This window comes from Carex rostrata, chromosome 8 (assembly GCF_964058835.1).
Source record: "Carex rostrata chromosome 8, lpCarRost1.2, whole genome shotgun sequence".
Taxonomy (NCBI): domain Eukaryota; kingdom Viridiplantae; phylum Streptophyta; class Magnoliopsida; order Poales; family Cyperaceae; genus Carex; species Carex rostrata.
In genome coordinates this window covers 4,551,225-4,623,313 of record NC_135925.1, presented here as the reverse complement: position 1 = coordinate 4,623,313, position 72,089 = coordinate 4,551,225, and the positions used below count along the sequence as shown (strand labels likewise).

The window sequence follows — 72,089 nt, the reverse complement described above, 5'->3', positions numbered from 1 at the left end:
TATTAGGCGCAACAGTAACTGTTCTTTCTCATATTATTTCCAAAAAATTATAACGGGCAAGAACAGTTACTTTTAGAGAGAAAAAAAATAACTTAGGCGCAACAGTAACTGTTCTTTCTCATATTATTTCCCTATTTCTCACATTGTATCAATTCCACATTGGTTTTCATTATTAGGCACTAAAAACTGAATAAATGGTGAATTGCAGTGCTGAGGGGCTAATGGAGGCTCAATTGGTCATAATTGAATATTATTGTAGCCTTTGCCATATTTGCTAATATGCTACTATAACTGCTTGATTTTAGCTCTGGTCGAGTTGTTGTGTGCAATATTCATCTCCTACATGGGGTACGTATTTTGGATTTACTTTTTTGTTGGTATCCTTGTTTCATCATGTCAATTAGGCCTGCAGTTTGCTTGTGGAAGAGATGAATGCACACTTGGTTTTACATGCTGGCCTTATACTTGACTTCTATATAGGTGGCAATAGCATTAAGAGTGAGGCTATGGTACTATATATGCATAGTGCATATTGGTCCGTCCTACGGATCAATATTTTCATTTTTAAAGTCCAAATGTCAATCTGAGTTATTCAACATGATTTCTATATAAGAATGTACATGCAAAATTTATATTTTAATCCTTGGGGGATTATCTTTTGTATTCTTGGCATTTGTTTGATTAACTAATGTTGAATTGAAAACTAACTAATATTTTGGTTTTAGCTGAAAAACTTTAGTTCGATGATGACAAAAAGCAGTCCAGATTCATAAGCAAGTTAATGAACTTAAGGTACTTTCATATATACTTGTAGTTATTTATTCTATGCTTTTGGTGCTTGTAGTATTTGTTTTTTTTATTTTTTAACAGGATCTTACCGATCTATTAAATTTTTCCACCTTCTTTTCATACAATGACTTGCTTTTTGAAAATATTTTGCTAAATGACTTGCAAGGTAACCTTCTCTTAAGTATTTTTTTTTTCGAAATTTTTGGCAAAGGTTGTTCCTCCATCTAAAGTAACTTCTCATTTTTTAGAAGTTAAAGCCTTAGTGATGTTTCACTTGTGCTGTTAATTCTCAATTGAAAAAATGCAGGTTTTGCTTTCTGACAATCCATAATTGTAGTTGTCAATTAATAGTAACTTATGCTTTTTTCATATTTATTATTTGGATAGGTAAACTTTATTTCATAGATTTGAGTATGGCTCATACAGTTACAGAGGATACGACATTGAGAATCATTTCAATGAATATGCTGGTTTTGATTTCGACTATATACAACCAGTAAGTTCAAAAATAATGATGAACTTTCTAGTCTATAGCCCAAAATTAAGAGGCTTTATTTGACAATTAATGATATTTGTAACTCTGCTTTAGATATCCATATAAGGAGGATAGTTTTGTCCTTTTTCAAAAGGTATCAGAGATTATATATCTTTTCAAGTCTGCTATTTTTTTATGATACTGGTATCAATATTGCTTGCCTTCTCTTCTATTTTCTATTATTTAGACATTGGTACAGTACAGGTACACTGATACAAATCACTTGATTAAAATTGTGAAAATGACGAGACATTGGTACAGTACCAGTACAGTACAGGTATGCCAATTTCTGAAAATGTTTCCTGCTTTGGTTGCTTAATCAAGTTTAAACTAGTATTTCATTATACCTATCCTTGCTTGTATGACCATAATTATATGCAAAGCATTTTTTATTAATTCAAATTGCACCTCATATCATTATTGTATTTGCATTGATGCCTACTAATTGTGTTTGTGATCATCATCGAACATTGGTTTATCTTAGCAATTCTAGTTTTAAAATTGCATATAAAGTGGTTAATTTGCCTCAAACATTTTGAATTAATTGAAAACTAGCCTCTCCACAAGCAGTTGATGTAAAGAACAAAAAACTATTATTTGGTTGACATCTGGTTACTTTTTTATCAAATTTACACTAGCAAGATGGTCAAGTTAAAAACACAACATGGAGTGATAATAATGAGATTCATTCTACCATAATTAGATACTACTTTGACAATTGACACACTGATCATTATAACCAAAGATACCCAACAAATTAACCTTGTCAATCTATTGTCTGTTTATAATGGTATGGCCATGTTAGTCCTGGGTACCAACATGTACTTTACATCCAAGATTTTATTTATTATTATTTAATTTTAATTATTGAAATTTTAGCAACTGAGATTTAACTTATACCTTCTACAGTGAGGATAAGTCAAACTATATGTCCAGGCAAAACTTACCATCGTCCATGATAAACAGCAGCAAGGTAGAGTACAATTTTTAGTAACTTATCACATTTTTGCAAAATGCATTTCCAAGCTAATAATAATAATATAATTCTCATAATTTATTTTCTTAATATTGTAGGTAACAGACTCGATAATTTCACATGGATGCTCACATGGATGTTTTCTTAATATTGTAGGTGGCAATCTACCTTCAACTTTAACCAGACCTTTTAGTGTCCGAAAGTGCACATTTTGGTGAATTTACAACCTCTAACATATCAACAAACTAGGTGGTAACTTATTATGTGAATTTTTGTTAACTCATAGCATAGTGGGTATATTTTGGGTATATTAGTAGTGTGCAAGTACACAATACTGTGTTGTAAAGGGTTTTTCACTTTCTTTTGATACAATGTGTTGATTATGCTATGTTAATGATTTATGCTTATTAAATGCTTTGCAATCTCTTTTCTCAATGTGTTTTTTATCGATTTGTAAGATGTGTTATCAGTTTGAATGAGAATTGGGAATTGTAAAGGAATATTGGGTTGGTACCGGGAGAATAATCCAATGAAAACATTCTGGTACAAAAAAAAAGGAGGCTAGTATTTCCAGAGGTATTTCCATGGAAAAAAATGCACGAACTCATTCAAATAATAGCACCAACATTTGACCAGGTGGGGCCCACTTTTGTTGGCCATGAATTTGCTGGGGTGGGTCCTCCATAAACTGCCCTTGAAAATACTCAAGTGGGTCCCAGGGGTGTCACCCTTGGAAATGTTCAAGTGGGACCCATGTTCCCTCCCCTTGAAAATAATCTGGTGGGCTCCACGATGCTTCTCTTGAAAATAATCTAGTGGGCTCCACGATGCTCCCCTTGAAAATAATGTAGACAGAAGTCAAATTTGAAAGTATTTCCAACGGTCCTTTTTTCAAGGGTAGTCTCTTGAAAAAAGCTAGAAAAGAGTATTTCCAACGGTCCTCTTGGAAATACTGACTATTTCCAAGGAGGGTATTATCAACGGTAGTATTTTCAAGGGCAGCGCTTGAAAATGACGATTTTTGGGCTTTTTTCAAGGGTAATCCCTTGGAAAAAGCCATTTTCGGGAGCATGAAAAAAGAGTGAATTCTAGTAGTGAACTTTGTTTTGGTTGTCATCTTGAGCTTGTAAAAATATATACTAATGTGGATAATTTCTAGATGTTGATTTTTTAACTTATTGATTTAAATAAAAACAAAATTAAAATGTGATAATTTTTTATGGGCACATAGAGAAAATAACATAGATCACATCTAACGGTTTTATTTTGACATTTAAGTTTTAAACTTTGAGTTATTTAAGTTTTTAAAAATAGAGGCATGATGAAGACACAAAAAATGGAGGCATTTTGAACTCTCCTCTTAGAGAAATTAAAGTGAAATTATGGGTGAGGGATTAGAGAGAGATGGATGATGAGAGATTAAAGAGAAAACGGACAAGAAATTGAAGTTCTATTACAAAAGGAATTTAAAAAGAAAAATATATATATATATAATAGAGTGCAATTTCTTTATTTATTTTTTTAGCTTTCGTAGCTCTACAAACTTCCATATTTTAAGATATATAATAAATCCCAAATTTTATTGGGCTTAGTCCATAGGTCCAGACTAGACAAGAATTTTTTGACTGCAGTGTTATTATTAATATAAAGTTGATGTTTGTTTATTGAACCATAAAAAATATTATTGATGTTTGACTCGGCTTCTCCAAGTCAATATCCAGTCAAATTGATCCGGGTCACCTCTCCAATTAAATTCCATTTATTAGAAGTTAACCCCACAGTAATTTAATTACCAGTAAAGTATTTTTTTTATGTGTGTGCACATATATTGCTTCTTTTCTACTGACAGACAACCACTTTCAAAGTTGTTAGCTGTAGTTAATTATTTTTTTTTGGTCTTTTCTTTTGTTTGTTTGTTTATTCTTATAATATAAATGAGTTTGGCTAATATAACATCAGTGTCATTTTAGTTTATATAACACCAACTCTAAAGTTTATTAAATCGATTTCGAATGACTAATCTAAACCATTCAAACCGATTTACATTATGAGTGATGCGTTTACATACAAATTTTTTATATTTTTGAGTTATTTTAGTATCAAATCAAGCGGTAAAAATATTGAAAAATAAATGTATTAAAATTAACTTAAAAACTCACACATTTGACCACTTGACTTAATACTAAATAAATTCGAAAAGTTATAAATTTTGCATGTAAATGCACAACTAATGAAGTAGATCGGTTTGAATGGTTTGGATTTATCATTTGAAGTCGATTTGATAGGTTTTAGAGTTGGTGTTATATAGATTGAAATGACACTGATGTTATACTAGCCAAACTCAATATAAATATATATATAATAACAGTTCTGAATCTCGACCTAGCAACTAACAAGATGTTTTCAAATAATTTTTAAAACCTATTCCTTGACTCCGTGTTTTTTTTTTCTTTGGATAACTAAGAAAAAAATATTTTGAGAAACTAATATATATTTTTTTTATATGATATGATAAAAATTGTAGTGTTGCTACATTTTTTAATTCTTTTCTTTGAATATTTAGTATAATTTTTATGAAATTCTAAAAAAAAAATAATAATAATCAGTTCTTCATCTTTTATATATATTTATCATAATAATATATTTTTTGAAAGAAAGATGAAGGTCAAGCCTCCAAATTTCATACCCTTGTTATTACAACAAAAGATTTTTCTCATCTAAATTTCAAACCCATATATAACCTTATACATGGAGATCATGTGCCTTTGTCACAAGACCAAAGATTAGTTCTTTTTACCATAATAATATTAATAGTTAAATTTTGTCATGCAGATATTAAGAGAGATTTGACAATCTAAAAAAAATAGTACATGCTAAAAAAAAAAAAAAATTTGGCCATGGATCAATTCATGTGTACACTTTTATGGAAATAAATCTGATGTACATGATTATGTGGAAATAGCAGGAACCTGTGATTTCAAATCTAATCTTTAAATGTTTTAATAGTTTTATATTTGAATCCCAAAGCGGAAGATTTTTTCATGCACAAATCTCAAAGAAAATTAAACGGATGAATTTGAAATTGCAGGTTACTGCTGTAGTGCTATTCCCACGTAATCACAGCAGATTTATTTCCCACTTTTAATTTATAACTGAAATATGAGTGCATGCATGGCCTGTATTATTTTTTTTTGAAGGACAGTGAGGACACTGTCAATTTCATTGATATAAAAGATTATTTACAAAATCATGGCCTGTATTATTAGAAGGACAAATGTTAGCAGAGGCGTTTGTAGATAGTACAAAGATTAATTAATTGCAATGAGTTGGAATTGATGGCAGCCTGTTAGAAGAATAATTAAGAATTAGATTGTTCTGATCATCAAGTTAAAGTCTCTCGGTCTCTGACAGAATTCTTATTGCAATTAATTAAGATTCTTTGAGTAATCAATTCAGGTCCATTAAATAATTATTCGACCTTGTATTCAAAATGCTAACTATATATTATTATTATTATTGCAACATATTAAATTGTTAAACAGAGAATCTTGACAGCAACAATTTGCTTTTAATTTTACATTGTTTTCAATAATATAATTTCTTAATCTCTATTAAACTAAAGCTATATATCGTGCATAACCATAAAAAAGGGATAACGTGGATATGTCTCATCCTGTAATTCTTCAAAAAGGAAAAATGTTTGTCATTATTTTCTTGAGGAGGGATCCACTTACATTCTTTTTTGATGACACCGAATTACACTTTATATTTTTAAAGTTTTCAAAGTTCAAACAATCGATCCAAACTATTTAACATAATGAATATATTGAAATGTACTTGCATATCAAAATTTTCATTTTTTTTTTAATTTTTTTATTATTTATTAAGTATTTTACAAAATCATTGTTTTCAAACCATTGAATTTTTGTACCCATCTTAATAAATAGTAAAAAAAATCAAAAAATAATATAAAATTTGATCTGCAAGCATATTATAATATATCATGTTGAACAGTTTGAATCGACTATTTGGACTTTGAAATATAAAGTGTAACTTGATGTCTTCAAAAAAAGATGTAAGTGGATCTCTCCTCATTTTCTTATGTCCTATTTGCAATGCAAAAAAAAAATATAAATAATGGCTCAAAATGAAATGTGTCTTTATCAATCAAATTTTCAGGAAAATTAGAAAATAATAATAATAATAATAATGCAGATATATATATATATATATATATATATATATATATATATATATATATATATATCGATTAGAATATGTTACTTGATAAAATATGACAATTACACAACTCTAATTAACACACACACAAAAAAAACTTAAATTGTCAATATGTTTTTCATATTAAACTAGTTGAATTGTATATCATGCATGTTTGGTACTATAATCTGAAAATTAATTGATTGTACATAATTAATACTATTAAAAAAAAAATTTGTCGGCGTTGGATATGGGACCAAACAATTCAAAATTGTATCACATTTTAACTAAATAATAAAGGTCAATGTTTATAATTTTAGTTTCTGATCACCTCAAATTTTCAGTCAGTTATCAGTGTCATCATTTGTCAAATAAATTTGGTTATTTACAATATATATCACTTCATTATCTGTTAAGAAGTGTGAAATGAAACAATGTGCTATTTTTTCTTTTTTTTTAATAAATTATAAATTTAAACCCTATCAAGTGTGGAGTACTTCAAGTGAACTTTGCTTAAAAAATGGTATTCAACTAACAAGCTTGCATATGATCAATATATTGGGGTACAACTAAGAAAAGGTGCATTCCTTTGTAAAATTTAATGATAGATCACCTAAGTACTGATGTTGATATATGCTTTTAAATTGGGTAGGTGACCCCAACGGAACAAATAGTGTATATACAGTTGTGCACAAAGAATATTTTTTAATTAATTTAAAAATATATCCTATCTTATTGGAACCTTGAACTGAATTCTCTGAATTAAGTTTATTTTGTCATATCCAACAGTGTCAAATAAATAGCTCGGATTTGGTTCAGCGGGATTAAAAATTTGTGATTCGAATATAATTTGAGAATGATTCAGTACAACAAAGAAGCCAAAAAAGAAATCCCTCCAAAAAAAATTGTGTTTTTTCGCATTTTTCTCGTGAATAATTCGTGACTCGCGTTTTTTTCGCGAATAAAACGTATTATACGTTGTTTTGCATTTTATTCGGAGTTCAGTTCAAAAACATAAAAAAAAAATGCAAATTATTCATAAATTTATCGCGTACATTGTTACTATGGACTCATATCTACCGGTGTCCTTTTATTTATTCAAACTATAGTTTTGACCGGCTACTTGCAGTGTACTATATTAGTGCCTTCTTTATAAAAGTTATATATATAAAATTAATTGAACATATAATTTCATTCAAGCTGGAGTGATCCCATAATCATTTTTTGATCATGTAGATTTATCCCTTAATCACCTACCACCTTTTATTTATTTATTTATTTATTTATTTATTTTTCCTTCGGTTTTATTTTATATATGTTAGACTTAATTACTTCAAAAGCATGCTAGTTTGTATGAATATAGGGTTGCAATACAATAATGAGAAGATGCTGCTCAATTAAATATAATCTCCGTACTATAAATATGAAAAGAGGTTATTCGTGCAAAATGCTAACTAGATAAAACTTAATTATTTACTAGCTAGTAAATCTTGAGAAAATCTTCACAATCATATGGAAATAAAATAAATATTAATTAGTTACAGTATTTTTTTTCTGAACTCTTTGACTACAGAATTAACTATAGCTCAGTCTTGTGTCGGTATTAATTAATCAATGAAATCAATTAAAAAAACAATATTCCTAGATCTGTACTGCTTTGTGCATAATTAAATTTCTCCAGAACTTAATTAGACTTAGCTTCTAATCAATTGACAACTGGCATAGTAAGGTTATGAACAGACTTGTATATATGGGAACAAAAGTAATTCCATTTCGTTGGATTTTTTTGTTGTTGTTTGAAATCATATGGATAATAAAAAACTATATATATATATTCAATTATTCATAAACTAACAGTAATTTGCACCCCACTTTTTCTTCCCAAAATTTTCACTTCTATCGATCTGTTCTTCTTTTTTTCTTTTTTTAATTCAGCCTATAAAATACTTCATAAAATTTAGTACTTAAACTAATAATATTTTGCACTGAAAGTCTGTATTAGAATATATATATATATAGTTGAATAATTTTTACTAATTTAACTGTTGCAGAGAACTACCTCGGAGGCAAATATATAAAATAAAAAAAAAATATATATATATAAACAAGTCAAATCACAGCTAGCATACCTCAGAAGGAGAGATATATATACCTCACAACTCACAAGGAGTAACTTCAGTCAAATAAGGTGTACTGACAATTGTTTGGCAACGGTTATTTAATATGAAATCAATATATATGTAGAAAGGATTTATTTCTAAATTTTTGGACAAATAAGGTCAAGGCAATACAGTGCCCTTTTGAAATTAAAAACGTGACCCACTTGGCCATGTAGTCCACCACTATCATCCCCTATTTTAGTACAATCTTCTCACCAATCAAGGCTTTTTTAGGGTTAGTTATATGAAGTATTAAATAAACAACCAATTGCCATGTTTTGGATTCATCCAACTCGGTGTCATTTAATGCCCCACGTTCGCTCATGCATGAATCAATCTCATCTCTTCTAATTCCGTATCCTCTACATTCACATCACTAGAATACTAGATTATATGTAAAATTGTTCATATCACTTCAAAATTGAAATTAATGGTTTATTACATTAATGATACATTCATGAAATTTAGTCCGAAATTAATTTAAAGTTAATTTCAAAAGCACCACACTCAACCAATTAATTTTGATTGATTTTAGCGTTCAGAAATTTAAAAAAAAATCTCACTCATCCTAAAAATTAATTTATGAGATGGATGATAAAAAAAAAGAATTAATATTTTTGTCAACATATCATTTTGAAAATCATTTTAGCATTAAGAAGTTTTCAACTGAAATGTTCCAACGGACAAGTGTTAGTATTATATGAGGGGATTGTACAGAAATTATTCTAGAGGAGCTGAACTGATGTATATCTGTCTATGACTGGGATTCTCTTTGTCCACAAAAGCCAACCTAGAATTAGAAGCATCCATGCCATGTGCCCCTATGTTTTATTCTAATCACCTATTTATATTAGGACCTATATATATATATACAATATAACTATTATAAAATAATTTATAGCTTTAGATGGGGGTGTGCATCTGCTGTTTATTATATATCTCTGCAGAGTGTAAGCTAGGTAGAGAATTTGATTGCAATAATAAATTAATTGTGTAGAAGACAATTAATTTTATTTGTTAATTATCTGTTAACTAGCTTATTATTGCTGCGTGTTAACGAATCTAGCAATTAAACTTGATGTCCTTTTTCACATAAAGTAGGTATATATATATATATCTGTGGTATATTTGTATTTTTGATAGTGATGTAAAAATGTGAATTATATTCCATAACGTGACTAATGTATCGTTATTTGATTACATATGTATGACTAAAAGTTGTTATCATATGATATGACATGATATGATTAAATGGTAGAGGATAATCACGTCATACTAATAGTTACATCAAGTTTGATCACGTGATATGTCATCACATTGTGTTCACACATGACTAATAATGTTTTTTTTTCTTTCTTTCTTTCTTTCTTTTTTATTAATGGTAGAGAACCCGATTCCGGTGACATATGCATCCGCAATTTGTCATGAAGCCTTCCTTCTACATTGTACCAATCCTTCAGAAGTACAAGAGTTTCGAATCTATTCGAATCCAATCTCGTTCCTTTGTCAGTTAGAACATTGATCACTAAAACACGATTCAAAAGTTATTTTGTAGATCGAGAGGACAAAAACATCACGAGCTAGCTATATATGGATGGGTAAAGATATTGACAGGTTCTTTTTGCTTCATGTAGCACACAAACAATAGAATCAAAATGAAAAAAAAAAAATATATATATATATATATATATATAACTTGTACATAGCATGAAATCAAAAGAACGTTATCAATATCTTTATTACGTGACAGCGACCACCACGCATAAAGTGATTCAATGATATAGTGTTATCTAAGCATGCATATGGGACCAGCTTATGCTGTACAAACATGACTAAGTTCAAAATTTGAAATGGTGCTCTTATTCACTCTCCAAGGCAAGACAAGATCGGTAGTAAATCTTACTGGAGATGAAGAGGAACATCACATTCAATGTCACAATATACCTATTATACTTGATAGTGTCAAAGCTTGGAAGAAAAAGACAAATCAAAGAATACACATACAATACTGTGAGGCAAGAACTCTAAACAGTACACTACTTCAAGTACAAAAATCCCAACTTGTAAATTCTCACTTCTAAAAGTTTCAAATTTGCATGCCTAGGAGCTGGGACACAATGTCTACTGTCTAGGTCAGATGTCTTAATGATGGGGGAGGAGTGGGGAATACTCGGTTACACTTCGCGCGTGGCGTGGCGTGGCATTCTGTAAATATGCAAGTAAACGAGCCAAGTCAAGCCGAGCTAGCAAATTTGAACTCGCTCGTGTTAGAACAAGCTGAGCTAAGCCAGATTTTAGTTGAATCAATCATGCGACAAGCCAGCTCGTTCGTGTTGTAGGTTTTTTTTTTCTAGATTTGGTGTTATAAGCTGCATATAAACGCAGGGATAGTGAAAGAGTCAGGAAAAAAATGGGTCGAACTATCACAAACCGAGTTCATTGTCAAGCATGAAGCTGTTTATGATGAGCCGAACCCGAATCAAATTAACAAGACAATAATTATGAGGTTTTTTTGAACCGATCTCGAACGAACCAAGAACTAGGAGTCTTTTTACAAGTCCAAAATTTGCATGCCTATTCAAAAACCTGATCCAAATTAAGGATGATCGATACGTATAGGTACGTACTTGCAACGTATATATTTGTCGAACCGTATATATTTTTTTTAAAAAAAATAGAGGTCTAGTTTTCCGAATATGTAAAATTGCTCTGAAAACATAATGTAAATATTTCATGAATTTTAAAGCGCCAAAGATTATTTTTACTATTTATGTAATTAATCAAAAACATGGTAAAACTGCAACATAAATTTTTACTTTCATATAAACGCAGGCATAAAAATATCAATTGATGTAAAACTTTCAAGGGTAAAACTGCTGCTTGAAGCTAATTAACTTAAATATTTCATGAATTTTAAAGGTGAAACACTATTTTTTTTTAAACCAAATTGGGAACAAAAATCGGTTGTACTTGATTTCACTCTATCCAAAATTACTGCAACATTTTTTAGAGGTGTGAAAGTGTTCTTAATAACTTAAATAGATATTTTTGTTTTTTAATATTTTTTTTCCTATTTATATCAACCTCGGATTGGGCATAAAAATTGGTTGTACACTATTTAATTACTTCATCTAAAATTAATGAAATATTTTCCTGTGAGGTGTGATAGTACTCTTAATTAGAAGGCATATTAAATATATATATATATATATATAGTTCACTAGTTTTAACGGCCATACACTATTTTTCCTATTAATTTACCTTGAATTGGGCAAACAAAAAAAGGTTGTACACCATTTTACTTCATCAAAAATTGATGCAAGATTTTCCGGGGGTTTAATTAATTGTGCTTCAAAAGGCTAGTTTAATTTTTTTAGAGGTTTGAAGGTGGAAATCTATTTAATTATTTAATTACTTAACCCAGATTGAGACTTCAGAAATGATATTACTTTTCCTAACATTATATATAATTATACATTTGTAAAAAAAATAAAAATAATAAAAATATATAAAAGAAAACTGACCTGGAAATTAGAACAAACTTTGGCAAAATATATGGTTCCAAATTCCAATTGTTGCAAAAAATATATGAAAAGAAAAAAAAAACTAAAAGAAAAGAAACCCTATGAAGGCTCCATATATAAAGTGAAGCAAATTAAATTAACTGGGGACCTGGGACCGGTGACCAGTAGCATTAATGAAGTTGATTAAATTAATTAGCAATGAAGAGATAAGCTTAATCCCATGCTTTACGGTCACAATGGACAACTAAGCACTATAATTAGTACTGGGTTAATTTGATAATTAATTACAAGGCATCTCACTCAGACCCGGCCAAGTGCGTTAGCCTGATGTCAGCTTTGTATCATATTAATCTGTTTTATGATATTATAAATTGAGGTAAATTTTTTATCTATACAAATTATTAAATCTAGACGTACAAAAATAGAAAGAGTGTTTTATTTCCAACAAATATAGAAAGATCTAATTCGATAGTTCAGATCTAAATATTATGCTTTTCTTGGATCATCTGTGGAACAGATCTAGTTTGATTCTCCTCTAATCGGACGGTGGGCATCCAAACTCAAAAAAAAAAATAACATGGTTCTGAATCATTGAGTCTGATCTATAATATGTGGATCGGATTAGATGAACCCGATCTTTCTATATTTGTTGAAAACAAAATCTCTTTCTACTTTCGTATGTCTGATTTTAATAATTTTTACTGATAAAAAAAATTCCTAAATTGAGTATATTTCCTCCGAAATAACTGATATTTCTATTTTTTATCTTAAAATTTGATCAATTTTTTTTTTACAGAGGCTATTTAGATGCACGGACAGTATTAATAAGAAATTAGTTTAATTTTTTTAAATTCGTGCTTTTAAAATTTGCAAAATGTTTACATTTCGGATCAGTTTTTTTTTGTAAAATGTTTCCCATCTCCAGAAGATTATCTTAATTGCTAGATGATTATGTAAGTGGTTCTTATTACTAAAATATTTACTTGGGATATTTCATTTATTCAACAAAAAAAACTTTTGTCTATTTATTCTATAGAATATAACAGCGTGCACCGGATGTAGAACCAAAAATATTAAACAAAAATTGAGCGAACTGGTTATACTAATTTACAAAATCAAATCACCATGCTCAATTTATTGCTCGCAATTTATTTCTAACCAGATATAAAAATCTTGTTATATTTATATCTTCGTATTATGGGGTCAAACATGAATGGGAGTCAAGCATTTTTAAATTTTATGTTGCGAATAACGTTCAATTTTACAATATCTATAACATTTTACTCTTAATTATATAGAAAATAAGATATAAATACAAAAAAATGAAAATAAATAAAGGCCAAAATTATATAAATACAAAAAAAAGTTAAAAATAAATGGGGATCAATTTCTTGAGAGTAGAGCAGTCTCTGTTGGTGCTGGGTAAAACCGTATATTTTATGCGGTTCCATCTATTTTTTAAAGAAAAAATAAATAAATTCCTTTTCTGAAGATGTAATTATTCAATTTCTAAAAATATAAAAAAAATCACTTCTGAATCCAATAAAATTATATATAAAGCTTTCCTGCTGCTCCTTTACAAGTGTCAATATAATATGATTGTATTGATTAGATGAGTTAATGGTATTGAATATTGATAAGCTTGTGTCTCGTAACATGTAATGCTTCCACGTGGTTTATTGGGAAAGGTGTGAGCTTCCTTCCAAATTCCAATGGACAGATTTGAAGGTATATGCTCCCCCTTTACTGTTTATTTTTCTACAGTGAGTTGGGAATATATTTATTAGCTGACAATGGATATGTTATTTATCACCAAATTATGTGTAGTTTAAGACTAAATATTACTAAAATTGGTAAAATGCATGTAGTTTTCTGATCTGGTACATTATAATGAAATTTGTTTGTTCAAAAAATTTACAAGTAAAATGAAATTCTCACACAGAAATAATCACATTTTATCATGTCTCGTATTTTATATCTTCGTTTTCAAAGTCTAAACTGTTGATCCGAACCGCTCAATATGATATACATATTAAAATATAGTTGGAGATCAATTTTTTATTTTTTTTGACAAAAAAGATTACTATTTGTTTAGATAGGTACAAAATCATTGTTTTTGAACGGTCCAGAAACAATGATTTTGTACCTATCTTAGAAAATAGTAAAAATCTCCAAAAAATTATAAAATTTTATCCCCAAACATATTTTAATATGAATATCATGTTGTGCGGTTTAGATCGACAGTTTGAACTTTGAAGAAAAATAAATTAAATATGACACATAGTGATGTATGAAAAATATGAGATATTGTAACCCTCCTCAAGTTCTAATTACCATACTATTTGGAGCAATTTTAGTAGCCAGCCTTTGCCATACATCCGTTGATTTATATTGAAATAGGAGGCAGTCAGGCAGAGTTGAATATATGCAGTTGCAATAGAGAGATTGAACACTATAATTATATTGAAAGTTCCCATGCATAAACAGATGTATAACAAATTGCCAACCATACCAATGTATATGTACTTTAGAAGGAATGATTAAATTTAATTTTATTGTTGAGTCATGATAAGAGTCTCTTTCTTAAGTGTTTATTTTTGGACGCATTTGGTTTAATTTTTTTTAATAGATATGTTGTAATTTTATTCAACTAGGTGATTAGATATGACCGTTTGACTGTATATTTTTAATATTATTGAAGAAGTCCTATAAATAAAAATATTATTCTTGTAAATACTTAGTTAATTAATTCATTTTAATATTTTCTGGTTGTTCTTAACTCATATAATTTTAATTCTCTAGACATCATTGATTGTTTTTACCATCGTACAAGTTTTAAACAAACAAAAAAGTGTTTGTTAAAAGTGACTAATTTAATGTTAAATTTATACAGTGATCCAATTATATTTCTATTGAGGGATCTACTTACACCCTTTTTTGGTGACACCGGATTATATCCTACATTTTCAAAGTCCAAAACAGTCGATCCAAATTGTTCAACATGATGGATATATTAAAATATCCTTGCAAATCAAATTTTACATTTTTTTTTAAAATTTTACTATTTATTAAGATGGGTACAAAAATTCAATGGTCTGAAAACAACAATTTTGTAAAATACTTAGTAAATAGCAATAAAATTTTAAAAAAAAATGTAAAATTTGATATTTTAATATATTTATCATGTTGAACAGTTTGGATCGACTGTTTATACTTTGAAAATGTAGGGTGTAATTTAGTGTCACCAATAAAAAGTGTAAGTGGATCCCTCCTCATTTTTATTATACAATAAAAATAACTAACTTACCATTAAAAATAACTAGTTTAATATTTACATGTACAACAAATTTGTTACAAAAACTAGCTATATAGGGGGGAATTTAGAAATAAAAACTGAGGTGAGTCGACCCAACACATTTACCTTCATTTTAATATAATCTAGGGAGGCACACTCGGTCCAATAGTAAATCTGACCATATGCAGTGTAACGGATTGTTATTTAAGAAGGCCCAATTAAGGCCCATAAATGTGGGATCTATATGGTATCCACTTTCCAATACAACTAAGCCCAGAAAGAAATTAGATACCGCTAGGCTTTTTTGGTAGAGTGAGTTTGAATTGTGATCAATTTATTTTGATACCACATTATTTTCCTGTTTGTAAGAAAAATAATATGTTATTCAAAATCAAGGTTGATTTATCAAATTGTCAGGTCTAATTAAGGCTTTCTCAGTTGCCATTATTAGGTCTAACTGAAGGGAATGGGGAAGTTTTGATGTGCATTGGATCAAATTTAGTTTGATATTCGGTCAGATCCTTTCGATCCACATTACAATCGCGTGCCCTTTAGATTCAAGGTGTGGATTTTACATAAATTGTCTGCACGGATCTTAAAGCGAATCGAACTGCTCACGAGCATCAAACTGAATTTGGTCTGATGCCTATCGGACACAGGTTTTGTCGCTACCGGATTGGTTATTTAAAATCTTCAACAATACACACAGAATATAAAATCAATTGGCCAAAATCCATTTTTTGGATTAAGTTGAAAGAATGCACAGAAATCTGCAGGATATTAATTACAATTTGGTGAAATTCCCAAAATTGCATATTGATAAAAGTAATAACATAGATTTGTACCTCTATTTTTTTTGTTTTGACATATTTTTTTGTACCATGCAACTGTTCTGGAAGATGTCCAGGTTGATCAAACAAAAAGTAGATGCTAATTTATGTGTTGAACAACTGAATAAATAAACTGGGAAAATTTTCTTCTGAGTTTGCTGCTCAAGAGAAGGGGATTCATTCTTGGTTTTTCCTTCAACAAAATTTTTGTATGTAATTTTTGAGATATAATATGGTCTAGATGAAATTGTTGTAGGCATTTTGCCTTCAACCTTCAAAAAATAGTTATTTTACCAAAAAACACAACGAAAATAGATATTTCATAACAAGTAATGTTAGCAATGAGATCCTATGACAATATTTTATTTTTAGAAATACATTAAATATTTTGTCGGGAAGAAGAAAGATGGGATTTTTTTTCGATCTAATGGAAGGGACTAAACCAATAGTTCGGTCCCTTTACTGGTATTATAAGGGACCGAAGTAATGATTCGGTCCCTTTCCTATAGTTAAATTGCAAACTTAATATTAATTAGGTTAATTTAGTTTAATTAGAGGCAAATTTAGATTCATTTAGTTTTTTAGTTTAAAAATACCGTACCAGAAAAGGAAAGAACGATACCAAGACCTTTAATATGGCACTGGCGCGTGCCTTCGATGCAACAACAGTGCGCAGTGCTGAACATATCTCTGATGACATAATCCAGTCCTGATTGAACAAATGTTAGTACCTTGCACAAGTGCGAAAGTAGCAACATTCTGGCAAAGAGAATGAGTCGTCATTAGTCATTACAGAAGTTCTCGATAAGTTAGCACTGTTCTTGAAGTTATTTTATATATTATATAAGAGGATGGATAGCTGGTGCATCGACTTATCCGAATTCGAAGCAAATCTTTTGACATTTTTAACCTGTTAGGCTCATTTATGTCTTCTATTGGTAAAGTCAATAACCAGCCATTTCTGTTACATACAACCCCTACAAAACAACAAAAAGGAAGTTGTGAATTTATATCCCCTAAAGGCCAACACTTGTAAACTATTGTTTGTCAAAAGTCTCCATGATATATATATGCACATTATTCTTATTGCAAAGAAAATACTTTTTTTTCTACAGTAAAGATGTGTGGACAAGAGAGAAACAATTCCTCGAGGGGAAATATTATGTACGTGTATATCCTTTTCTCCTCTTCCCTGTAAATAAAAATTACATTTACCAACTCAATTACAACAAGTACAAACAATAGGCACAACATACATAAGGATGTCACCATGCGAAACCGATTCTCCCGCAAAAAAATTGAAGCTTAAACTTTTGCCTCAGTTTTTGCAGAAGCCCTTTCCGCCACGATTTGTTCGTAGAGATCTCTGATCTTCAAACCAACGATTGTTTGGAAGAAACCGGTGCCATTGTTGCTTCCGGGGAAATCGGAATGCTTAAGCATTTGTTGAGTGACCTCACCGTAGAATTTTGTAGAGAGGTTGCTCAGGTGGCTCTCCACATAGATCAGCTCATCTAGTCTGTCGAACTGGCCATCCATCTCCAAAACCGATACCTGTAATTAACAGTCTAAGTTAGAACTCGACTTCAAGTTTATAAAAGCAATGATTGTGTCAATCTATAGGTGAAAATGTAGTACCTCGTTGGAGAAGTAGGAATCGGGACCGTAAGAGAATTTGATGCCGGGGTAAGAGCATGTGAGCTTCCTCCCACATGGAATCCAGTTGATGGTGGAACCCTCATCGAAGAGATAAACCGGGCTGAAGTGCTTCAAGCCTTCTTTCATGATCATCTTTACTCTCAAAACCTTCCCCTCATTGTCGCCTGGGATCAGTTGGGTCGGCAGGACTTCGATCACAGCATCAGAGTATTTCTTTTGGGGATCTGGAAGAACCAAAAAAATGAAGGTTACACATGATTTGAAGTTACTCTGTAATATAAAAAATAAAAATGGAAATTTAAAAATTGAATGAATGAAACTTCTTTCTAGCGATTCATTCTTAACTTCGGTGTTTTTTAGCATAATTACATTTTGTTCAAAAGTATTTCCAGTATAACTTTTGCTGATTGGTGGGGTTTTCCTATAAAATGAATGGTACTGGTAATCTGGTATGGCTTGCTACTGGTCGTAATAAGAGACCATACAAAACATGAATTTACTGTTACTCACTGCATATAAACTATCATTACAAGGGTAAGTTTTGACAGATCCCTTCAAACTATGCTATTTCCAGTGTAAATTCTTCTCTTGCAACTTTCAGTAAACTTTTTCAAGAAAATACAGAGAAATGTTTTCCAGCCAAGAGAGTTCATTGGATTAAAAACTCGAGAACTGGTAAAGAGAAGTAAATTTGTTTGTACTTTCAAGAAAAATATACCAATAAATGCATCGAAATCAGGTTTTCTTGCTTCAATGCTAGCTTTAATGCTCTCAAGACTGTGCCCACGCTCTGCCATATCTCTCTGCGAAGCATAATAAAATGTAAAATTCAGAACTTGCCATCTAATTTCCTGTTTTTTTATCTATACTAATTATGTAATGATGCAATACAAACCTGAATTTTCCATGCGAATTTGACCTCATTGCTGATATCCAAATAGATACTGAAGTCTAATAGTTCTCTCACACGCTCATCAAACCTGAATTTTGTGGAAAATATGGGAAATTATATAAAGAGCCGAAATAGAAGGCAATTCTCTTTTCAGAGAGTGACTAAATAATATAGTTGCTCTTATAAACTTGACAAAAAAAAATCCTTGCAAATATTTATTAAGATCTTTTTCATAATTTTAGCGATATAATTTTTTCCCTGTTGACTAATTAGATAATAATCATGTTAGATAATATTTCCCCTTTTTTACTTATCCTGCCAATAATTTATATCCACATACTGAATGAGTTACAGGATAGTTGCTTCTGATATTTCAGAAAATTCAGAACTTCTTAAAGTCTGCTAACATTTGAGAAAATTAATTTTAAAATATGCCTATATGAGAACCGCACAAAACTAGTATGATGCAAAGAGGTTCAAAAAATAAATATTGCAGGGTAGGAAACTCTGCTATGATGTATATTATTCAAATTCCTCTACATATTAATACTAGAAAATAATATATCCAGAGCAGAGCAAGAGTAAAAACTTTTAAATTTAGAAAACAATGTTATGTACTTATGTTTGCATTTTTTTTTTTATATATAATAAGAAATTCTCACATCGGATGCAGTCCCTCGATGACCAGGATCTTCGGTGACTGAATGAGCTCGGGCGGGTCAAGTAACCCGGTCACGTGGTTATAAATCGGCTTCTCCACAGGTGTCCCCTCCTTCAATGCCTTCACTTGCTCATACATCAGGTCGAAGTCATTAGCCCTTGGATCGAGCGCTGTCACACCCTTCTCTTTCCTTCCTGTTCTGTCCAAGGAATGGTAATCATCTAGACATATAACTGTGGTTGTATCACTAATAAGTGTGTTCGAGTCGGGATTGCCTCCTTTTGGCGGTTCAGCCGCACCACCAAAAACACTTGTTAGACGTCTCATGAAGGTACTTTTACCGCAACCTGAGTCAGCTGCAAGGCCGATCACAACGGTTTTTGCCTCGGCGGAACATGAGACGGTGAAGGCACGGTTTTGGCCACGGAAAAATTGGTTTCTCTTTGTGCTTGTGAAGAATATGACTTGTCTTTGGTGCAAGTGTGGATTGGGCATTGAGAGAGAAGGGCTTGTGTACACTGTGCACGCCATGGTTTTTGAATTGGGTTTCGGTTTTTCTTCTTTCCTCCTAGATATTGTAGAAGGAAAGAAGAGTTATGGAGAGAGCTGAGGCGAGGAGTATATCCTATACCCCTTGATGATATTAAAATGTGGTAATTGAATAACAGAAAATAAATATTTCTGTTTTTATCTTTTGTTTGCTTCTATGCTCTTTTCCAGGTAAGATTTATTGTGGCCTCTTGTTCCCATTTTTTATTTTCTTCTTACATTTTTGTGGTGAAAAGCTTTGGAAGCTTTTGTTTGCTAGGACAACAAATGTTCAGCCTTTGTGGTTGTAAGATTAGATGTTAGAAATTATTGGTTTGTAATTTTGAACTTACAAAATCATTTTTTGCTAACAGAATTCAACAGAAATTACAATATTTTTTTTCTACAATATTGAAGTGTTCCTTTTTTCCAGGAAATGCATTGCTGCCTTAGTCTTCTTATAAAGGATACATTCCTCTGTATAAATTAGAGAAATGTTTAATTGCTATGTTGGAGTATATCAGATAACTTTTTTCTTTCGATTTATTGTTTTTTTTTTATTTCCTTAAAATTTTACTAGTTTTACTGGTGCTTATGTTCTTTTCTAAATTTGACAGTATTTGCCGAACAAGTGATGTATTTTCTGGGACAGAGTGCAGGAAGAAAAGCTTGGTGGAGGTTCGAGTTAGTTAGGATATGGTAGTGCCATGTGGCAGTGGAGGTATGGTTGGTTGTAGACTTGTAGATGAGGGGAATGAAATAAGGAATGATTTGGATGGATAAAAGAGGGTGCATGATCCGATGTGTAGTGTGCCGTGGTTTAGAATTTGCTTCTAGATATTATGCTTTTAATCTGACGGCTGTGGTTGCTACTACATGCTGTTCAACGGTCAGAAATCACCGGCTTATAACGTCCTTGCATGCACACTTGACACTTCCCACTTATCTGTTGGCATTTTATCAACGCCAAAGTAACTAACTATATTATCTATTTATTATTTCTAGGTTCTAATTATAAAACGTAGAAGAATATCGTACTGTAAAAAGTACGTGTTAATCAAATGATATCAGTTTAATTTTTAATTTAAATTGTTCCCTGCGCATTGGTTTTTCAAATCAACGGTTGTTTCTCAATCAAATTTTGGAAGTGTAACAATATTCTAAAAACATCTACATTTCAACAACTCAAACAAATAAATTTCTAAATAACTGTTAACTACTTTCTAAAAAAATTTAAATCTCACATCTCTGAAATTAATTTTAAAATTTCTATTAAACCACATCAGTGAAAAGAAGAAATAATTTAAGTCAATCTTTTAGCTAACGTAGAGTTTACTGAATAGTTTCCAAATTTGTTTTCCAAAAATTTACCGAAACTGGATTACAAACTACCATATCAGATTAGACTAATAATACTAGAAATAAAGATGCTCTAATTTATTTTTCAGAAAACCTCCCTTTTACTTTCTTCTAGAGAAGCAGGGCTGCAGCCCGATGTTGACTCAGAAACATCTGATTTGCTTCATGATTCATTCCCGCCACTTCAATATTTATGTGAATCAAGCACACACAAATCATAAAGTGAATCAAATGGTTCCAAACAGACATCAAATCCACATCAGGTCTGATGCCCATCAGGCGTGCCCTGCTTCTACAGCTAAAAACTACTTCGTATGTTACAAATTTATCCATGGAAACAATCACGAACAAAATTGCACACTTCACTACTTCAGTAAGAAAAATGTCTCGAATTCACCAACGCAAAAAGAACTTTACTTCATAGCACACTACTTCAAAAATATACTAGGGACAAAAAACAAAAAATAGAAAGAAAATATTATAAAAGAAAAAAGACAATACACCAAGCATCTCAAAAAGTACATATATAATCTCCTTTATGTCATGGCCTAGCTAGCAAGAACCCCCCGCCCCCTCCCAATTTTCCATAAAGCAACTTTATAACAAAATAATGGAAAACTTTGAAATAACAAATAAACAATAATTAGTAATAACATCTACAGAAAAGATTGATCAAGACCAGCACTCCTAGATGGCATCACCCGATAATATATCTTGAAAGGCTCTCATTTATGCCCTCTGAAATACATGTAAATTCTCTGCATAGACCAAATGAAATTGAACAGTAGTTAACTAGCTGAACATCACCATAACAAACATTTGATAAAAATCAGATCATCACACAGAGAGACGTGTGAGAGCACAGAGACATGCACATGCAGATAACTTTTGAGTCTTAATGCATATAGATAATGCATAATGTTGAACCATTTACACATAACAGATGTCAAATTTGAACTACACATGTTCAGTTCAATAAAAGGGTCATCTATTTCCAATTGTCCCATAGTTTCATATTTGGCTCTAAATGATTCTGATTTGCACCCTTCTGTCTGCACTGCCGCTTTTCATTCAAAAATAAATGAACATATGTTCTAATCAATGTTACGAGTCACTATCCCAGAATATTTTTTAATCCAAACATGAACAGTCTGTGCCTGTGTTTGATTAAACAACTGCTCATATTCCAAGTAAATTGGTGGTACGGACCAACAAGGTACAAACCATAATATGTATGTATACAGAAAAAAAAGCACTCCCAAAATGTACAGGATCTAACATTAGGAGCTAGGGAAGTAAAGGACCATCTGTAACTTAGCAGAAAATTTACTACAAGTAAAATTTACAAAGGGCCCTGACAGTATCGCTTTCTCATTTCAGTTTCTAATGTTTGAACATTTCTGTTATGGGCACTGAAATTTCTGATTTGTACCAAATTAGTCCTTCCACTCACATCAGTTAAACCTTAGTTCCTGCTATGGGCACTACTGTGCGCAAAATTGGTGCAGTCACTGACACCAACAACTAAATCATTGTACATCAAGATATTTCCATCCACATCAAGTCATCAAGTTAGCATGCAAATGTCATGATGACATGGATTTCCATCAACTATTTTAATCAATGTACAATGCAAGCCATGATTTGGTAAAATCAAACACTTTAGGAACCAAAATAGGAGCCTTGAAACTTTTGAGACCAAAATGTAAAATAAGTAAAATACTTGTAAAACCAGTTGTCTAATTTATTAAAAGAGAAAAAAAAAAAAACACAAACCTGAATAACCCATAGACTGAGAAGCGTCTCCAAGCAAAATAACCCAAACCCAACAAAGTAAAATATCTATAATTGCAACATTTAAAGAAATTATAAGTTATGTCGTATAATGAAATTGTGAATTCAAAAATATACAATTGGCCATGGTCAACTTTAAAAATGAGGATCAGGGTAAGATACAGTATAAGAAATCATAAAACATATAGCAAGATTCTGTTTCGAATACTTGTCTACTGAACCCAGTGGCAGAGCCAAAAATTTTGGCCAGCGGTATCAATTAAGAGGATTTCTTTCATTTCTTTGAATAAAGCTCAAATTTCATGTAATTTTTAAGGGATTTAGTGGAAATTCAGAGGGGTCGGACCCCACTGAAGATTTAGTGGCTCTGCCACCGGCTATACCTCCTTCAACTCCAATGCACATTTTGGTCTAGCCTACCTTTCTTAAATTCAACCAAATGTCTTGTTATACTATGCACAGCTATATCCTTCCAGAGCCATTGTATCCATTTGACCATTTCTTTGTCATTTTCAGCCTCTACTTCTTCTACCAAAACACAATTCAATGTGGACCAATGACTGAAATATTAGCCAATAAAACAATTTGCTTTCATCCAGCCCTAATGATATTTAACAAGATGAACTAAACAGGAGTGGAATGAGAGAGGATAGACAGGATAACTTACCCCAACTAAAAGACTATCAGAGAAGGTGTCAATCGCTGCCAAAATACCCCTGGATAATCCAGAATAAACTTCGATATTAGAATTGGAAGAATCCATGACATGTAATATGCACCAAGATAGTATTGTAATTCAAATTGTTTGTAATTGACACAACAGCAAAAAGAAGGAGAAAGAAACATTTCTATCCCGCTACAATTAACAGCTGGAACTCCGCTAAAACTTTGTTCAGTGCATCTACTACTAAACATTTTGTCTCAATTTAACCATGGACTGGAGGCTCCTCAAGCTTCTTTTTCAATGCTATCCAACACAACTGAGTTGTAGGCATACTATTAACAGTGTTCATTAATATGGAAGACATGTTAATATGGCAATTTTAACCCCAAAGTATTACTACAACTGTGCTTCGAGTAAATGGAAAGATAGTTGGGTGTACAAGCGACATAAATAGTCTAAAGCTTAAGACCATAAATTGAACAAGACAGCAGATATTTAATATCAAGCTTTATCAACAATTTTCAAAATATACAACCTTCAAACTACTAAATACTTACGTCAGAGATTTTCCATGAAATACAATAGGAGGAGCAATGGCAGCAACAATGCAAAACCCAATATGAATCTGAACAGAATTAATTAGTTAAATTTCAATTAAACATATATAAAAACCAATGATAAGGAAAAAAATAAGAAAGAACAGCCTTATGTTGCAATAAAAAACAATTACCAAATACAAAAGAAAGAACCATCCAAACTTGAACGCGCTGTCAGTTCTGTTTAATTTAAAAACAAATGTTAGAAATGCTAGAAATAAACCCTACCAACAAAGAAAGACAATGTGGATTGAGGTACCAATTATTACAACTTGAGTTTTAAATTGTTAGGCTTGATATTAAGACATCAAGGATAACAGAACAGATTGGTCAGGCTAAGTACTACAACATAGAAAGCTTGTAGGTATGATAATCCTTCTACCTTCCTAATTATGCAGCCTGATAGATTCGGCTAAAATAAACTGTGTTAACATTGACAATATACCTCATAGCCCGATATAGAGGCCGGTACCAAAGCAAGTATGACAGTGGAATCCCCATCAATGCATATATTACAGCAAGGAAAAATATTTTTACACCTGTAGCAAGAAGATTACAGAAAATGATGTTATGAAAAATAACTAACAAAACACTCATTTATGTTTAAGTAATATACATTTAGAATAAGCATAGTATCTCAGGAGAAGGGCGAGAGAGAAGAGAGTACCTCCTCCTCTAATCCAGCAAACAGTCACCGCAAGCACATTAAAAGACAAGCATAGCACAATTCCTGCCAAAGTTTCATTAAAAATTAATATAAGCATAGTAAGAACACACAAGGTACCAAACACACTGCATTGAAAAATTATAGTATGTCGTTCTTACAGACAACACTATCTTTCTTTTCAGGGGGAAGAATGATTGTTTTATTTGGTCTTTCCAGTTGAATTAACATATTACTAAAGCTTGCTTTAAGACGTTTTCATGACTACAAGTCGCACAATGCCAACTACAAGAAAAAGGGACACATATATATACAAATATATACACGTATTCAAAGGATATGACATACCAAGCCAGCTTGCAAATGCAAGGTATTGCAATCTTTGAGCATCCACTGGTATCTCCTTAGCAATGTCGTGATGTATTATTGGGAAAAAAGGAGGCCAATTTTTCTCGTCCACTGATACCCCAGCTGTACCAAACATTCAGGAATAGACCATCAATAAAAGTCAAATGCTTCCAGCCAGGCTGATTTCAGCAAACCAGTGTATTCCAATCCCTCAGAGTTTTGAGAAATGTCTCACATGAACTGGGAATTTTTGTATATACATAATATTTCCCAAGTTCTGTTTGAGCACAAGTGATAATAAATGAAATACCCGACCACAAAATATTTGAGTAAAAACTACATACCACTTTTTAAAGCATCCTCCCTTCTTTTGATTTCCTACACAAGTCAAAGATGAGAAGCACAAGCATAAAAAATGAATCAGAACCTTATAAAAAAAGCCTTTGTGACTACTAAGGTAATAAGCCTAGGGTTCTTCTGTGCTTTCTGAACATGTCAAACTATAGCAAAGAAAGAACATGTCTTAACACACAGAAACAGAATAAATAATAGCAGACATTGGCATTGGAAACCCAAACAATTATTTTGAAAAAAGTAGAAGAAAGAAATAAACTAACCAACTCTCTCCGCTTGAGCTCAGATTCCCAGGATGCAAGTTCTTTAGCTTTGTCATTTGAACCCTAAATTCAAAACACAAGAAACATATGACAATCTAAATAAAGTGTCAAAATTTCTCAAGTTAGACCATTCAGCTAGTCTCCTCCAAGGCTCTGTTTGGCAACAAGAGTTGATTCAGGAGTATTAATTCAACAATTTCCACTTAATTCAGCCATTTGTAATCTCTAGTTAGTTGCTATATTTTGTGAAGGTGTTTGGTGAGACATTGTTAGGAATACAAAAAAAATTACAGTGAAGTAATGTTCACTTATAATTGACAAAGTGGAAAATTAATTCTCTACATTGAATTTTCTTTTAGAATTTAATGAGAACCCCAAACTGTTAGATAAAAAAGGGAGAAATACTAGTCATGATAGATCAATAACAATAAACATATTAATACTATTTTTTCGTTGTATTTGCAGATTTTATAATTTAGCAAGGATATGGTAGGAGATATATTTGGATGCTTCATTTCTTAAATCAGCTTAAGAACAGATATTGTTAATTCCAAATTAATTTTAAGTCCTGCCCTCTACTACACGCCCCCCCCCCCCCCCCCCCCAACCCCCACCAGGAATTAGTTAGATCCAGCTTAATGTTTTAGTTCCACTTATTCTGCTCCCATAGTGTTTGGAGTCCCATATTTTGAATTAGACTAATTTCACCTGAGTTCCTTGGTGTCAAACAGGGCAGTAGTAAAATGCTGATTGACCAAATTGATTTGCATATAGAGAGCTTTGAAATATGAACTTGACATTCCATAAAAAAGGCTTAATAGCTTTGATTAAAACCAAAATGATAGAAGTGCTTTTTGGTTAACAATTTAGATTATCTTGGACAAAGCAGCACCATATTTTGAAGATTACATCAATATTCAGCCAAACTCCCCCGCCTAGAATATCAAATCTTAGCACTACCACATGTGCTTTGTGAGTAACCAGTTTTGTCGAGTGCACAATGCTAAACATTTTTTTATCAGTCTTATCTAGTACCTTGAGTACAGAATGGAAGAGTTATCAAAGTTTCAGCGAAACTAACCACTATGTAAACCACATCTTAGCCTCAGTACATGTGCTTTGTCAGATCCCTCGTACACATTTATAAACATTCCCAGTGGCAAAAACATAAAAATAATAGATAATAAAAATAAAGGAAGGTGAAGCCCAATAAATGTATCGCCCAAGTTAGTCGTGTATAATAAATAAAAATCAATAAGTAGAGGAATACTAAGCCATACATTCATTGTATCAAGCGGTATATCAACGGTATCAAGCTTATTCCCAAATCCAGCCGGCTCCGATGGCTTAAATCCAAAATTTTGTGCCCTAGCTCCACCATTTCCATTCTACAATTGCACAATTCAAATTAAAACAGAAATGACTAGCATGTATATATGTAATAGATTTGGAAGCATAGGTTAGATTGGAGAACAAAAAACTTTCTAGTATATTGCCAAACTGAACACAAGGAACTTCTAGAAACAATATGAAAGGATACAAAGTATCATATTAATGCAGGTCATTGCAATACAGGTAATACTGGTATGTGGTACTGAAACCATACTTTCTTAATAAAACAACAGAAAAACAAAGATAAAAGATAACGCCTGTTTCATTACTACTACTATTAGATTGTAACAAGGGAATGCTAAAAATATCAAACCTAAGCCAAGCAGAGAAGGAAAGTAAGAAACCCAGATCTAGGGTTTCAAAACAGAGATCTAGCAATTCTCGTCCAAATACCGGGTTTCCTCTACTTCTGTACTGTAACTCCAACCTAATTTATTCACCGCTCGCCGCAAATCGATCTAACTTCTCCACTTACAAAAAAAAATAACGAGAAAAAACCACAATCAGAGAAATAAATTGAGAAAAGTTTACCGAGAAGGGATTGACTTCGTTTTCCTCGTCGAAGGGATTCGGATCGTGGTGTTGCATCCTTTCTTGCCTTTTTTTCTCAGCCGGTAGTTGATTCCTGTGCTTTCTGAGCGGTTTTACTGGTAAGTGGCTTAAGGCTTTAGGAGGACTGGTGGAGTGAAAGAGTGAGAGTGAAGTGAACCTCGGGCAAGCAACCAAAAACTAAGAAGAAAAGAAGCGGTTTCCCGGTTCTCAATATAAACCTGGTTTTTCTATTTGCTGAACACTTCCGACTGAAATGGGATTCACTGACTAGTGGGTCTGAGATGTCGAAGAACTTGGTCTATATTATACGATTATAAAATAGGTCTTAATATTTTTTGTTTGGAAGGCAGTCGGTCGCTTGCTTGTTAGTTGTCCAAAGAATTATTCCAGACTATCTGTTTCAACTTTCAAATAAACCAGAGTAAATTACACAAATAGTTTTAAAAATATAGAGTAGAACTAGGGTGTTTTTAAGTTCATCAGGTTTTTTTATTAATTTAAGTCTAAAATTCGTTAAATTAGTTTCAAATTACAAATTTAAACTGTTAAAATCCGTCTATCTTATAAGTGATGCGTCTACATTTGAAAATTTTAAACATTCGAATTAGTTTAGTATAAAGTCAAGCGGTCAAAATTAGAAGCTTAATAAATTAATTTTGATGCATTCATTTTTTTAACTTTTTTGACCGCTTGACTTTATACTAAATTAATTAAAATGTATAAAATTTTTACATGTGGATGCATCACTCGTAAAGTAGAAGAGTTTCAACGGTTTAGATTCGTCACTTGAAGCCAATTTGACAGGTTTAAGACTTGAGTTCACCAAGAGACTTTGTGAACTTAAAAACACCCTAGTTCTACTAAAAACATAAATTAATTGAGCGTTTTAAACTTTTAATTTTAAAAATATTAAAGTTTTAATTTTGTTATTTAATATTTTAGTTCGTACTATATACTGATAAATTCGTAAAAAAATACAAGAAAACACACGCCATCTTGCGATCTGGATGCTAAAGTCCATTCAAAATTAGTCAAAATTTTAAGTACCAATGATTCGGAAAAATACAGGAGAGGAATAATTTTCTCTCTAGGGTTCTCCGCCGAGCCACAGAAGAGAGAAAAAAAAAAAAAAAAAAACGCGATCTGTTCGACAGAGCTGAAGGTTTGAGAGTCCGCTGGCTCCACCGCGCCTCTCCATCCCACCCCTTCATTCATCCCTCTTCGTTTGTCCGGTTCAACTTGTTGTGTTTTAATTGAGCGGATGAATTTGTCCAAAAATTTCGCCGCTTGTTGTATTTTTCGTTCATCTCGACTTTCCGGATTTGACTGAGGATTTGTAAATTCATTCTGCCCCCATAGTATCTACTATATCTATATATGAATAAGGTATGTATTTTGGTTGTTGCTGATGACGAGAACGCAACGAGTTGTCTCTTTTTTTCTCTCTTTCTTCTTCTTCCTCCTCTCTCAATGGTGACTGTTCTGGTTCCGGTTTGATTCAGTGTCATCTTGGTTGAATGGCGGCTGTCCTGGTTCGGTTTGATTTAGTGTCCTCTTCTTTCCTCCTCTCGAGTGGTGACTGTCCCAATCTGGTTTGATTCAGTGTCTCTCGACTGTGTGAACTCCTCTGGGCAGCGCCGAATTCAAAAAGAAGAAGATGTTTCGTTATCAATAAAGGGTTCAATGCGGCATATTCCACGAGATATGCAACTCGAAAAAATGACTGATGTGTCTACATTCTCAGAGAAGAAAATTAGAAGGCCTACTTGTTATTCGGACGCAAATATATCAATTAGCATTCTCTGACTTCACGTATCTTTTATTTTCTAATATAACAAATTAGATGATTGTACAAGTAGCTTGATGTATAAGTTTTAATGCTTCTTAATTTTAACAAAAGAAACCTATGTAATAGTTACTTTGTAAATTATTGGATCAATGCAATCGCATACAGACTTTCAATCAAAAAAAAAAATACATAAGAGAAGAGAAGATGAAAAGGGAAATAAAAAAGAATGAGAAAGAAGTAGCACAATTAATTAGAAAAAAAAATTATAACTATTGATTATTGAGAATTCATTTTTTTTTCTTATAACTTTACATCTTCTGTGAAAATTTTCAAAAAAAAAAAAAATGAAAGGTAAAAGGAAGATACCAAAATATATATATTTAATTGGGTCCAAAAATCAACTCTCCCAGCGATCATAAAAAAAATCGAATTAGAAATAAAATATAAATTTATTGAATTCACGAATATAACACTACGGATGGAACGAATAATTCGATAGAGGGAAGCCACGAACCTCAAACTCTATACGGTAAGTATTAGCCATTTTCCTTTTAACAAATGGATCAACAAGAAATAGCAATTATTATTATCTTATGTCACGATTTTTTTATTGAATATTATTTTACTATAGCGCATCATAGTTGTTATATTACTGTTATCATTATTATTACTATCATTCTTATCTATAATATTATTTTACACGGTATTATTTACATTATTATTACTATTTTTATCCACAACACATGTATTAAAATTGATTTCATCAATATCACATCACGTTAAGGATGCGACACACGAGCCGTCGATCCTCATTTACTATTTATTATTTCATTATTGAGTTTGGCTAATATAACATCAATGTCATTTCAACCTATATAACATCAACTCTAAAACCTACCAAATCGACTTCGAACGACTAATCCAAACCGTTCAAACCGATTTACATTATAAGTGATGCGTTTACATACAAATTTTTTATATTTTCGAGTTATTTTAGTATCAAATCAAGAGGTAAAAATATTAAAAAAATAATGTATTAAAATTAACTTAAAAACTCACATATTTGACCGCTTGACTTAATACTAAATAAATTCAAAAAATTATAAATTTTGCATGTAAATGAACAACTAATGAAGTAGATCGGTTTGAACGGTTTTGATTTAACGTTTGAAGTCGATTTGATAGGTTTTAGAGTTAGTGTTATATAGGTTGAAATGACACTGATGCCTTCATTATTATCATTGTTATCTATAATATTATGTTAACAGTCATCATTCAAAACCTTTAATTAGCAGATACTTCTCTATCTGTTTGTGTTTTCTTTTCGGTTTGGTTTGTTTTATTTCCTCTGAACGACAAGAAAGAGGAGATGGGATTAAGGTACGGGTTGGTCGGTCGGTCGGTCGGTCGGTCGGTTGGTTAGTTGTCAGGAAAGCAGAGGGTGCCGCGTAAGGAGTAGGTTGAGTGCGGCGTGTTTCTATTCTATTTTTAACATTTTTAAACTAAAAATTAAATCTTAATAAACACTGAAATACGCTACATGTACAAACGATCTTTACCTTAATAACGCTAACAATTCAAAAAGACCTTATTTAGATCATTTCAACGTACGTACGCAGAAACAAGCTACCGAATTTTAACAACGTTGATATTCATGTGAGAAAAACGCTAGCACGGATAGCGTTTCCGGTTGTATATAAATGGATTCAAATCTGAAAAGGAGCACCCTTCTATTTTTTTCATCTAAGTCGTTTAAAATCGATCATACGGCTTTAATTACATCTGATTTGTTTTAATATATTATATTGATATAAAAGGAAAAAATAATTGAAGCTGTATGATCGATTTTAAATGGCTCGAATGGAAAAATAGAAGGGTGCTCATTTTCTTAAGAAAATAAGCGGATTTGAATCCATATTGGATTTAAATAACAGACAAATTGAAATCAACTTTTGACAACAGTTCACTCATTTTCCATCCATGTTTCGATGTGTGAAAAATTTTAAAGCAGAGACTATTTGAAATAACAAAGTGCATTTAAACAATATTTTTGTTATTTAGAATAGCTAGAATAACTGATATTTTCTATTTCTTGTAGATGTTGAAATAACTGTCATTTAGAAGTGTGAAAAAAGAGAGAAAAATATTTCATTTTCATATTTCTGCCAACATAGTCTCAAAATAACGAAATTGAAACCATTTATGTTATCTCCACGTTTTGACAATTCGTTTGAGACTCCACTTGCTTATATTTCCTTTTAATTAGCACATTGTTAGCATCATTTTCACACTAATTTGAAAATCACTATTTTTTCTCTATTCTCATTTACTATTTTCAAATTTCACTATTCTACCGCGTATTTGAACGGTTTTGAGTTAATGAAACATTGATTTCAGCTAATAGTAGTTTTTGAAATTGTATCGATAGGTATCCCGTTTATGTATTAATCACTTTTTACGTCATATATAATTTTTTAAGTTAGTTATGTGATAAGTAAAACCGTCAGATGCAATGCTAAATATCACAATACAAAACTACAATTTTAATTAAAAAAATTTCAGATGTAAACAAAATAATATCTTATTAAAATTGTACAAAATTTTAAATTTTAATTATATTTAAATGGTTTAAAAGACTAAAAATCTTTTTTTTTTAATAATAATACATTAAAGACACTTTACTGTGAACCGGTTCAAATAATAAATATCCTTCAAACTTTTTAGTTTATTCATCGTGAACCAGAGTCCGCATCGTCAGCATGAACTTGAAAAACACAATCTTTTCAGTTAACGCATCTCAGCCGTCTGATTTTAAACGGAGCCAATCCGTCCACAGCTTATAATTCAGGGTTCTTTAATATTAGTGTGGATCTAGTGCGCACGAATCATAAAGCGGATCGGATGGTGCATGAACCGGAGCTAGCGAAGGAATATTTCATATTTTATAATTCTTCGATTCTTTGTCCTTGCTGTATGTAGGTGCGTACTATACTCGGTTAAGCCTTGATTGAAACAAAGCAAGAGGGTACCCTTGCTCGAGAGAGGGAGAGAGAGATGGTGGGGATTTTCGCCCGATTAAGCGGCGGGGGATCTGCGCACCGCCGTACGAAGAGCGCCCTTGTACGCCTCTCAGCTTGCTTGCTTGCTTCTCATTTTGCCATACTTTATTGTTATTTATTTTCATTTTTTTCCCCAATAAAAGATCTTGCTTACAGTTCTTCCATGCGTAAATACTGTTTATTCTATAGTATTTGCTTTGCCTCCAATTCAATTTTGGTCATGGGTGGGCTGAGACTGTTAGTATTTTCTATTTATAAGAATTTTAGCTTCAATTTTCGCACTTTCTTTTGGTTTATAGTGTAATTTGTTGGTTCAATTGAGCTGAATCGTCAGTATTTTTTTCTTCTCCGAGTTTCTTTCTTGTTGATCCCTTTTCTCTGCTTAGCTCAACATAATATCACCAATTTCCTTTCAGTGAGTTCCAATTCGAGCCTGAGAGCCTAATAAGATCGTTGTTATTTATAATTCTGAGTAATTACTCACGAAATTTTACTGGACTTTCATCTATTTCTTGCTCCTGTTTATGTCCCAACTCCAGGCTGTTCCATTTGGAGATTTGTGATGAAAATATTCTGTTTATTATATTTATATCTCCTTAAAGTTAGATGATTCTTTAGACTTTAGTCTTGTCTCTGATTTTGCTTTAGTGAGCAAATATCTCAATCATGGTTCTTCTTTATTCCTATTAATGTGTTTTTCTTTATTAAAGCATCTATTCTATCTACCTTTTAATAGTTACAACATAAATTATGCCACTCATGTGATCAGCAGCTTCTAATTTAGATATGTTGTCATTAACTTTAATTAGCTTGTCAGTAAAAATTACAGGGGCTATCATTATCCAACTGTATTTATTCAGCCCTTTTATTTCATTACTTAATCCTCAATGGGACATAAATGCAATATTCAGCCCCTTTATGTTTTTATTTTAACTTTGAATCTTAAGCAGTAGATATCAACATTGAAAATGGCAAGTTCCAAAATTAAGACTGCTTCTCCTGATTAATTTGTGACAACTTTCCGTTTAAACTTTGTTTGTAATTTTGCAATTTTCAGGAGGTAGGGGAAACACTGGTACCTAACTCAGAGGCTGGAGGTTCAGCACCTATTATTGAAGCACCATCTCATGGGATTGGACAAGCACTCGAGTTCAAGCCAGTTGAGCATCCAGTTGAGCCACTTAACCACGATCAACCTGTTAAGTGCCCGCTACCTGAACCTTCCATTTTGAATGTAAGTTTTTCCTTCATTATTTTGCTCTGATTACTACACGGGTTTCTTAAAATGGATTTTTTGCCAAAGTAACTGCAGAGTCCCAGATGAACTTCACTTGTTCTATCAAGCACCTTTGGTTAATCAAATTCTACATCTGTTTTACCTTCATGTTTCTGATTTTAGAATAATTAGATTTTATTTGCCATCAGAGTATTATTTGGTTGTGTACGGATGTACAAGTGTGCTGCTTAACAGTGACTACTATTTTCTTTTAACTACATAAGTTTTAGAGTGAGTCTATGGTACTATGCATATCACGGGTTGTTACCGTGCTACGGCTCTATATTCGAGTTTTCAAATCCTAACGGTCGATCCAAACCGTTCATCTTGTTCTCCATATTAATATGTGTTTGGAGACCAAATTTTACATTTTTGGAAAAATTTTTACTATTTTTTTAGATATTTAGAAAATCACTTGATCTGAAAATTCTGGACCATCCAAAAACAGTGATTTTCAATAAATCTAGAAAAATAGTAAAAAAATTTCAAAAAATGTAAAATTTGGTCTCCAAACACATATTAATATGGAGAACAAGATGAACGGTTCGGATCGACCGTTAGAATTTGTAAACTCGAATATAGAGCCGTAGCACGGTAACAAATCGTAATATGCATAGTACCATAGACTCACTCTAAGTTTTATTCTACATTTCTACCATGTCATATTAGGGATTTTGATTTGAAATAATTGGCACTGACTAAAACCACAATTCAATGCAAAACATTCAATAAGGCTTATTAAATATTAAGTTAACCCAAATTTACTAAAAGTTTATGCTGAAGTGAGTGGACTTCTTGCCTGTTAAAGTTCATGAAGCCCTACTTGCTTTAATTAACTTTTCTCCTGTTATGTTTAAAATGCATGTGCTTGGATGTACTAAGATTTTAGTTCTGCTAATTTTGGTGAAAATTGAGCATAAATTGTTCCATAACTGGGGTAAATAACTTGATAGGATTCCGTGGCTTAATCACACAATCAAAGTTGGGGTTTGGTTTCTGGGGTCAGGTGCCCACATTTCAATAATGGACTATGTAAACTATGACGTGAGTTGTGGTTCTTTTCAATTTTGTTCTGTAATTTTACTGTCTTGTCAACCTCGTATAATTATTATATTTATTTCTAGTAATGCTTCTAAAGAGTCGGGAAAAATCAGAAAATTAGGGAAGCATAAGACTGGTGCAGTGAAGGCACTGGAAATTTAGTCTTAAATTTTCTAATTTGTAAATCATCCGCATTACGACTAGATGAGCTTTAGTTACTAAACAATGCCTCACAGAAAAAAGAGAGAGAAACAAATTCTCATATTACATCCATCAATCCTTTCAATTATGACTTGGTTTGGCATTAATTTACCAATTTAAGTACTTATATTGTGTGGTTCATTTCTATTGGTTAGGTAGCCTCACTGTTTAACAACTGTCATATCATCTCCTTTTGCATTGGGTTGTTAACTTGTTATGACTGTGACTGAAACTATACTAAACAATTAGGTATGCAACTTGATATTATGATTGGTTAGATCAATAGTATCCTTCACTTCTGTGACTGCCTCATATTACTAAATACCAGTTTAGGATGTCTCCGCTACAACATGAAATTACATTAGATGGTACCAGTGTGCATATTTGCACATTTCAAGGAAGTAAATACTCGGGTTCAGTAACTTAATGACTAACATTGCAATTACGCATGAATTAATTGCAGTGATTTAGTAGTTTTCTTTTATCCTTTATAGGATGGGAGGATATGGAAAGAAAGGATGTCATCTGTTGGAAGTAGAGTTAGAACCGACCTTCCAGTGGTCAGAGAAGAATCCCCCCTGGAGCCTGATGCTGGTGGGTCCGGGCCCAAACCAGTCGTAACAAGGCGGAGGGCCATATTACCGTCTATGAGCGCACCAGAGCACCGTTTTGTAGCACTTCTAGAAGAATGTGGCGACCTATCAATTGAGAATTCCAACAGGAGTGATTGATCTTCCTTTCTTTTTGTTAATATTTCTCTTAGTTTTCTTAAGATGCATATGTATAAATATTGGGTTTGATATATAACAGTGTAAAAAATACAGGTTATGTTAAATGGTTGTTGTTTGAAATTATATCGTTGTTTATATATAAATTTGGATTGCATCTTACTAGTTTTCTCAGTATATCCTCGATGAATTATTACATCTGTTCAAACTCGGTTCGCGAGTTAACAAATCAGCCAAATCAAGTCAGTTCCAACTCGAGTTCGTACAAGTGAGTCATCAATTACGAATATTTTGTTCAGCCCTAGTTTGATTGCATTATATGCTGTTGTTGATATATGCCAATTAAAACCAACAACTCAGATCTCATTCCACCTAAATCAGGTATTGCACTGGATCTGAAATCCACTAAGCGGGAGTATGTTAGGTCCCACAAAATTTATAGAATTTTATAGAATTTTTAGCAAGCTAAAATAAATTTTCTAGAATCTGTTTACTGATCATTTTTATTTCGAATATTTTAATTTTATTTTCCATTTTATCTTTCCAACTAATACAAAATTATGACAAAAAAAATTAAGTTGGACTTAATTTTCTTTTTTTATGGCGTGGCGCTAGCAATTCATAAGCTTGGTTAAAGATTAAGGATATTGTAATTGCAATCACCAACGGAATAAAGCAATCGGATGATGAAGTACTTGTGGATTCGTTTTTTTTTTTTTCAGGTATATAGATTTTAGGTGTTTTTTTTTTATAAAAATTTATATCGATGATATAGTAAAAGTTGGTTCCAATTGTTACATTATTGGAAATGAGATGTAAAATTTCCTTTGCTCAGTAACATAAAAAGAATGCAAAGTCTCTTAATTTGCTCATATTATATAAAAAAAATACTAAAATAGTGTCAATGCATATTTTCTATGATAGATAATTCATTCTAATTTTTGTAGTTTAATTAGTTATACAAATACTTGGGCTTGTTTTAATATATACAAAATTGTGTGAACAATCTGAGCTATAAATATGAACGGCCAATAGTGATCTACCCAAGTTTTGCATTTTACGCTTGGAAGCTTCTTGAAAACTTGGCTATGTTTATGAAATTATCTAGAAAATTACTTGTTCAATTTCAATGTTTTACTTGAAAAGGCCGTGATTTATTTTTTGTGGAAATCCAGTGATAGTTTGGGTTAGGCATTTAAAGTGTGTGATCTCTCGTCATGTCTAGCTTCTGTTCCAACTCTCTTTTAGTTCTAGACATTTTAAACATACCAATAGAATGAAGAAAATTACCACTTTAATTGCCTAAGGCGCAATATTCCAACAACTGATACCCATTTTTTGCACTTGTAGTGGTAGCTATAGCTTTTTGCCTTTTTCGAACCTTTAAAAGCTATAACACTATCAATCATTTTTTCTTATCAATATTCTAAATAACTAACTATAGCTACGCAATAGCTTTTTCGGACCTTAGATGACACGATAATCACAATTTAGAACCTTGATTCTATGCATTTGCAGTTCAGGAATTAATAAATTCTTCTCGAGTGAGTCTATGGTACTATGCATATTACGATTTGGCACCGTGCTACGGCTCTATATTTGAGTTTTCAAATCCTAACGGTCGATCCGAACCGTTCATCTTGTTCTCCATATTAATATGTGTTTGGAGACCAAATTTTACATTTTTTGAAATTTTTTTACTATTTTTTTAGATTTATTGAAAATCACTGTTTTTGGATGGTCCAGAATTTTCAGATCAAGTGATTTTCTAAATATCTAAAAAATTAGTAAACAAATTTCAAAAAATGTAAAATTTGGTCTCCAAACACATATTTATATGGAGAACAAGATGAACGGTTCAGATCGACCGTTAGAATTTGAAAACTCGAATATAGAGCCGTAGCACGGTAACAACCCGTGATATGCATAGCACCATAGACTCACTCATTCTTCTCAATATTTTTTGACAGAAAAGCACGGCAGATCCCTCAACAGCCATATCCTCCAGAAAGAAACAAACTTTTTTTTTTCTGTAAAGAACTTTTTTTTTCTTGAAATCTTCAGTCTGCTAAGTCGGTGAGTAGGTCTCAAAACTCTCGACCTTAGAGTAGGACTTTTTTCCTAGCCAACTATGCTACTGCCCCATCTCAGAAGGAAACAAACTTAAGAATAGAAATCAACTAGCAAATGAACAAATGATGATGTTAAATAAAATAATTGAAGTACATTTATTGACGTAATAGCGAACTTCTAATTGTCAGTAAGACCAGAGTCATCACATTCGCTAATCTGAGACAGTACAAAACAAATGGGTAGAAAAATTGAACAAGTACAAAATTAATCAATAACAACTGTCAGGTTTTTCTCAACACTCAAGAACAGTAGCGGGTATTATTCAAAAACGGAACTGCAGCACATTGTCACACATAGATAACAATGGTAGAGGCAGGGATTAATTTCACTTTTGAACCTTGGATCAACAAAAAGATGCACATATAGAAGAAGAGAGCAAAAACAATGAATGGCCAACAGATCAGTTTCTTGCAAAAGGAAGAAATTGCAAGAAACTGAGCATGTAAGAATCTCTGGTCATTTTATCTTCAAAATAAGAATCAACTTCTACTAAAACTACAACAACAGATCCCTACGCTGAATAATAAATAAATAAATAAAAACATATACCATCAAAATTAGTTGAGGCCTCGATGGGGAAAAAAAATATATCCTCCCTAGCCGCTCTTCTCCTCAGAACTAGCTAGTTTTCTCCTCTGCTGATGCTCGGCCACTTTGTAATCCACCACCTCTCTGAACAAAGCCGGGCTGAGTTCACACTCTTTGCTACCATAAACCGCTGCCTGGACTCCTGCCATCAACTTGGCAATCTCTCTGCCCGAGAAGCCATCTGTCTTGACCGCCGCCTCCCTTATGATATCATCGGTAATACCCTTCACCTCGATTTTCTGTGGCTGTTTACTCAGGAACCACCCTGCATTAATGTGTCAATAGCAACAAATCAGCCCTGTTTCCTCACCAATACTTTATCCAGATGTATTATATAACATTTAACATCCTTTTCAGGTGAAATACCAAATGGTTCAGCACGGTGTTGGCACTGTAACAGCATGTAACAGATGGTATTGAGCATAATGAGCAAAAAAACAATTTATTAGATAAATGATGTTACAGGGAAATACCAAAGCACAAAGGACGTTTTCCATCCTTTCCAGGTGAAAACCAAATAATATGCCTTTTAAAACTATATTTGGGGATTTATCAGGTCTGAAACCAAAGACAAAACACTTAATTTTGAGAAATTCAGTAACAACATAAAACCCAAATCCGAAAAAATAACTCCCCTACCTAATATGCCCTTGCCCTTGGCGTTCTCACCCGCCTTGACAATATACTTGTCAAGGTAGAGCTTGATGAGCTTGAAACGCTCCTCTTCACCCGGCAAGGGGAATTCAAGGACCTCATCAATGCGGTCTGTCACTGCTGAGTCCAGATCTCCGGGTCGGTTTGTTGCAAGAGCCAGCACGATATCTTTGGATTGGTCGCCTGTTCTGAAGAGAAGTGCATTTAAGGCACTCCTTTGTGCTTCACTCATGTATGTCTTGTTTCGCCTTGACAGAAAAAGAGAGTAATGTTGTTAGCTTGTCTATAGTAAATTGCCAGTGAGGCTTTTTTCTAGAGTCCTGGTGATACTTGCTGGCAAAGGTTGTCTATACTCTATAGTAATAGCAGCCAGTAAATATTTTGTGGACTTTTCTCTATCTATTATTATTTGGGGTTGTTCTCTAGCAGTAGGTTTCTCTTAAGCTAGTTTGCATAGGGGATGCCACCCAGCCATTGAGTCACAGCAGCTGGTCTGGTAATGCTGGCCCGTGATTTTCGTACAAAAATAGCTTGTTAGACCCTTTACTCAATATATATCTGCTCTACTCCTTTGATATAGGAAAACTACAACTTACTCGCAAAGGAAGGCATCAGCCTCATCAATAAATAGGAGAAGACCCCTATTAGATTTCTTGGCCCAGTCGAACAGCTGGTGTATTTTCGTCACTGCTTGAGATCCCAGTGGAGCCACATCTCCACCAGTCATCAGAGCATAATCTAAGCCCTACTTACCACAGAAACTAAATTAGATAAATGCTTTGTGCTAGATGTTGCCAAGACTAAGAATCAGATTAAAAAGTTCATATATGGCAACCTCAACAATATGCTAAAAAATTTCAAGAATGCCCTTGAAATATTAACCATTATGCTTTTATCCCTCGAAATAATACAACATCTTTGATAAATTTTGCAAAAGAACCCTGGTTAAGAGCCAGGTAGCTTAATTCAAGGGTTTCCAAAATAGAGTCAATATTTTTCAATATTTCCAAGAAAGACTTAAGAAGTTGTGGGGTCTTTTTGCAAAATTCCAAAAATATCGAGCATTAGATGTGCAAGTGAAAAGTGTTCTCTATGCATACCCAGTACTGAATTAGCAAAGTACTCCTAATACATACTCCATTTCCCAGGTGGGTTTTAAAAAACAGTTATCCAATTTTAAAAAAAAAAATTACTAGGGGAAAATAAATCTATACCGATTTTCGAGCTAATTCTCGTGCTGCCAGGGTTTTGCCTGTACCAGGGGGCCCATAGAATAACATATTACGAAATGGGGCCTGATGTGCCTTGGTATTAGCTGTAGCACCAGCCAACTGCTGGATTCTTTTCTGAAGTGATGGGTTCAAAATGACGTCACCAAAACCATTTCCATTTTTCCCAGGGTTGTTCTCCTTGGTTAGGTTTTTAGACGCTGTGCTCATGGCACGGGAAGAAAAGCCTGACCAGGGATACTTTCCTCTCGATGACTCCCTGATAAGGGATGGTTGGCCCAAAATGCGGTCAACATATCCCCAAACTACTTTTGCACCTTCTCTGTGAAAAAATAAGCGTACAGGTGAGTTATACATGCTGGGCAGAGCATGGCAAGGTACAGTTTGGCTTAGTACGTTTCAGTCTCCATTCACTTGTATTTTTCTTTTTGTTGGAAAACAAAAAAAAAAATTTGAACACCAACTGCAATAAGAATGTTTACTTGCGATTGGTTATTGTAATTTGACCATCTTTCTATCATAGAGCCTTAATTACGGTGTCTGTCAATTGTTGACATAACATCAGAGGCAACAAAATATTTGTTATTGTAAATTACAACACAAACTCGGTCAGATTTTCAGTTTATGCTACACTTCCCAATTCTTTTTGCATATATCCTCAAACCTTGTGGCATCTCCAAAGATGCCAAGTCAGCACCTGGCAAATGCTAGCTGAAAGGGCCACCTGAACCACTACCACAGTTCAAAGGGTCAAGTTCAACAGTTCAGTATTCAAACCTAGTCTTTCCAAAAAAAACCTAATAAATATAAAATTCAAATAAAATTACAATAATAACATCCAACCTGGTAGTATATATACCAGCTGCAAGAGCAGTAACACCACCAACAGCTACAACTAACTTATTTTGATCTGTTAATATTGCCTTGAGACCACCTGGAAAGAATATAAAGAGGAGAGAATCCAACTTATGAATCACATACTTGGCACTAACTTAAATAGGGTGCGGTGCTACATTCAAAATTTGACCATTTACTGAACTCCAATTAGCTTTGCATATACAAAATGTAATTGAAATTTGAAAAGCACCTCCAATGTGCTCGAAAGTAGTATTGATAGCAGACACCCACTTCTCTCTCTCAGCATTGGCCTTCTCAATCAGCATCCTCCTATTGACATCCTCAGCCAGCTTGGCTTCATGAGCCCGGCCCTCAGCCTCGGCCAGTGCACGGACCTTAATAGTCTCCCGTTCAATCTCGGCCTTCTCCCGCTCTGTCTGCCGTCTCTGTGCCTGTATCTGTTCCTCTGTCGCCCGCCTTATTTGCTCCTGCCGGATAGATGACTCCTCTTGCATTTTTACCAACTCCTGATTTCTATGCCTCTGGCTCTCATGTTCTGCCTATCATTACAGAATCCTTTATTATTTGAGAAACTGTGTAATATGTCCTACACTTGTCATTTCTTTAACAAAGGAAGTATGTTGATTTTATATGTAGAATGTTAATCTGACAAACTCAAACAATTAGGTAAGCTCAAACAAGTCAAGTAAGGATAAGCACTGTTCTGTCTTTTTCAGTAAAAAACAGCGTTACTGCCATCTGAAGCAAAATTTCAGTCGGTGTGGTGTTGTAATCCCAATTGATACTCTTTTTCTTTATCTTTTATTCAAGTTGGCAAGGCAAACAGGTGGAATATATCATGAAGAAATTAAATGAAGAAAAGGGCAGAGCAACAGTGAAAAATGCAGAGTATAAAAAGAATAAAACCTTTGAACAGCTTTATTAGGATCCCTTCTCTCCTTTTCCATGAAAATATAATGCAGAGTATAAAAAGAAAAGAATAAATAAAACCTGCATTCTCTTCCTTGCCAGTTCATCCTCATACCGCGCCATCTGGGCTTTCGTCTGTGCTTGCTGCTGCACCAATTTTTTCTGTTCATCATATACAACACGTTGTCTGTCCTGCAATACCACGTCAAATCAGTTTTCCATCTACCATTACAAATAAAGGAATATTGGATAATTCATATATTGGTGGTGTTTGGTTGAGGCCTAAATCATGGAATAAGAGGTTTAGGTCTCAGTTATTCTACCAAACGCGGATTAATTAGGTTGGCCTAACTAGGTGTAACTCCAAAATTAGGCCTCTAAATTTAAACCACCTTTCCAGGTGGCTTAAGAGTTAGTCCCTCTTCAGCCCCACTGTCACTGACTATTTTTTCCCCTCTCTCACTTCTTTAGTCAAATTTAATATAATGGCATAACTTTAGACCTCAACCAAACATGAATAGCTTAGGCCGGTCTAAGTTGAGGCCTAAATTGGTCTTAGGCCTCAACCAAACACCACCAATGGCCAAACCAAGTTGTTTTGGTAAAATATGAAACAAGTTCCATGATGGCAAAATTTATTGCAATCAGGCAAGGATATTTAAGAAACGAAAAATTATATTCAACTCACGGTCTCATGCTGAGCTTGCAAAGCCTGGTATTCAGCTTTCTTCGCTGCCAATTCAGTTTGACGCGTCTCTTCTTGCTTTTTTATCAATTCAAACACCTAGACAGGTTGAATTATACATAAGAACCTATTGATCTAATGACATGAATGAATGGTAAATTTGGGCATCGGAGGATTTAAAAGTAATTAGCCAAATTTATTTTTTTCAATTTTGTAGTTTCCTCTTTAAAGTAAAACCATCACAAATACAAAAGTTTCATTCTCCCAAACTTATCAAACATGAGACCATCGAAAATTTCCTCCCCTTCTAGTGTCTGCATTTCCCAAATCAATAGAAGCTTGTGAAAAATAAAATTATTATTCAACTTGTATGGAAAAAATAAGAAATTATATTTTCATTTTTTCAGCTTTATAATGGGGTCCCTTCTCCCAAATCCATCAAAAATTAAAACCGCTGAAAAATCCTTCATTTTTAGGATCCTGCATTTCACTTGTGTTTATATCCTGCTTATTTTTTCTCCTCTATTTCAGATATCACAACAAGCAGGTAAAATAATATTTATGTCACTTCCATGGAAAAACAAGGACATGCATTTTCACTTTATTCTAAGCAAAGTATGATTTTCCTTTTAAGGTTTGCATTCCTTTTTCTCCAGAGCTTCCATTTCTCTTATGTTTACGATCTACTAATTCTCGCACCCTTTCCAAATCAGTAGAAGCAGGTGAAAAGGACTGTGCAAAGTTTTTATAGCCAAGGTGTTGAATTTACTTGAAAGGATTTTTGAAAAAGATGCAATGCATTAAACTCAAATCAAAACCTTTTTAGCGTGAGAAGAGTTATTTATCTCTCGCAACGCCTTGGCGCCTCTCTCAAGGGCCTCTGGATCAAACCCGGCTGCGGTGGTCCTGGGATTATCATTTCTGACCTTAGGCACCTCCTCATTACTCGCTGGAGATTGACCTGTGGCTGTGGGCCCCTGCTGCGCAGGCTGCGCAGGAGGTGGGCCTCCCGCCGCCGGAGGAGAGGAGGAGGAGAACGTGGGGATTTTGAAGGGACCATCGGCGTACGCCCGGTCTACGGTGAGCCCAGCCGAAGCGGCGGCGGCTGTCGCGAGGGAGAGTATGGTCTGATGTATGGAAGGCATGGTGTACGAGTAAGAAGAAAGGTATAGGGTTTAAGAAAGAAATGGACTGAAGAAGAAAGGGGCTTATTTTTGGCCGTTGGATTTGGAGATCTACGGCAGAGCTTCCTTGGTATGTGACTTGTTTCCCAAGGTCGACATGCGAAAAAAAAAAAAAGTCGGTTTTCTCGTTTCGGCCGACTCGTCGGGTCGGAAGTCGGAACTGAATCGGATCCAATCGTCCAAATAAAATCCGCGGATCAAAATTCAACGGATTTTTTTTAGTTATCGTTTGAAAAAAAATATATAGAAAATTGACATGAAATTTAAGAAAAATTCTAATATTATCCGGTACACATGTAATATATAATTGTGTCATTTTTTAATAGTATATGTGTACCGGATAATAATAAAATTATTTCCAATTCCATGTTAACTGTGTATATATCTTTTATAAAATGATAATAAAAATGTTTTGGAAAATTCAATGATAGTGTCAACGGGATCAATGTTTTAAAACGTAATTTTTAATTTACATTCAGTTTATGGACTACATAAGTAATACGTATGAGTATTTTGAAAATAATTTATAATTTAAGAACAAATAAAATTTTGTAGTAAATTTTAGTAAAGAATAAAAAAAAATATAAAAAGATACCAATACAATCTTAATTTTGCACTTATCTCAAAAAATAGAAAAAAAATATATAAATTATAAAATTTCATCCCAAACATATTTTAGTATGAATATCATATTAAGCATTACGGATCAACATTTCAGACTTTAAAAACAAAGATATAAAATATGAAGTATGATAAGGTATGAAAAATATGAGGTATTGGAACCTTTCTCTTGATTAAATAATAATTATTATATCATATATATTATATATCTAACGAGACATAAAAATATAAACAACAGTATGAGCTCTGTACAAATTCTTTAATATGATAATACCGATAACATCTATAAACTGCAATATCCTAACATGACGACCTGCCTTTACATTAAAAAAGATATCATACTTCAATAATCATCAATCACATAATTGATAATTCAAATCTAACAAGAGAGCCAAAGAGTTATAATTAAAGAAGCCTTTCGGGACAAACGCTATGTGGTTTTCTCTCGATTTTTAATGGGTAAGATCCCGATTTTTTTATTTATATCCAAAAAATAAATTAAATTTAAAAAAATAACCGAACCGGCTGTGAAATTTGAAATCTACCCAAACCGGTTAACCGTTAACCGGACCAAATTTCCGGTTAACCGTTAACCGGAAATTTGGTTTGGGTCCGGTTAGTGGTTAACCGGATTCGTTGGTTCGCTTAACCGTTAACCGAACCCGATTTTTTTTTTTTTTTTTTACTTTTTTTAAAACATAAAATTTTAAATTTTTTTATTTTTCTATTGAAAATATACATGAAAATTCGTATTTAGATTTATCAAATTTACACAAAAAAAATTTGTAAATCAAATATGAAATTTAAAATTATAGAAAAATACACATACACATACACATACACATATACATATACATATACATCTACATAATTACATATACATATACATATACATAAATAATATACGATTACCAATTTTTTTTTACTTTTTTTTAAAACAGAAAATTTTAAATTTTTTTATTTTTCTATTGAAAATATACATGAAAATTTGTATTTAGATTTATCAAATTTACACCAAAAAATTTTGTAAATCAAATATGAAATTTAAAATTATAGAAAAATACACATACACATACACATATACATATACATAAATAATATACGGTTACCAATTTTTTTTTTTTTTTTACTTTTTTTTAAAACAGAAAATTTTAAATTTTTTTATTTTTCTATTGAAAATATACATGAAAATTCGTATTTAGATTTATCAAATTTACACCAAAAAATTTTGTAAATCAAATATGAAATTTAAAATTATAGAAAAATACACATACACATACACATATACATATACATATACATATACATAAATAATATACGGTTACCAATTTTTTTTTTTTTTTTTACTTTTTTTACTTTTTTTTTTAAACAGAAAATTTAAATTTTTTTTATTTTTCTATTGAAAATATACATGAAAATTCATATTTAGATTTATCAAATTTACACCAAAAAAATTTGTAAATCAAATATGAAATTTAAAATTATAGAAAAATACACAGACACATACACATATACATATACATATACATATACATATACATATACATGTACATATACATATACATATACATATACATATACATATTATATATGAAATTTAATATATATAATATGTATATGTATATTTAAATTTCATATATAATGTGTATATTTAAATTTCATATATAATATGTATATTTAAATTTCATATATAATATGTATATGTATATGTATATTTAAAATTATAGAAAAATACACATACACATACACATACACATATACATATACATATACATATACACATACACATATACATACACATACACATACATATACATATACACAGATACATATAAAATTTTGTAAATCAAATATGAAATTTAAAATTATAGAAAAATACACATACACATACACATATACATATACATATACATATACATATACATAAATAATATACGGTTACCAATTTTTTTTTTTTTTACTTTTTTTTAAAACAGAAAATTTTAAATTTTTTTATTTTTCTATTGAAAATATACATGAAAATTCATATTTAGATTTATCAAATTTACACCAAAAAAATTTGTAAATCAAATATGAAATTTAAAATTATAGAAAAATACACATACACATACACATATACATATACATATACATATACATATACATATACATATACATATACATATACATATACATATACATATACATATACATATACATATACATATACATATACATATACATATACATATACATATACATATTATATATGAAATTTAATATATATAATATGTATATGTAGAGTACGGCTAACACACTTCCTCTAGCATATGGACCGAAATGCTTCCGGTGGAAATTTGAAATTTAAAAATCCAAAAAGTCGATCTGAACCGTTCATCTCCTTCTCCATATTAATATCTGCTTGGAGACAAAATTTGACATTTTTCTGAAATTTTTTACTATTTATTAAGCCACTTTGAAAATCGCTGATCCAATGGTTTTACTGTTTTGTTAAGCCACCGTTGGATCAGCGATTTTCAAAGTGGCTTAATAAATAGTAAAAAAATTCAAAAAAATGTAAAATTTGGTCTCCAAGCAGATATTAATATGGAGAAGGAGATGAACGGTTCAGATCGACTTTTTATATTTTGAAATTTAAAATTTCCACCGGAAGCATTTCAGCCTATATGCTAGAGAAAGCGCGTTAGCCGTACTCGTATATGTATATGTATATGTATATGTATATTTAAATTTCATATATAATATGTATATTTAAATTTCATATATAATATGTATATGTAAATGTATATTTAAATTTCATATATAATATGTATGTGTATGTGTATGTGTATGTGTATGTGTATGTGTATGTGTATGTGTATGTGTATGTGTATGTGTATTTTTCTATAATTTTAAATTTCATATTTGATTTACAAATTTTTTTGGTGTAAATTTGATAAATCTAAATACGAATTTTCATGTATATTTTCAATAGAAAAAAAAATAAAATTTTCTGTTTTAAAAAAAAGTAAAAAAAAAAAAAAAAAAAACCGGGTTCGGTTAACGGTTAAGCGAACCAACGAATCCGGTTAACCACTAACCGGACCCAAACCAAATTTCCGGTTAACGGTTAACTGGACTATTTCAAAGGGTCCGGTTAACCGTTAACCGGAAATTTGGTCCGGTTAACGGTTAACCGGTTTGGGTAGATTTCAAATTTGATGACCGGTTCGGTTAATTTTTTAAATTCAATTTATTTTTTGGATATAAATAAAAAAATCGGGGTAAGATCCGTCGACCGTCGGACGTATCCTCCCAGGTATCTGACCCAACTAGGGGTGCAAATGGGTTGGATATTATCCAACCGTATCTGAAAATTTAATACGGATATCCGATATCTGAATATCCGTGCGGATACGGATACGGATATAGTTTTGAATTTTAACTGTGCGTATCCGAATAGTAGATATATATTATATAGTTTAATGAGTTAGGCTGGGGTGCTATGGATAGCATAGAGGCCTCTATGCTACGGCTCAATATTCGAGTTTTCAAAATCCAAACGGTCGATCCGAACCATTCATCTTATTCTCCATATTAATATCTGCTTGGAGACCAAATTTTACATTTTTCTTAATTTTTTTACTATTTATTAAGTATTTTACAAAATTGTTGATCCAACGGTGGCTGCACAAAACAGTAAAACCGTTGGATTAGCGATTTTCAAAGTGGCTTAATAAATAGTAAAAAAATTCATAAAATTATAAAATTTGGTCTCCAAGCAGATATTAATATGGAGAATAAGATGAACGGTTCGGATCGACCGTTTGGATTTTGAAAACTCGAATATTGAGCCGTAGCACGGGAGGCCACTATGTTATCCATAGCACCCCAGCCTAACTCTAGTTTAATATATATTATGAAAAAAATTATGTTATTCACTATTATAAAAAGCGGATATCCGTATCCGGTTAATATTTGATCCGTATCTGTATCCGTCTAATATCCGATCCGTATCCGTATCCGGAAAATAAAAACGGATACGGATATGGTTTTACCACTATCCGATCTGTATTCGATCCGTTTGCACCCCTACACCCAACACAAATACACAATTGAAATGGATGGCTCATATTTACTCTTAGCCAGTCGGGGATTCGGGATGACAGAGGGAGCAGGATTATTTGTGCTTTGAGATGCATGCCAATCCATTTTCGGACCGTCCGATTCAATTCTACTCAGTCAGGCAACCTAAGGGGATACGAATTATCGGCCGTCACCCCTCATGTACCGGATGGATGCAACAAGTAAAAAACGATATGGATTAAGGGTCTGTTCGACCGTCTAAGGAGAACGGAAATAGAAACAGGAATGGAAATTTTTGAATGACCGAAATACTATACGAGTGGGCTGATTTTTACAAAGTATGAATAAATTTTCTTTTTCTCACGCGCACATTAAATGGCCAAACAGACCCTAAGTCTCGTTTATACCAGAAGATATTCGGTGTCTATTTAAAACCGTTTTAAAATGTATATCATATTGAAGAACAATTTAAATTTATTTTATTGTACCCTCGGTTACTTTTACCGGAGGGAATACAAATTTGCATGTTGTTATGATTATTATAGGAATAAAGTCATATTTTTAAATGGAAGCTGATATGAGTACCCGCGCTACAGAATCCGCACTTAAACTGTTATAACTGTTTGTAGGGACCATACTGCCATAACTGCACTTCAGATCTACAACTTTTTTTTTAATATTAATAGTCAAATCTTGAAGTATGTAGTCCAAAGAACACAAGTATTTATATCTATGTAATAAACAATGTAAATGATAAATTAATTATTTTTAAATAATCGTACCCGCACTTTTTTTTTGAAATTTATGATGCCGTACCTGCACCTAAATTACCATAATTACTTGCGGGGACCACAACTGTTCCAGATCTGTAACTTTATTTTAAAATATTAATAGTCAAATTTTGAAGTATATACTTCAAAGAACATAAGTATTTATATCTATATAGTAAACAATGTAAATAATAAATTAATTATTTTTAAATAATCGTACCCGCACCTTTTTTTTTTTAATTTCTGACGTCGTATCCGCATCTAAACTGTCATAATTGCTTGTGGGGACCACAATCGTTCCAGATCTATAACTTTTTTTAATATTAATAGTCAAATCTTGAAGTATATAGTTCAAAGAACACAAGTATTTATATCTATATAGTAAACAATGTTGTAATTTTTACATAACTGCTTGTGGGGACCTAAACTGCCATAATGTTGTAATTGGATCCCTCCTCTTTTTACATATGACACTGAAAGTATTAATATCTAAGTACTGAAAGTATTTATATCTATGCACTGAAATATTTATTTTTATGAGGTCAACTATTTTTGCTAGAGAAATGTTGACGCGGAATTAGTGCCGAGGCTTTGAAAGGGTGCTGCTGAGATTTTAGAATAATAATTAGTTGAGACTATATAATATATTTTTAGAATAATAATTAGTGTACGCAATATAATTAGTGGGGATCATAATACATTATTTCTCTAAATGCAGTTACTGTAGCGCAGGTACAGAAATGATTATTCTTTTTAAATTATAGAGCGTCAAACGAAATAAAATTAATTATGTAGATTTTTTATGGACAAATCATATAAAATATGTATAGTGCGTATGGAAGTACATTTTATAGTATTTTTGGCGTTCTAATTTAAATTACATAAAATATTACGTGATATAGAAATAGAAATACCAAGTACTTGAACGCAACTTCACGCAACAATCGTACAAACTTTCTACACAGGCGATTGAAAACCCAACAGGAGCTTGTGGCATATTATATGCAACATGATTACATGAAACATTTAAAGCTCTATTATTCGAAAATATGAAAAATGTAATTGCAAAAAGTTCATGCAGAATTTTTCTTATTCTGAACTCAGGGTAGACCTTGCTCCTGGGCCGAACCGAATTTAAGTAGAGTTGCATTAATTATATTTAAAAATTAGAAGGGTCCATAGATATCCTAAACCCTATTTAAAAAGTGTCATCGCGTCTCTTCGACAATGGTGTTTAAAATTAGAAGCGAGCCAAATCTCTTGCCGTTCTGTGAGTAAGAAATTTCTGTCCAAAGTTACCGATATGTGAGTCTGGAGTGGATCAGGACTAGTGACTTTAGAGACAGAAATTTTATGCTCACAGAGGGGCAGGTGTTCCGGTTCCGTTGGAGAGAGCGTGTCTTTTGTTTCTTATTTTATTTTTCTTTTAATGGGGAAAATCTTTTTCCAATAAAATATACATTGTTTTTTGGTCGGCAAGAGAAGAATAGAGAAATAGATTGGAGTGGAGGTACTATTTCTATCAAACAGAAAAATAATTGAGTGGAATTGAAGAAAGAAGGAAAGTGAAATTGAGTATGAACTTTTGTAGTTAGGCCCCTTGAATTTTACAACTAAGTTCCTCTTTTATTTCTCTATGAATCATTTTATTCGATGGGGATGATGGAATAGAGGATTCAATAGATGAAAATGACTCGTTTAGCAATACTTCTTCACTATTCCATTCTTTCATCTTTCATCTTCAACCGAACACGGCCGAAATATTGAAAAATTGAAATTTATTCTAAACTTTACTTTTCTTCTATTCTAATAGTTTGTTGAACGGATCGTGTATATTTTAAAGAAATGAGGGATGGTTCAATGTCATTAGACCAAAACATGCCTGATGTCTTGTCGGAGCTGTTCAATCATGTTGAAGATTTGAGTCTGAATCTGTTGTAATTCCGGGAGGAATTACAGGGCCCTGAAATTCTAATATCAACCGTTCAAATTTTTTCTGCACAGATCTCGAAAAAAGTAAGTTTTCATACACAAATCTCAAGAAAGACCAACGGTTCGGATTTGGATTACAGGGTCTGTAATTCCCCGAGAATTACAGCAGATTTTTTTTATGAAGATTCATGTGTGGAAGGTGCAGTAGTTACAAAAATTACCGGTGAGATGAAACTCTAATGATGTAAAGATTTATTTTGTGTATATTTAAAGTTTATTAATGGGTATCTCTGTTTTTTTTTTGGGTTCAAGGATGAATTAGAGTTGAGATTTCAATAGCATGAAATAAGATTCTATTATTTTATTAATATTAATAAGAAAAAATTTTAATAAAAAATTAAGAATGAGTATATTAGTAAAATAGTTATGTTTAAATGGAAAAATAACTAATTTTAAATTTTGAATGAAAAAATATTCTAATTGAATAAGTTAGAATAAGTTATGATAGATATATATCTAAATTTCTCAATAAAAAATTACTATGTTTTTTTTTCTGCATGGTGCATTACATCAATAAGTTTAATATAAAGAGTGTCTTATTTTCAACAAATATAGAAAAATTGAATTTATTGAGTCCGATTCAAATATTATGGATCATACTCAATGATCATATCTATATATATTTTTTAGTTTGGATCCGAACCGTGCAATTAGAGAAAAATCAAGCTATTGTCCACATGATATCAGAAAAGCATAATATTTAGATCTGGACCATTGAGTTAGATCCATATATTTTGGATCAAACTCAATGAGTCAGATCTTTCTATATGTGTTAAAAACGAGGCACTATTTCTATTTTCGTACATCTGAATTTAATAATTTCTATGGATAAAAAATTTCATGTCTGGTGGCATCAGATCAAATTTGATCGATATATAGTTGAAAGATTCGCATTAATATTTATTCATTCTTGATTTATACGAATCTTAATATTATTTATGTAAATTTTGATGCAAATAGCACGGTTCTAACATAACATCAGACCGAATTTGATCTGATGTCTATCAAACTGTCCTTGATTCCCTTTTGCCCACCTAAGAGAAGTTAAGGTTTAGACTTTAGAGACTACTAATCCAGCTTGTTGGCGCGTTATGCGAAAGTGTTTGAGAAATTTTGTGGGGACATAAATGTTCGTATATTTGAGGCTTTTCTAACTACATTTTTTTCTTTATTGCGGCCAATTATGTTGCTAAGTTCGGATTTGCCGATTATATTTGATTTGACATCTTCCTGTTATAGACGTTCTAAATCTACCAATATTTCAGTTTTCTTTTGACAAAGGGGGAATTTCTCACCTGTTTTATTACAAAACCAAATAGCTTATACAAGAGTCTAAATAATGCATAAAAGCAGATGATCAAAACACTACAAAAAAAAACAGAACTTAAACCTAAATCAGCAAAAAGTTTTTCATAAGACAGACAATTAGAAAACATAAACGACATAATCTAGCAATAGACTTAGAGTGCGTAGCCGGGTGAGGTTTTGTTCAAATGGCTTTGAACAAAGTCTCATTCAAAATCTGATCTATACCGTCTAATTTGTATCAAAATTCGTATAAACATTTAGATTCAAGGAGCCGTTTAAATTTATTAGTTTTCAAATATATTTGCATGAATCTTAATGCAAATTAGACGTTTAATTTTGACTTTAAAGAGAATACTGGTAAGAACAAGAAACAGAATTATTTGAAATGTATTTTCCATTACTCAATGAATCAGTACAGAGGTCTGTTTATATAGGCTGCGATATCTCTCATTACAATGACTAGCTAACAGATTCTATAACAGTTTTGTAACAATCATTTAATTACAATCAGTTACTAACAGCCTAACTAATCCTTATTAGTTATTCGGATCCTCTGTGACAGCAGCTCCATTATTATCTGTAATAGATTTTAAATGAGACTGTGTCCAAAGTCCTTTGAACAAAATCCAATCTCTGCTCTCCTAGAGTAGCTGTATCTTGAATTTTATTTTATTCATTTTTTATATTATAAAAAAAGTCGGGCGCTAATGAAACCATGCCAACTTGATTTTCTCCGTCAGGGACTACATTGAAATTACCAGAATTCAAAGACCTTGAATAAGGAAAACCAATAATTCTAAAACCTTTAAAATAGAATTATAGGCAGGTTATTCGTCTACCTTTAAAACACACTTCACCAAAATCGTGTTTTATTAAAAATTCCTAAAAAGAATCTGAAGATGAGTTGTGGACTCTCAAATTATGAACATCTGAACCAGATTTTTTTATTAATTATAAAAAAAATATATATAAAGCATTAGATGGATTATATTCGTATTTCAATCTCACACAAGACCTTTTTTTTTTTGTTCCTTTGGAAATCTTAAAAAAAGTGTTTAGGAACCGTAAAGGAATTGGAAAAAAAAAGTTTCTTTAGAAACCATGCCGTCTATTGCATAAAAATCGCAAAAGAACCAATTTTTTTTTATTCTTCTAGAATTCTCTAAAAAAAATTAATCCCTTGTATAAAATCCAGATATACAGGAGTTCCAATACTTCATTTTTTTTCAAATATCATATTTTATATCTTTGTTTTTAAAGTTCAAATTGTCGATTTGAACTGCTCAATATGATATCCATACTAAATATATTTAGATATGAAATTTTATAATTTTATAATTTTTTTACTATTTTAAAACAGTGATTGTGTACCAATCTTAAAAAAAGAGTACAAAAATTCCAAAAATTATAAAATTTTATTCCAAGTAAATTTTAATATGAATATTATATTAAGCAGCTCAGATTGACAATTTAAACTTTTATAACAAAGATATAACATATGAGGTATTAGAATTTAGAACCCTCCCTTCATCTAGTATCCTATATATTTTTTTTATATATAATCTATACAAATAAAAAATTCTGCATATAATAAGCCCAATGAAACTCGGCGTCACCTTATTGGGAGACATTTTTTATGGCAATCCTCAAAAAGTCCAAATTTGTGGGAGTAAAGAGCAATTTAATATATGTTCCTCAATAAATGTCTTTATCCTTCTTATTAGTCGGTTGGATTAGATAGCTTGCAAAGTGCAAATTCTTTTCTTCCTGCATTTTTTTTTTGGCTGACTTTCATATCCAACCTTACAAAACACTGAAATGTCACATGCGTCCTTCATAGAAAATTACCAAATAATAGAGGAACCTAATATATTGTTTTTTTTTTTGTTCTTTGTTGATTATAATTTAATAGGTATAATTCAAGTTACTCTCTGATTCGTCTCCTCTTTCCTTTTCTTTCTGTTTTTACTGATTTTATCCAGCGTTGTAAAAAGCGTCTATCTAAACTTATTAATTAGCCGATTAGTCGTTGGCAGTGACCATCGTCACGTATTTTCTCAATTAATCGAACGATTATTTTTAAATATAGCCCATTATTATCGATTAATCACTTAGCGGTACCTTGTCCATCCAACGATCGCATACTGTTATTTACATCACTGATTTTACCTTTTCACAATTCTACATGCATGACACGTGGACAATAAAATTGAGGTTTTTATATATTTTGGAAAAATACATTTTGATTTTCAGGATATGTCTTTTCAATTCTTTTAATGAAATTTATTGAACTTCATTTAACTCTATTTTATTTATTTATTTTTTCTTTAGTCCTTCCGGGATTTATTTCGTATAACAAGAAGCCGTCGTCTCTCCATCGCTCTTCACCTTCCTCTCTCTCTCTCGCTCTTCTTCTCTTTCGCTGCTGAACCTCTTCTTCTTTGCTTCTTAGTTCTCCGAAAGCTCTTTCTCCAACAGGTACGTCATCCATCTCTCTCGCTCGCTCGTGAGCGCGCGCGCGCGCTTCTTCCTCTTCGATACCGTACCAGTTCATTAATTTGTCAGGATATATCAAATGTTCAAGTTATTACAATTTCGACCACTATAGCACAGTATATGTTATTGGTATTTTGATCCTAGTATGCTTTTATGGCTGTTATAATTATTGAATATGGATGTTTCCTTGCCCCCAATTCAGTAGGTAAGCTTTCAATTACATGGACTTTACCATTACATGTGCGAATTTGGAAGTACTCATTTTTGTAATATACACTGGGTAATATTTTTTTTAAGGTCAATACCAGGTGAATTAAGGCTAAATTCCGAAAATTCAATTTTAGCTTTCTTTTTTTGAAACTCTGATAGTGGCTATCAGATTGGATAAGTTACAACCGCTCATCAACTGCAAAAATAGATGAAGCAAATAAAAGTATAGAACAACAATGAGAATCTTCACATCAGCAGGAATCAACAGTAACGAAGCCATAGCATGGCTTCTCTTCTTGCCTGCTCTGCTGCACACTTCGGATCCTTAGTTTTTCCTTCAAAAATTATTCTGTTCCTGTTCTTCCATATGAACCAGCATCCCGCAACCAAATATAAACCCCTATTTTTCCCTGACATCTGCCCTCTGTGTTGATTGAATGTTTTAAGCACAATAGAAAATTCAATTTTAGCTTTCAATTTGAAGAATTTTGACACCTCTAGTATAGCATTCTTATTGGTATTTTGTCAGTCAGCCATACTTGGATCAGTAAATTTGAGCACTAGATACAACAATGAATTATAGAAAGTCACTTTTAAACAAAATATCGAGCAAATTAAAGAGGAGTCAACTAGTATGTAATTCGCGTATCATAACAAAAATTATTAGCTGGTATACACACAAGCCCACCTTACTGTAATAATAACTTCAATTTTTTTGGATTTAAATCTCTATCTGCACTTTGTACAAGTCTGAGTTTAGGAAACAAGTCAAAACTTTAGGAAAATATTTCCTTTTTAGCAAGATAACTCTTCAATAAGCCAGCTCCATGAAGCTGTAGAATTTTTTTTTCCCAGAACCACCACAACACAGTACATTAAATTACACATACGCCCCCACAAAAGTATATTAGGCATGATACAAACTGCCAGAGATAACTTGATACCAGTATGCTACCTAATTGAGTCTCAATTGGAGGCATACTTATGCATTTCAAGTTCAGTTGGTATAAAGGAAAATGATGCTTGATCACATAATTAAGCTTAATTAGAACTTAAAAGAAGTATACTCCTACAACTGAGACTAGAGACTGGCACTAGCGCATTTGTAATATCAACAAAGTAAATGCAACCAAACTTGAAAAGGAAAGCGCTAAAGATGAAAATAAACAATACATGTAGTTTAAGTTTATCCATCAAAATGTTAACCAAACTTTTATTTAATAAGGTGATTGCAAATTCGTAAGATCTTTTGAACAACTACTGAACAACCTGGGAAAAAAAAACTTCCAGAAATTAGTTACTCGTTTGTAAGTGATTGAAGCACGTGCTCCCATCTAAGTCATTATGGCTCTATTTTCAATGCTATATCTAGCTAGCTCAATGCTTAATTAGAAGGGTGGGTATGAGAGAAATGGAGAGAGAACAAAATGCACATAGTAGAGAAGGCAAAGACAGGAGTAGAAGGGAATATTAGCGTACTATTCAGTTTAGCATTTGGTGAAAAAACGGAGAGGAAAGGGAGGGATAAAATAGTCCTTAATTTGTTAATTAAAATTGTCATTTATAATTTAAAATCTTGAACATGATTAACTTGTCTTTTAGGTATATTGATATATTTTAAGCTGGGTAAATATGAGAGTTCTTATAATTTGGAATGATTATGAAATTTGCTGGGCAAAACATGTAATTTTGAGGTCTTTGAAGGGTATTCATGAAATTCCGCCTTCTTTATACGAGACTTGAGGAAGTTTGGTTCATTCAGCAACAATTAGTGAATGTTATTTAAGAGCTAACATTACCTCTCTCATAAGAAGAGGGCAGGTTTCAGTGGATAATAGAATTTTGATAACTTTCAGTCTTCATTCTATGTTGGAAAATGTTTAGCAAGTTAAAATTGGTATAATTTCGGTATCTGACTGAAGAAAGATGTAATATTGAGATGAATTAGGGTTATAAACTGAATTTGACACTACTCATTGCTCTCTATGAGTTTTCTTTCATTCATATTATATATTTTCTTTTCATGGTAGTTTAATTGAAAATTCTTGTTTGTACTTAGTTACATTATGAGCTTGTCTAGCGTATATTTTAATTATTTTCTTTAAATAAGAGTTTGGCAATTATTTCTGAAATTTTCTTATTTTCTTTTCCATTTCTCAGGTAGTACGAGATGGTGGTAGGTTTAATAAATGCTAATCCAGTGGTATATGAGAAAAAGGAGAGGCGTGTGAGGGACCCACCTGTTACTGTAGATGAATATGCCGAGGAGGCCATTGACCAGCAAGAAATTTTTGATATCCTTTTTTGCTATTTATTTAATTCTGGAAACTTGTTCTCCCTTAATAGAAAGTAAGGTCACCCATAAGTCCATACAAACATGGAAAAGACCTGAATGCTTCTATTCAAGGCAGGTCTACACCTTACAACAAAATGTTGAATTTTTCTTCACATAGTTTTTGCTTTCTGTGACCACTTGCAATTGAGGGAAAGAAATGTTTGTCTGGTAATTCCCTTGAAAACAATGAGATGGATATTTTGGGGTATTGATGTAAATTTGAAAAAAAAATGATGCATATGATGAGACCATCATATGTCTTGTAAGATTTCCTAGTTTGCACGATTTTCTGAAAAATTGCCATATTACCTCATACACCCTCCACCTCATCTACAGAGCGCATGAAATTAAATTGGGGAACTGTTTTAGTTGCGAATTTTGTTAAATTTAAGTCTGTCAATTCTTTAACGCTTCACAAATCATATAAGAGATATAAAGGATCCAGAGCACCCTTATTCTCTTGAAGAATTGAAGGTTGTTTCTGAAGACTCTATCGAAGTTGATCATGAGCGTGTAAGGTACAGTTATTTTCTGTTATTAGTTTTCTTGATGCTTCTTTGTCAAAGAATAACTGTATAAACTAGCTTTCAAATTGGTATAGTAAGTACTACCCCAAAGTCCTGACGAGGAACACCCGAATTGTAAAAGAGGTGAATAATTGATCAATGAACAAATGAGCAAAGGAACAATATATTAAAATATATTACATACCTTGCAAAAGCAATAGTATCTCCTTATCAAAGTGCCCCTTCCACAAATGTAGAGGTAACCAGGGTAAGGAGGTTTTTTAATTTACTTGTGTCAGGCAGGAGAGTGATGCAGAGGTTTTTATGTCACGTTTTGAAGGGATATGTGATATTTTTATGCTCTCTCATAGAGTATGTATGGCATGTTTCATTTGTAAGGTTATATATGGTAATTTGACGTTCTGTGATGGGGTAGGGATGGCCGATGCATGAAAAAATAACTACAGTTGGTTACTCTTGTGTTTAGTTGGTGTAAATGACTTGTGTAACTCTTATTTGTCCTAATTTTTATTTTATTGTCTCTGATTGATTGTTTTTTGTGTTAATTTTCTTTTCTTTCTTTTGTCAAGGGTTCTTTTTACGCCAACTGTAGAACATTGTAGCATGGCGACAATTATTGGCCTTTCCATACGGGTAAAACTGATGCGAAGTCTCCCTTCCAGGTTCAAGGTACATGCCATCAATGGTCATGCCAACTTTTGGTTTTTATTATTATTATTATCACCACTACAACTACTTTTACTAGTATTAGAGGAAAATCTAATTTGGCCAGTGAACTATTGCACTTGGTTCCGTTGAGCCGTCAACTACCTTTTTGGTTCAATCAAGGTCCTAAACTTCTGCATTTTATTCAATCTGGCCCTTCTCTCACTGTTTTTGCCGATGTGGGGTTCTTAACGCTGATTAAGTAGTTATATGTCATGTCAATGAACTTTTGCTAAAAAGTTGTCCATAAAATATAAACACAATAAATTGGTTGGATCCTCCATGTCTCTCTCTCTCTCCCTCTTCTTCTTCTCCAACCTCCTTCCCTCCATTGACTTATCAAAGAGAACTTTTTTTGTTATTAAATAAAAAACAAATTATACTCTGCAGCTCTCCCCTTAATGTATGCCTCATTTTCTTGCTCTCATTATGGCAGAGTGAGCATCTAAATTCTATTTTTGTGTATTACCTTTAGTGTTAACCTTTCTCTAGCATTCCTTGCTCCTGTCATGGGTTTGTGCCAGGAACCAGAGTAGGGTACATATGTTCTTTACTCTGTATCAATACAGTCATTCCAAAACAGGAAACAGTAATGTACTGGAATGGCAAAATTAGCTATCCGAACTTGATTCGTCTTTATTTATTTTGTATGAGCTTAATTATCAATAATCTTTAACTTTCTTGGGCCATCCAGTTCCATTTCCTATCTGTTTTTCATTTGTAATAACAATTAACAAGCTCCACAAAAAAATGGGTCAAAAATCTGCAGTCCTAATGCTGAGATAATACATAATTTCTTTATTGCATAATATTGAATTATTTTTTTTGTCATAATCTAGAGGATATTAACTGGAGAAATATCTTGTGCTAACTTCACATTTTTATTCGCCTTCTTTGGTGTATCATGACTTTTAAAGCTTCTTAAAATCTGTATTTATGTTGCAGTTATGCATAATCTTCAAAACTAATAGGATCTATATAGTTAGAAGGGTAAATGGAATCTTACATTTAAGCTTGTCGCGTAATTTTCTCATAGAGAAATGAGACGCTATATTGAATCAGTTCAGTTCCTTGACCTTGTTATAGCCAAGCTGGAGGCTGGACCAATTAGGGTGATCTATTTTTGTTCCTTGGAGAAAATTCTACAACTGGGGAGGTCAATAGTAGGATCAATTTTGTGTGTGATTGAGAGAAACAACTGCTACCATTATAAAAAGAGATTAGACGATATTCTACCATTGATTGGGAAGGGGATGAGCTAGCAATGCCACATCAGCAGAAGTGAGAGAAGGGTCTGATTGAATCAAACACAATAGTTTAGGGGGTTTAAAAAATAGGTCAAGGTTTAAATTGAACCAAGTGCAATATTTGAGGAGCCAAAAGCAGAATTTTCTCTTAATGTTATTGTTTTTTATGTCTAACGGATCCCTTTAGGGGTTAAATTGAAGGGAAAGCAGGGTATATAATTGTCAAGTTTGGCTTGATTCCTCAATTGAATTGCTATTTAAAGCAAGGGAGGTTAAAATTTAGGTTTACTGGCAGGATAAATACTTAAATCTGTAATATTGAGCATTAATTACATAAGCAAGACTGTGTCAGTCCTGCAGATCATTGGTCTTCTCTGTTAAATTGCTTATCTGGTTTGTTGGAGATGCTAATAGATGTATCTGAAACATAACTCTGTTTTGTAGGTTGATATTTTTGTGGCACCTGGCACACATGAAACTGAAGCTTCCAGTAAGTACATGTTGACTTCCTTTTTGTTAAATAAGTTGGTGATGATGTGTATTGTTTTGGTGCACTCTCATCATGATACTATCAGATTGAAAAATATAACAAAATATTTTAGTAGATTTTAAATATTTTTGGTAGAGTACATGTATACCAGTCACGCTATCAAAAAAGAAAGGAACTTTTTATTTTTCCATTTATTCATTTGTTTCAAATTTTCAATAGTTTTCCTGTGCTATATTGCTGGAAACAAGTAGGTACTAAACCTTTATTTGGGTACTGTTGCAGTAAATAAGCAGCTAAATGACAAGGAGCGTGTTGCAGCAGCATTAGAAAATCCTAATCTTGTGGAAATCGTAGAGGAGTGTTTATCCCCCACTTTTCAGACCTGGACTTGAGCTGCTTGTGTCATAGAACAAAACAATCAGTTTTATAGTTTTTTTTTTTTTTTTTATTGTTGTTATGTTTTTCATAAATCATTTAATGTTAGCATAATATCTGTCAATGAGTAGACTTAAAGTTGTTTGAACGGCTTGAATTTCACAACGATAGGCACATGATGGTTAACTCATGTTCTTTTGATTTTCTTGAATGAGATGAATGGTGGATGAATACAAATTTTGCTTCTCTGTTTTTGTCTTTCGGCCTTGTTTTGTATATTGTGCAACATATCAATTTCCATTCTATTCCAGCGACCTGTTTAATGTACTCCAATCCACTAAATATCAAAAACATTTCAGTAGCAGGTGAACAAAAAGATCGTGTATGAATTTAATTATATAGTTGCTGAAACTAATGCTCCATAATTCATGCAATGTCTTTTCTTGTATATTTTATGTTGCAAGCCTTTACAAACCTTGAATTGGCGTATTAACCACAGGGTTCAAATTTTCTGAGTCATCTGATGAAATCTATTCACTCAGCATTATAATGCTTGGACTCGTTGGGAGAGAGAGAGAGGATATTGTAGTAAGACCTTTCAACAAATTTCAGACCTGAAACTTTGCAAATCAAAGGTATTCTTTCCAAACACACAATTCACAAAAGCAAAGTTAGTCAAATGGACACAGGATTGTAATTCATACGTCAGCTGTGGTAATGCACCTGTAAACATATAACAACACTAACCCAAACAAATTGGCACACCACCTGAAGTGTATACATCTTTCCAAACAATTCCATATTCCAACAGCTAGACACCAAACTAAAGTCTTAAAACCTAATCAGATCATCCTCCACCTTTTTCTTCCCCTCCCCTTCATTTGTACCACTACCACTCGTACCACTCTTCTTACCAAAGATCATCTCATCCAAGTCATCCATTATGTCTTCATCTCCACCTGACCTGCCTCTAGACCCAGCTGGTTTTCTAACAAGCGACTCTTCTTTAGGGGCACGCGGTGATTCTTCTGGCTCGGCTGCAACAGGGATCATCGGGGGCTCTGGCTCTTGGTGGATTCCGTGTGGCTTCTTTAGTTCCTCGTACCTGGAGATCGCCTTCTGTAGCTCGTCATTAATGTTTAAAGCCTCAAATAGGACAGATTCGTCATTTTCAGCTGTCTCAATTATTCGCTGTACAGTAAATTGGCTCTGGTGGCACTGATGAACGAGGGTTGCCGTCAGGTCATCCTGTGTTTTAGGGGAACGATTAGATATTGCTTTACAAAGTTATGGACTTCAAAATTGATGCACAACTATAGTCGATTAACCTCATGGACATACAATGAGTTGCGCAATTCATCTCAATTTTTATCAATTTCAGTTTTGATTACCCTTATTGTGCAATTAGACACAAAACTAGCCACAAAACAAATAAAACAATTTGACAGAAAAGATCAATTTTGAACAAGTCAAATTTATAACAACAAAATCTGAGTTCTGTCTTCAACTGTTTATCCATACCAGAGAAAAACAGCAATACCTGTAAGGCATCTTGAGTAGGAGAAGAGGAGAGAACAGTGGAGAGAAGCTCGACACTGTTGTGTGCCACATCAAATGCTTCCTTAATTTGTTGTGCATTGAAAGTGTGCAATTCCGAGGGAGGCATTTCACCATAAACTTGCTGTGGGGGGATTTCACTTCCTGCATGTGATTGCATAGCAGTCTCAGCAACAGATCGCGGTGGGGTGAAAATTGGTGCCAGGCTCTCGTCATCTCTCCCTGGAAAGCGGATCCCTCTTGATTTCAAACTCTACAATTTGCAACCAAAGAAGGAACATCAAATAGCTTTTCTCACAACATTTGCAGCAAAAGAACGGGTAAAGATTTTAACAGAGTAATTTTTGCTTCATGCAGCACACGAACTATAGAATCAAAACAGCGCTGCATATGTATCGTGCGCTGCATGAAGCCAAAACTGCTCTGTTAAAATCTTTACCCCAAAAGAACTGAGAATGAACGATCTCAGATTGAACTACCAGAGGGGAAACAAATAAAGAAGCGCGCGCGCACACACAGGGCTTCCTTTATATCTATTAGATCTGACTATACCCCTGGGCAATGAAGATTGCTATATTTATATTCTGGGTAAATTTTATCGAGAACACTGAACTTTGCCAGAATTAAGTACTTGGTCACCGAACTTTGATTTATACCTCCACATCCACTGAACTCGTATTTTATCCAGATCTGATCATTCTGTCATCATTTCGGATTAATACAAGGCAGCACGACCAAAACAGGTTCCCATCATCCTCTGCGTCAAACTCTGTATGTGTATTTGGCACAAATGGTGACAGAGTGACCAAATAAAGATATACAAATTATGTGGCTCTGGAGGGATAATTCACAGTTCAGTGGCCAAATACAGAGTTTCGGCACAGTTTACTAGCCTCTGAAAAATATCAGTCCTTATATGACCACGACTTCTGGACCTATCAGATCTGTACTGACAGGTAACAGTACGGAACCTATGCTAGTTTGGACTGTGGATTATAGAAACGAACTCAATGATATCATACCTTGTAAGTTTCTTCATAGACAGGCAGGTACCGCAACTCATCGCCAGATTCACCCCACGCCTCAATCATTGTGAGAGCTTTGTTCCGATTATTGACAACAGTCTGGGGGTCATCGATGAGCCGCACCATCTCATCAAGTACCCGCTCTGCTGCTACCTCAGAGAACGCCTTCTCACAGTTCTTAACACATGTCTCCAGCAAAACCAACGCCAGGTACTGCACCATGGGATGCTTCACCTGTAACAAATAGGCAAATATCTCTATGTAAATTCATCAGGCTTCATCTGCCCAGAGGTATGCCAGACGGAAATTCATAGTGTATGTTTGTATATTCACTCGAAATCTGAGTCAAAACTCTTTCCTGGGGATACTCACTTAATTAGACATTTTCGCCAAGGTTTTGATTGATATTTATATTTTGATATTATCTGATTGATGTACCCACAAGCAGAAACACAAATACACCAAGGAAATAAACAACTTCTATGAATATTATGTGCAAGTTTTATCAGAAAGTAGCAAATTTTGTAATTATGCATAATCATTTTCAATCCTCAGTGCTTAAATTATGTACGTTCAGCGAACTATCATAGAGAATATTTTGTAATTCATTGATTACCATGATCCGCTTCTTGATCCCACGAATAAACTCCACACTGCTACCATTCCCACTATTCATCATGTCGCAGATCTCGAGGTTGGTCGCCCAATCAGGACCATCCATTGCCTCTGATGTTGCCTCCTCAACAATTTTCTCAGCTGGGTGCTGCCCCTGGAAGAGCTCCTTCATTTTGAAACTCATCGAGCTCATCCCAGCTGACATCTTTTTGCTAACCTCTGTGCCCGTAATTTTAAGACGCTCGCCTAGAGCTGTGACCTTCTCCATTAGGTTGTCACTCATGTTTGAATTCTGCGACATGTTGTCTGAACCTGCAAAAGCAAAAATTATTGGTTGGTTTAATATAAAAGGAATTAAATTTAGTATTATGAGATGGATCTATGAATCTAAGGGATGAAAGAGATCTACCAGTAAAAACATGACTTGATTTTTTTCTTCTATTTGTCAGAATTTATATTGTAATGAAATTTGAATCCAGAATTCAAGAAAAGCTGTAAGAATATGTTGTGATGATTAATAACAGAAGACGGATGTAATTAGATTATTTTAGAAGTTACGCAAGCCAAGTTTTAGGCTTTTAGCATAACAAGATGCCTAATTTTATTTTCTCAAAAAGAAAAAAATGCCTAATTTTAGAATTGAGGAAATATGTTCACGACCTATGCATACAGGAAAAATTCTGAGAATGAAGAAATCTTTTAGGGCAAAATTACTCTAATGCCTTGATTGGGGGATCATAAAACTCTTTGTGAGATTTTGAAATGTAAATTAAAATACTTGGATATGAAGACGAGAGGTTTTGCTCTCAAAGTAGGCAACAAATCTTTGAACTGAAAAAGTTACCATTAGCGACATACTTTATTATCTGGACGAAGAAAAACTTACCACTCAGACTCTCATATTTTGAGTTTGGAAACATCTTGTTTTTAAATTGCAAGATAATGTGGACCTAGCAATGAAGAAGTCGACTATAACGCAAGGTTTGAAACTGGTCTTCTCCTCTTTTATAAATAGTTGATTGTATGAGAGGTGTGGTTCTGAAATTAGGAGGTAAATATATCTTAGATGCCAAATTTAGCAATGTCAACAAATCTAATTTTGGATGTGGTGAAATAAGATGCATGAATTATAAGACACCAATTAAAACTGCTGTTGCCCACTGAACAGGTCATTATTTTATTTTATTTTTGACCATTTGTATTTATCATATACTCATAATACAACCACTAAATGAGGTTAACTTTTGAAACTCCAATGCCAACTTCATTATTATACGACAGACCATTTTTTTTTTGTTGGATTAAAGCACAAAGGACTTAACTGCTAATTTTGCTGTTGCCCACTGAACAAGTCATTATTTTATTTTATTTTTGACCATTTGTATTTATCATATACTCATAATACAACCACTAAATGAGGTTAACTTTTGAAACTCCAATGCCAACTTCATTATTATACGACAGACCATTTTTTTTTTGTTGGATTAAAGCACAAAGGACTTAACTGCTAATTGTTTCTCATAACAAAATTTAAGTATTGAGTGAGCCCTAGATTTATAAATTACCTGACCAAACCAGTAATAGCTAGTGAATTTATCAGCAATAATATAGTAAATAAATGGATCACAAAGGAAATTAAGATTTGCTATGGTAGCTTCTCAGTATACCCAAATAGAACGATTTAGTCCTCAATCAGGATAACAAACCTAACAGAAAATCAATTCGTAGTGTATTCAACAAAAGTTCCATCTACATGCACCTCACATTAAAATTACGACCGAGACGGTAATATAACAAAAAAAAATAAACCCCAGAAGCTAAATATAGCCTGTCACCATTTAAACCTAACAGATTATCATAAAGATCCAGAATTCTTCTACAAAAACCTGGGAATTAACAATTGGAGCAGGATTTGGGAGAACCACCCAGCATCTTTTTAGCCGGGCAGTTCCAAACCAAGTTTCTCTTTCAACATAAAGTTATATTCTGTTGATTATTTTCAATTTTGCTTGCCCCTACATATTGTGATTTTAACTTTGCGCAAGATTGAGTTGAACTAAAAATCAAGTTACCATGTTGCGCTACAAACTTATATGATCTGTTAAGTGCCTTGGTAGATCTCATATTAAAAAAGATGAAGATTAATTTGGCCAAATTTTACTTGAATTAACCTTTTTTTTTAAATCAGTAAAGTATTACAAATGCCCAAATAAAAAGATTCAATTTGTTTAAAACATCATGGATTTTCATAACACTGATTAGGCCTGAAGAAATCACACTTCACATTAGGGACACAAAATTAGGGTTTAGTTTCAAAAACCACAGATTATGCCTAAACAGATCCCACTTTAATGTCCAGAATGTAAACAATAGAGAAAAAACCTTTGTTAAACTCTACTAAACCGAGATATATACTTTAAATTTAAAACCCTAAAACCAAACTAACCATGAAAGAACGCAGTTAAATTAATCAATTTGAAAAAAAACAAAAAAAAACAAAAGTTCAAAACTTTCAACCAAATTACTAAGATTTTAATTATACAGGTGTTACTACCGACATAACAAAAACTAAAATACAGAAATCAAGCGGATCAGAGACGAATTTGAGAAGCGTACCTCGGATTGCGAGTCAGGAAGCACGAAATCGAGGGCGCTCTGTCTCTCTTCGCTCGTCTTCGATTTTGTTAGAGAAGGACTTCAACTGTGTATGAATTGTCGTCGTCGGTTACCTTTTTTTTTCCCTTTCACTGTATATGTATCTAATTAATTATTTATTTGTTTCGACTAATGCACCAAGTACTAACGAATCCAAAAAATAAAGTTATTTAATAATGGGGGAATTTCATGTGGAGCCCTAATTTTTTTTGAAATTACGTATTGTCTTTTATAAACTTTATAATATCATATTTACACTTCTAGATTGTACGAACTCACAAATTTTGATCTATTTCATTGTTTTTTATGTTAAAATTTATTTCACATTTATAAAATATCTATTGTATCCTTTATTAAAAAAAATAGCCTATTTTAAAAAAAATGCCAGTCTTTTAATTGATCGAAAACGAAAAACGATTAATTCGTCTAGTTATGATGTATACACGATGACATTTAGATATACAATTGTGTATGCGTTAGAACTTAGAAGTACAAAAATTGACTGTTTGTTCAGCAACCAATCAATTAAAAGACTGACATTTTTCTTAAACAAATTAAATGTTTTTTAACAAAGAATAAAATGTGTACTTTATAAAATTAAAATAAGTTTTGATATAAAAATGCAATGAAGTGGGTAAATTTGTAAGTTTAGAAGGATAAATAAGATATTATGAGCTATAGATGGGGGATATGTAATTTTAAAGTTTTTGAGGTTTATACATAAAATGCAATGAAATATCTTCTTAATTAATGCAATGAAATTTCCCCTTAATTAATAGATAATGCCCATAAGTCCGAGAAAATAATAATTTATAGATAACCTTCCCATAAGTCTACAAATATTGTGCAAACATGTTATATCACTTGTAGAAATTAGTTGCATTGTTAATTTTTCTTATAAACTATAGCTAGATGATAGACTTAGCTTTATGCAAGGTTAATCTACATATCTAAACTAATAATTGTTTTTCTTAATATTTTAAAAAATCAATTAAATAATAAGAGGATTCAAATACCTCTATAGTTTTCCTCTACAATGCTTGATAAATAAAATAAACTCAAAATGTTATGGTATTTAATTTTACAATGAAAATTTATATATATTATATTTAGTAGTTTTATTTTGACATTTAAGTTAAAAGTTTTGAAATCAAAGATACATAGGAAACACAAAAAATAAAAAAAATCCAAACACCCTTCGCTGAATAATTACATAGATCAATGATTTGGATTCAATGTTTATGCTATAAATTTCAATCATACAATTATTTTGAGACACAAAGACCACCACTAACCAATTGTCAAAATTTACATTTATTATGGTAAATTTTTTATCCCATCCTGCATATTTCTCACTTGATCCATTAAAGTTGATGACATTATCAGATCGAATAAAATTGCTCTTCATGTGTTAATTATAATATATTTTTAATTGTGAGATATGAATAAGATGGAAACAGAGAATAGTGCAACTTCAGGTGAACAGTAGAAAACCAATCTCAAATTATGTATATATCATATCAAATACATTTGTGATGTAGCACCGAAGATTAAAATTATTATTAGCAATATATATCTCAAAATATATGATGAGGATGGAATCGATGGATAAGTTACAATAATTTTTGAGTTACAACAAGCATTTTCTACATTTTTAAAGTCCAAATCGTCGATCCGAACCGTTAGATGTGATATCTACAATAAAATGTGATTGGAGACCAAATTTTACATTTTTTGAATTTTTTTTTACTATTTATTAAGATGGGTACAAAAACTAATCAAATTCAGACCATTGAATTTTGTACCCATCTTAATAAATAGTAAAAAATTTCAAAAAATGTAAAATTTGGTCACCAAGCACATTTTATTATAGAGATCACATCTAACGGTTTGGATCGACGATATGGACTTTAAAAATGTGGAAAATACTTGTTGTAACTTGTTGTAACTTGATCCCTCCTCTATATAATTCCGAATAGGTACGCGATTAAAATTAACATTAAAATTAAAATTAGGGTCGGTTATGGGGACACATATTTGGTACGCGAAAGCTAGTCAATACATTCTATTCAGAGTTCAGATCGAGTGAAGTAACCCAATTTTTGAATTTTAGATTGAGACCGTCTGATTCGAATCCATGATAATCCACACATCCCGAGTAATGAAGCCGAATTCCGAAGTGATCTCGAGCGACTGATTCAAATCGAACGGTTACAATCCAAAACCCAAAAGTTGGATCCGGAGTCCGGACCCTTCTATCCGAATAGGCACCGGACACGTCGACTCTTCATGGTTTAGGTCTGTGGGCCCACAGCAAGAGCAGCAAAAGCAGAAACATCATTATTATAATATTTTACTATAGACTTTCTGTTTTAAGAATTCCAAACTTCAACTCGAAGCAAGGAAGAAATAAAATATTGGTGGACTCGGTCCAACTTATTTCGCTCTCTGATGACCAATCAACTGTTTTTTTTTGTGATTGTTAATCAAATGTTAAGTAATAAGTTAATAATGTAAGAACCAATAGAGAAGAGAAGGGACAAGTACAGTTGACCGACCACCACAAAAACCTCAGCATTTTTGTCTAAGCACACTTGTCCATTTCGACGATTCCTTGTACGAAATATCAATCTAAAAGGCAGTAAAATAAGAACATTAAAGATATCAATCTAATATTATATTTTGAAAAATAAATGATACTCAATTCAAATGCATTTGGATAAAAATAAAGAGGAGGGTTCAAATGCCTCTCTATTTTTTGTGCTTTTATCGTGCCTCCATTTTTTAAAACTTAAATCAAAAAAATTTAAAACTTAAACATCAAAACAAAACCGTTAGATGTGATCTATGTTATTTTCTCTATATGCTAATAAAAAATTATCACATTTTGATTTTTCTTTTATGTGAATCAATAAGTTAAAATATCAACGTTTAGAAATTATCCACATTAATATACATTTTCACAAGCTCAAAATGGCAACCAAAATAAAGTTGAAATGCCATAATTTTTTACACGTGCATAGATAAAATGATATAGTTCATATCCGATTTTATTTTAAATTTTAAGATTAAAATTTTGAATTATTAAAGTTTTTAAAAATAGAGATACGATGGAGGCACAAAAAATAGAGGCATTTGAACCCTCCTAAAAAATAAATTAGTATAACAAAACTTATTATTAGTTGTTTATTCGAACTTATTCTGGATAGGAAAATGTTATTTAAATTGCACTTAATTTATAATAAAGTTAGTGCTATTTGGGACATCCAAACAATGATTAGAAATTTTCTGTCAAATAGGAACTCCATGGTGCTTCTTCAAGCGAACTATTTTTTTTAATCTTATATATATCGTTTTCATCCAGAACACAACACTTTTTACTATACAAAATTAAGGTCAGAGCTTCTCATTAGTAAAGAGAAGCTTATTTAAAGAACTCGGACTCCTTGGGTGTTGCTAAGATTCAAATTGAGGAACTGTTTGGATTAATGGAATAATTTAAAGGAGAAGTTGGAGAATAGAGGGAATAAGAGCATCTACATCCCTAAAACTCAAAAGGATTTCTAAATAACTGTTAACTACTTTTTAGAAATTATGGTATTTAAAGTTTCTAACTCTCACATCTCTGAAACTCATTTTAGAGTTTCTAGTAAGCCACATCAGCAACAAATTAAAAATGAGAAACAATTTGAGCCAATTATTTAGCTAACATAGAGTTTATAAACAGTTTCTTAATAAGAAACTTTCCTGCATAGTTTCTAAATAAGAAACTCTCCCACATTCCTGAAACTGGATTAGAAACTGCCACGTCAGATTAGAAATTCTAATAGTTTCAGGGATGTAGATGCTCTAAAGCGAGCAGATCTTGTGGGAATAAACTTAAAGAGACGAGAGCAAAGAATCATAGAAACTTATTTTTGGAATAATTTTTTTTTCTTATTATCTAAAATCGGATTTAATACAAGTATTAGTTTCTGAAATAGAGATCTGTTTTATTCCTACATTGATACCATGATAGTTTAGGAAAAGATAGTATTCTATTGATATTGTGTATGATTACAATTACATGGAGCCTATTTTATAGGTTTGATTATGGTATATTTCAAAATATCTCTAATAATTATCTCATGCAATGTACACTCACTAATTTTCATATTAAATATTTCCATGTGTTGATTTTTTTTTTTTTTTTTGAGTAAAGATTGAAAGTCATCATTAAACTATTTAATATCCACAAAGAATTTTGCATCCGATTTCAAAACTTACATGTCAGATCAGAAGTAGAGCTAAAAAACTTAAAATAGAAGGCAAAAAATTAGTTTTGATTTTAATTTCAACGAAAGAGGTTAAAAAACATTTATATGTAGAAAAGATCTAAAGGAATTTTCTGTGGAAAAGACGACTTGACCCATTAATTAGAAAATAAACCTCCTTCAATTCAATATTAACTAAATTGACCCGTTAGTTAGAAAGGAAACGACGAATTGTTTACCCCCTTTCTTAAAACAAGACAAAAAAAAAGTAAAATAAAACATAAAAAATAAAATTGATAAGAAGCCAGTTTAATACGTGATAGAACGGTAAAGAGGGAATTGTATATATATCCTCATGATCTTTAACAAAGCTATAAAATCTTTATTCATTATGGCTCTGCATCCATAAAAAGAATGAAGAAAAACATCAGATGCAAGCTTACAAATTTCCAATAAA

The 72,089-nt window shown here is 32.3% G+C and overlaps 6 protein-coding genes across 7 annotated transcripts; 2 read left to right on the top strand and 4 right to left on the bottom strand.

The window, feature by feature from the left end:
* Positions 1–17,371: 17,371 nt before the first annotated feature.
* On the bottom strand, positions 17,372–20,238 carry PRK (phosphoribulokinase). The gene is made up of 5 exons (XM_078307424.1): positions 19,540–20,238; positions 18,881–18,965; positions 18,704–18,788; positions 17,965–18,209; positions 17,372–17,880 (listed from the first exon to the last, which is right to left on the bottom strand). Exons 1-5 carry the CDS (start codon positions 20,067–20,069, stop codon positions 17,632–17,634), a joined length of 1,194 nt encoding a protein of 397 aa, XP_078163550.1. The 5' UTR covers positions 20,070–20,238; the 3' UTR covers positions 17,372–17,631.
* A 1,647-nt stretch (positions 20,239–21,885) lies between these two features.
* SCAMP5 (SCAMP family protein) lies at positions 21,886–28,202 on the bottom strand. The gene is made up of 12 exons (XM_078306927.1): positions 28,032–28,202; positions 27,389–27,496; positions 26,109–26,171; positions 25,836–25,869; positions 25,492–25,614; positions 25,147–25,209; positions 24,925–25,018; positions 24,614–24,659; positions 24,441–24,508; positions 23,887–23,935; positions 23,202–23,267; positions 21,886–22,183 (listed from the first exon to the last, which is right to left on the bottom strand). Exons 1-12 carry the CDS (start codon positions 28,086–28,088, stop codon positions 22,151–22,153), a joined length of 804 nt encoding a protein of 267 aa, XP_078163053.1. The 5' UTR covers positions 28,089–28,202; the 3' UTR covers positions 21,886–22,150.
* A 4,596-nt stretch (positions 28,203–32,798) lies between these two features.
* On the top strand, positions 32,799–36,272 carry LOC144558279 (cystic fibrosis transmembrane conductance regulator). The gene is made up of 3 exons (XM_078307088.1): positions 32,799–32,961; positions 33,958–34,134; positions 35,913–36,272. Exons 1-3 carry the CDS (start codon positions 32,896–32,898, stop codon positions 36,147–36,149), a joined length of 480 nt encoding a protein of 159 aa, XP_078163214.1. The 5' UTR covers positions 32,799–32,895; the 3' UTR covers positions 36,150–36,272.
* A 2,247-nt stretch (positions 36,273–38,519) lies between these two features.
* LOC144557923 (uncharacterized) lies at positions 38,520–44,403 on the bottom strand. The gene is made up of 9 exons (XM_078306586.1): positions 44,021–44,403; positions 43,206–43,301; positions 42,599–42,709; positions 41,838–42,147; positions 41,594–41,684; positions 40,736–41,072; positions 40,118–40,266; positions 39,507–39,769; positions 38,520–39,132 (listed from the first exon to the last, which is right to left on the bottom strand). Exons 1-9 carry the CDS (start codon positions 44,345–44,347, stop codon positions 38,876–38,878), a joined length of 1,941 nt encoding a protein of 646 aa, XP_078162712.1. The 5' UTR covers positions 44,348–44,403; the 3' UTR covers positions 38,520–38,875.
* An 11,071-nt stretch (positions 44,404–55,474) lies between these two features.
* On the top strand, positions 55,475–61,781 carry AE7 (MIP18 family protein (DUF59)). Its single transcript, XM_078306405.1, has 6 exons — positions 55,475–55,620; positions 58,009–58,144; positions 58,604–58,701; positions 59,280–59,379; positions 61,107–61,152; positions 61,435–61,781. The coding sequence occupies exons 2-6, from the start codon at positions 58,019–58,021 to the stop codon at positions 61,542–61,544; spliced, it is 480 nt and encodes a 159-aa protein (XP_078162531.1). The 5' UTR covers positions 55,475–55,620; positions 58,009–58,018; the 3' UTR covers positions 61,545–61,781.
* Positions 61,782–62,110: 329 nt separating this feature from the next.
* LOC144557804 (Target of Myb protein 1) lies at positions 62,111–67,521 on the bottom strand. 2 transcript variants are annotated; one of them, XM_078306403.1, is made up of 6 exons: positions 67,341–67,514; positions 65,611–65,762; positions 64,726–65,036; positions 64,107–64,343; positions 63,068–63,337; positions 62,111–62,775 (listed from the first exon to the last, which is right to left on the bottom strand). In XM_078306403.1, the coding sequence occupies exons 2-6, from the start codon at positions 65,642–65,644 to the stop codon at positions 62,359–62,361; spliced, it is 1,269 nt and encodes a 422-aa protein (XP_078162529.1). In that variant the 5' UTR covers positions 65,645–65,762; positions 67,341–67,514; the 3' UTR covers positions 62,111–62,358. The 2 variants fall into 2 exon arrangements, with proteins under 2 accessions (XP_078162529.1, XP_078162530.1); XM_078306404.1 differs by lacking the exon at positions 65,611–65,762 and having other exon boundaries at positions 67,341–67,521.
* Between the last annotated feature and the right edge of the window lie 4,568 nt (positions 67,522–72,089).

What these genes read in the sequence shown, in the direction of transcription:
- AE7 (XM_078306405.1), top strand. Translation starts at nt 58,019, where the DNA reads ATGGTGGTAGGTTTAATAAATGCTAATCCAGTGGTATATGAGAAAAAG. An exon ending in ACCAGCAAGAAATTTTTGAT is followed by an intron (nt 58,145 to 58,603) that starts ATCCTTTTTTGC and finishes CGCTTCACAAAT; the next exon opens with CATATAAGAGATATAAAGGA. An exon ending in GTTGATCATGAGCGTGTAAG is followed by an intron (nt 58,702 to 59,279) that starts GTACAGTTATTT and finishes TCTTTTGTCAAG; the next exon opens with GGTTCTTTTTACGCCAACTG.
- LOC144557804 (XM_078306403.1), bottom strand. Translation starts at nt 65,644, where the DNA reads ATGTTTCCAAACTCAAAATATGAGAGTCTGAGTG. An exon ending in AAAATATGAGAGTCTGAGTG is followed by an intron (nt 65,037 to 65,610) that starts GTAAGTTTTTCT and finishes TTGCTTTTGCAG; the next exon opens with GTTCAGACAACATGTCGCAG. An exon ending in CTACTCAAGATGCCTTACAG is followed by an intron (nt 62,776 to 63,067) that starts GTATTGCTGTTT and finishes CCTAAAACACAG; the next exon opens with GATGACCTGACGGCAACCCT.
- SCAMP5 (XM_078306927.1), bottom strand. Translation starts at nt 28,088, where the DNA reads ATGCAACACCACGATCCGAATCCCTTCGACGAGGAAAACGAAGTCAAT. An exon ending in ACGAAGTCAATCCCTTCTCG is followed by an intron (nt 27,497 to 28,031) that starts GTAAACTTTTCT and finishes GTGCAATTGTAG; the next exon opens with AATGGAAATGGTGGAGCTAG. An exon ending in TTTCATGGAAAATCTCTGAC is followed by an intron (nt 23,936 to 24,440) that starts GTAAGTATTTAG and finishes TGGATTATCCAG; the next exon opens with GGGTATTTTGGCAGCGATTG.
- PRK (XM_078307424.1), bottom strand. Translation starts at nt 20,069, where the DNA reads ATGGCGTGCACAGTGTACACAAGCCCTTCTCTCTCAATGCCCAATCCA. An exon ending in ATCGAGGGACTGCATCCGAT is followed by an intron (nt 18,966 to 19,539) that starts GTGAGAATTTCT and finishes CACAAAATTCAG; the next exon opens with GTTTGATGAGCGTGTGAGAG. An exon ending in AATTCGCATGGAAAATTCAG is followed by an intron (nt 18,789 to 18,880) that starts GTTTGTATTGCA and finishes TATGCTTCGCAG; the next exon opens with AGAGATATGGCAGAGCGTGG.
- LOC144558279 (XM_078307088.1), top strand. Translation starts at nt 32,896, where the DNA reads ATGGTGGGGATTTTCGCCCGATTAAGCGGCGGGGGATCTGCGCACCGC. An exon ending in GCCGTACGAAGAGCGCCCTT is followed by an intron (nt 32,962 to 33,957) that starts GTACGCCTCTCA and finishes TGCAATTTTCAG; the next exon opens with GAGGTAGGGGAAACACTGGT. An exon ending in CTGAACCTTCCATTTTGAAT is followed by an intron (nt 34,135 to 35,912) that starts GTAAGTTTTTCC and finishes TATCCTTTATAG; the next exon opens with GATGGGAGGATATGGAAAGA.
- LOC144557923 (XM_078306586.1), bottom strand. Translation starts at nt 44,347, where the DNA reads ATGCCTTCCATACATCAGACCATACTCTCCCTCGCGACAGCCGCCGCC. An exon ending in TGGCAAGGAAGAGAATGCAG is followed by an intron (nt 42,148 to 42,598) that starts GTTTTATTTATT and finishes CTGTAATGATAG; the next exon opens with GCAGAACATGAGAGCCAGAG. An exon ending in GCTGGTATATATACTACCAG is followed by an intron (nt 41,073 to 41,593) that starts GTTGGATGTTAT and finishes ATTTTTTCACAG; the next exon opens with AGAAGGTGCAAAAGTAGTTT.